General features: G+C 35.8%; 2 protein-coding genes across 5 annotated transcripts; one reads left to right on the forward strand and one right to left on the reverse strand.

The window, feature by feature from the left end:
- The first annotated feature begins 2,087 nt into the window (after positions 1-2,087).
- On the forward strand, positions 2,088-6,943 carry LOC121412211 (putative methyltransferase DDB_G0268948). Of its 2 annotated transcripts, XM_041605120.1 has the most exons (7): positions 2,167-2,256; positions 2,732-2,896; positions 3,176-3,336; positions 4,105-4,324; positions 4,696-4,787; positions 5,240-5,368; positions 6,367-6,943. In XM_041605120.1, exons 2-7 carry the CDS (start codon positions 2,786-2,788, stop codon positions 6,464-6,466), a joined length of 813 nt encoding a protein of 270 aa, XP_041461054.1. In that variant the 5' UTR covers positions 2,167-2,256; positions 2,732-2,785; the 3' UTR covers positions 6,467-6,943. The 2 variants fall into 2 exon arrangements, with proteins under 2 accessions (XP_041461053.1, XP_041461054.1); XM_041605119.1 differs by lacking the exon at positions 2,732-2,896 and having other exon boundaries at positions 2,088-2,256.
- Positions 6,944-13,166: 6,223 nt separating this feature from the next.
- Positions 13,167-54,629, reverse strand: LOC121411064 (methionine aminopeptidase 1D, mitochondrial-like). 3 transcript variants are annotated; one of them, XR_005969420.1, is made up of 10 exons: positions 54,550-54,629; positions 53,330-53,532; positions 51,849-52,028; positions 50,976-51,167; positions 50,241-50,404; positions 49,330-49,427; positions 48,634-48,760; positions 47,444-47,643; positions 38,879-39,055; positions 16,169-19,244 (listed from the first exon to the last, which is right to left on the reverse strand). XR_005969420.1 is itself a non-coding variant. In XM_041603551.1 (8 exons), exons 2-8 carry the CDS (start codon positions 53,513-53,515, stop codon positions 47,472-47,474), a joined length of 1,119 nt encoding a protein of 372 aa, XP_041459485.1. In that variant the 5' UTR covers positions 53,516-53,532; positions 54,550-54,629; the 3' UTR covers positions 44,854-47,471. The 3 variants fall into 3 exon arrangements, 2 of the variants coding, with proteins under 2 accessions (XP_041459484.1, XP_041459485.1); XM_041603551.1 differs by lacking the exons at positions 16,169-19,244; positions 38,879-39,055 and having other exon boundaries at positions 44,854-47,643; XM_041603550.1 differs by lacking the exons at positions 47,444-47,643; positions 48,634-48,760; positions 49,330-49,427; ... (3 more) ...; positions 53,330-53,532; positions 54,550-54,629 and having other exon boundaries at positions 13,167-19,244; positions 38,879-39,051.
- Between the last annotated feature and the right edge of the window lie 4,630 nt (positions 54,630-59,259).

Genomic DNA, 59,259 nt, shown 5'->3' on the forward strand with positions numbered 1-59,259 from the left:
AGCTAACTTTTTTTTTAAATGAGGCGAGTATGTAGTTAACTGTGTGACTGACATGGTCCCTACGAATGTCACATTGGACAATAGAGGGCGACGTTTCAAGTAGTAAAGAGGAAGACCTGAAGCAAACATTTTATTCAGATTATTCCTCGTTTATATATTCAATTTATCAATCAAATATTGTGCCCTTCTACGATTTTCGTATATTGCATGCCAAAAGATCATTTATCTGTGTGTATTGTATTTTACGTTTTACAATTTAGGTTTTTATTAAAAAATTTGTTTTGGAAATCTGATTTTAAGGTGAAAAGGCTTTAATAAACCTATATGGTAAACCAGGCCTGATAGATGTTTCATTATGCTGTTCGTAAGTTAGAAGCGACTGTAAGAATAACTTGCTGGTGAATCTTTCTTACGCGCTAAATAATCACAAATGAACAATTTTTAATGGTGATATCATTTACCATAAGAATGGATCACCAGTCGTTCTCAAAGTCACTCTTAACGTAGGCAAAGCTTTATGAAACAGTCCCAGGCTTATTTTGTTTATAAATAATGTAGATTATGTCACCTGAGATGACGTACCGTCACGTGCAGTTAGACATGATCTATTCTATATGCATTTCAATGGTTTTCCTCAGAATAACGAGCTGTCGATCGATAAATCGAATCTCTTCCCTTTACCGACTATGGTTTGTCCTTGGCTCTTATTCTTTTGGGTTATATCATTAAGATAAGCACATTTTTTTATTCATGTGCTGACTTGGATCTTGAGTCAAACAGAGAGCATTCAATCATTGCTTCTACAACTAATACACAATGAGGAGTTTCGAATGCACAGACATTTACTTAATGACTCATCAAAATTTTGCTCATTGATTCAGCTTGATTCAAGTTCGTTTGAATTTTAGTTTCATTTCATGTAAGTTAGCGGTAGTTTAGTTGGCTCCAGAGGTTAAAATTATTGACTGTAGTCGCGAATGAATGAAGGAAATTATTATGGCCTTGTCCGTATACGCAGCAGTCGGTTGAGATATTTCCAAAATTCTTCAATGCCAAATTTAATTGCAAAATCTATTCCCGAATCTACGCAAAGATTACACAGAACATTGAATTTTAATTCTAAATAATGTAAAAACGTTCCGTGGTCAATTTAGTCGCCCCCCTCTCTCCTCCCTGTATAACTATCTTTCTTTTCTTTTAAACGGCCGCAGTTTTATAAAGTCACCCTTTATACTATAATAATGCTACCAACGTCTGGAACCAGCCTGGAATCTATATAATCATGTCCACACCAGAGAAGTATTGAAACAACACCAGTTTGGAATCTAACCGATGCTGTTTTGATACTAGTTGGATAAAAACCTATCTGGTGTTAGACTACTACCAAAATCGGTGTTGTGTAACACTTCCCTGCGTGTGGACATATATACATTCCGGGCTGGTGTTGATTCAACAACGGAGTTTTTGCAGTGTATGTTCCTTGATGATTAAGATTCGAATTCATCGAATATTGTTCATAGTTCATGTTCAAAATATTGACTACTGTATATGTATTCCTATCATCAGTCCAGTGCAATTATAGCATGTAATAATAATACTTCATCTGAATCCGTGTTGTGTATGGCAAATATTTCTGTAGAATATACATGTACAATGGGAGGCTGACCATGCCAGAAAGAAAAATCGCATCAGGATAGTAATTTTTACTTTTTAACACGTTTGCTGGGGAAAAAATTGGGGGTGTTAAGCCCTAGCCTCCCCCGCCTCTCTCGATCAACATTTACATTCGACAAGTTGTCAAATGTAACGATTTTCCTTGTTTTCATTGACTGAGAGGAGCAGTTACTATGGTAACTGTCAGATAAGAACAGTACTTGTCGGATAAAACATCCGAAAGGTCCTTTCGCGAGTAACATAAATTGACAATGACCTATTCTTATAGGTAAGTTTGGCGTTCATGCTGAATTACATAATTATACTTGGACTTTGGGCACGTTGCTTACATTCTGTATGGACTTTGACTCTTTTAAAGGATGTTTCTTAAATAAAGAAATAATCACACTGAATAAAATGGTGTGCATTTACAATGACCTTTGTATCGTTTCTAAAATGTTTGAGGTTATCGAAAGCGTGCAGTGCATTGAAACCGATTTAGAACATACTGCATATTATATCACTAAACGATGTAATGATACACTTCATTTGCTTGAATTATTCGACCGGTTCACAGCTAGAAGTAGAACAACACAGATCCTAGTAAGTAACTATGTTTTTACTAAAGCTTCAAAACAAACCACAATTAACATTATTATACCACCCACGAACATCCGTCGGCTTTAGCAAGACAACGTTCACTTTTTGCTTATCAAAGTTGTAGCGTTGTTAGTGAGGGTGAAATGTACTGAAATGATAAATAAAGATTCAATTTTGATTAATATACTTAATCTATTTATCTTTTCCGTCAAGGAGGAGGAGGAGGACAGGACAGAAAATGCTCTCCTTATCATTTTATACTCTTGTTCCTTCTTCCGTCCCTCTTTTCTCATTAAAAAAAATCTTAGGGGCGATCGCTCTTCCTCACCGAAGCATCGATCGCCCCTGATTGCAAGTCCTGTAATTATTGTAATTAAAGTGTGCATATTTTTGTTATATGCTGAGCAGAGAGGGCATATAAAATTTTCTTAGCTTATTTGAAAAATAAATTTGATTGATTTGTTTTCTCTTTTTTCAGACCTAGATTAAATTTAATTGTTGTTCCTTGGTCACATTCAAGAGGTCATAAACAATGTCTTATCGAGTCTTTGAGAGCGCTGATATTGCCAAAGACTACGCCCTCTATCGTCCATCTGTTCCTGATGATGTGGTTGATGCTATCATTAAAAAAATTCAATTTAAGGTAGGCCTACATGTACTTTCGTTTACTTTTATCATAATTGCACGTTAAGAACCCACTGCACGGGGAAACCCCGGTGTTGTGGTCCACGTGCACTTCCTCCAATAAAAATATATATCGGGAGGAGAGACCTGCAGGTCACAGTGATTCAGTTCGGTTTTCGCCTCCCAGGCACAGGTGACGCTAAACAAATAATAATAATATACATTTTCAAGTAAATGTAATACCCTTGATCATAAGTCCTATTTTTTTAAAAATACTTCTCTACTATTTTCATTAAAGAAATCAGATTATGATTCCTTAGCGGTCGACATCGCCTGTGGGTCAGGCCAGTTTACGCAGAGCATTGCCCGACATTTCGACCGCATCATCGGGTTTGATATCAGCAAAGCCCAGATCGATGAAGCAAAGAGTCAGAACCAGAGAGGAAACGTGGAATATAGGCAAGTAAACATTAACATGGTTAAAGTAGTTTTCAGAATAATTAGTGGATTCGGCGATGGTTTTACCTTTGAGATATGAAAACAGTGTTTTAGAGATTTTTTTAAAATACTGAAATCCCCCAGACTTTAAATCTATTTGAGTCCGAAACTTTAAAGGCTTGAAATGGATATCAATCTTTTCAATTTACCCTCAACTTAACGATTTTTTGATTAACCTATTTTTAATCGTTTGCATTCGGACATCATTCATAAATATGACAAACATTGTATTGAACGTTTTTGTTCAGCTTGCATTTTACTCTCACTATATCGTCATACCCATAAAGAATAAAACTCAAAGTACTTGTCAGAGAGGTTTTAAAACAAAGTCTGTTTTATCCGACAGTTACCAAAGTAACAATACTTCTCAGCCAATCAAACCCAAGGAATGTTATCACAGGTGGGTGTTTCATAGAGCTGTTCGTAAGAACGACTGGTGATCCTTTCTTTTGGTAAATGATATTCACCAATAAATGTTCTTTGGTGACTATTTAGCGGGTAAGAAAGGTTCACCAGTCGTTCTTAAAGTCGCTCTGAACTTATACGAACAGCTTTATGAAACACCTTGCTGACAACTTGTCGGACAAAATTGTTGATGAAACGCTCCCCCGAATAGTTACAGATATAATGTGCAGCATAAACTTGCATCACGTCTATCCCTATGTTCATTTGTGTGTTTCACTTACATTTTCCTATCTGTCATTACTTTCTTTTACCATCAATTTAAAGAATTTCATCAGCTGAAAAGATTCCACTGGAATCCAACACGGTAGATCTTGTAACTGTTTCCCAAGCTGCTCATTGGTTGGACTTCCCTGCCTTCTGCGATGAAGCTGACCGTGTTCTACGACCAGGGGGATACATCGTGGTCGTATCTTCGATACGGAAAACGTTGCACCACGATGATCCCATTTTGGAGGCTAAGATCAACGATTGCAATGATAGATACGTGAGTTATGATGGTCGAAATGTCATGAAAAAATAATTAATTCAACAAACTACGCGTGTCCTGGGACATTTTCGACGAGGGGCAGTCAGTGGCATAGGCATTCATAATTTTCAACAATATTGGGGGTCGAATTGAAGCAGTGGTTTAATTTCCTTTAGAAGAAAAATCATTCACCATGTTTAGTGCTACACTCGACCCAACTTATGGGTACCCGACAGTGAATACGTCTCTGATCATGCTTATGTATTCCTTACATCATGGCGACCGGATAACATAATTTTCTTGCACTTTGTGTTATCTGTGAACATTACGTATCTTCATTGTTAACAATAATGGCTAATGAGAGGTTTATGGCATCCATTTATTTTTAGATGAGTGTTCTGAATGCATACCGGCTGATCAGTCTGGAGAAGCTTCACACATTCTATGGAAACCTCAAATATCCTTACCCTGAAACAATAAGGTAATGTATATTCAAAAAGAAGAATGTAATTACATACAGTACTGGGGCGAGAATGGAAGAAAGTAAGAGATAGAGAGTGATGGAACTAGAAGAAGAAAAAGAAAAGAAGAAAAAGAAGACGAAGACGAATGAGGAGAAGAAGAAGAGGAAAAGGAAGACAAAGGAGAAAAAAAAAAGAAGAAGAAGGAAAAGGCGAAGAAAAAAAAGGAAAGGTAGGATGACGAAGAAGAAGAAGAAAAAGAAGGGTGAGGATCGGAAGGAGGAGGGGGGGGGGGAAGAAGATTGGAGCGTGGACAGTGGCAGAGGGTGCATTAATTTAGAGGATGAAGGAGAAATATAGAAATATATACAGGATTGGAGAGGGGAAGTGGAAGAAAGAGGGTTGAATAGAAAGAAAGACATATTTGGAGACATTCTATTTGTCTTTTTCTGATTTCTCTTCTTTTCCGCAGGGATACAATCGGAAAAAACGTCCAAATGTCACCTGCTGATTACCTTAATCTTACTAAGACGATGAGTTACTCGCTCAAATATAGAGAAAGTAATCCACATGACACATTTTTCCAAGAATTTGAGAAAAGGTAACGATTTTCTCTTATCATGATTGAAGAGAAACCGGGGTTTAGAAATTCCTTTAAAGAAATTATTTAACGGATACCTAATGCACCAAATATCAAAAGTAGCCTCAGGAGACCGGTTTCCAGATGTTGAAAGGAGATAAAGAGGAAATTAGAGTAAAAATAAAAGACGATGCCTGCGAATTATTTTCTGGTCATAATCATCCAATTACTGCATATAATCCTTCATCAAAGTGATGTTGTTTGAGCGTATCATGAGTGAATTTTGTTGAATGAATTCACAAAATTCGAATAAATATCACAAGGAGTCAGATATTAATTTGTTTGGAGAAAAAATGGCAGGCGAGAGAAATGTTAAATGATAAGTGAATACAACATAAAAATGCAGTAAAATATAATGAATAAAAAGGCAGATTAGATGGCATCTCTCGGGAAATAAACATGGGAATTACATTAACTTTATGGATAAAAAGAATCTCCTGTTTGTAGCTATATACCCATTCACCAATCCATTCTTTCACTTGAGATAACTTGTCAAGATTTTATATTAAAAAAATGAAAATAATCTCATCTATCAGGATTGTTGATAAAATCTTTATCCTCCCGGGACTCAAACGCGGGTCACTTACGACATGGATTGGTGACACTCGGATGATACATCATGAAAACCTTAAAAGAACTCACGATTGACGCTTCTACTGCAAAACACGATTGATCAATGATCATAACAGGGATATCACACTACGGCCTTTTTCTAAAAATAATTGGTTTGGTTTTGTATAAAATCGTCAAATTTTTATTTTATGAAATGACAAAAAATGCGAATGTTGGATGGCTATAGTGTAGCCATCGCTTGGAGATTTAATTCCTATTGATAAAAAGCACAGATATCAAGAAGTCGTGTGAGATATGCGGGAAACCGAGTTTGACAAAACTAAAGTTTAAGATGTTCTTATGAAATTCATATGTCAACAATTTTTATCTCCATCTTATTTCTATAGCCTGGTTGAGATCTTGAAAAATGAAGGAGAAAATGATGGCCGATTCCGTCTTACTTTCTGGTATGATATGTTCATCGGTCAAAAAGGATTACAAGTATAATCTTCGAAGTAGGGTTTATCCTGACATCAGTATTTGTTAAGATTGTTATTTTTGGTTAGGCTCAATATACCTTAAATATCTATAATTCTACGGAAAGAATGAACCCAATATGTGTGATTCTAAATAAAGTAGCCCGTTATTATCCCTAAAATCTCTTTGTAGCTTTTGTCACAATGTTTGGATAATACAGATTAAGGTCTTATAAATCTAAAGATATATATTCCTCTAGGCTTAAAATCGCCATGGGACTTGATTACCAGTATGAATAATGTTTGATGGTTATCTATGCCACTGCAGGTTTCTCCTACCATTCCCTGTTTTTCATACAATTATGTTGACAAGGCAAAAGCGATTTTGTGTCTCGCCCACTTATGAAAATAACCAGAAATATCGTGATTTGCAAGGGCACCCCACGCAACATAATTGTATCGAACTTCATTGTGAAATGATAGGGATGGAATAACACTTGTCATAAGAGCCCTGCACGCAAACTTTAATGTTGACCTTTGACCTTACCATGTGACCTCCGACTGCAGCATAACATGCAGGTCCCCAAAGTCCATCAACCATCCAAGTTTGGTTGAAAAGCGACTTACAGTTGCGGAGTTAGGTGTCATAAGAGAGTCTTGCATGTAAACTTTAACGTTGACCAGAAAATTACCTTTGACCTTACCATGTGACCTCCGACTGCAGCCTAACATGCAGGACCCCAAGTCCATTCACTATCCAAGTTTGGTTGAAAAGCGACTTACGGTTGTGGAGTTGTCATAAGAGAGTCTTGCATGTAAACTTTAACGTTGACCTGAAAATTACCTTTGACCTTACCATGTGACCTCCGACTGTAGCATAACATGCAGGTCCCCCAAGTCCATCTACCATCCAAGTTTGGTTGAAAAGCGACTTACGGTTGTGGAGTTAGGTGTCATAAGAGAGTCTTGCATGTAAACTTTAACGTTGACCTGAAAATGACCTTTGACCTTACCATGTGACCTCCGACTGCAGCCTAACATGCAGGTCCCCCAAGTCCATTCACTATCCAAGTTTGGTTGAAAAGCGACTTACGATTGCGGAGTTAAGTGTCATAAGAGAGTCTTGCATGTAAACTTTAACGTTGACCTGAAAATGACCTTTAACCTTACCATGTGACCTCCGACTGTAGCATAACATGCAGGTCCCCCAAGTCCATCTACCATCCAAGTTTGGTTGAAAAGCGACTTACGGTTGTGGAGTTAGGTGTCATAAGAGAGTCTTGCATGTAAACTTTAACGTTGACCTGAAAATGACCTTTGACCTTACCATGTGACCTCCGACTGTAGCATAACATGCAGGTCCCCCAAGTCCATCTACCATCCAAGTTTGGTTGAAAAGCGACTTACGGTTGTGGAGTTATGTGTCATTAAATTCGTGACGGACGGACGACATTTGGATAAAGTCTCGCCTTCACCTCTAGTGGGCGAGACAAAAATGAGTATATCTTATTAGGTCGTTGAATATGACAGATCCATGTACAAATGAGGTGAGAGTGAACGACGATGATGAGCTGAATTAATGCTCACATATTGTTACACTCTAGTCACTTAAATGAAACCAACCATGGTAACTAATTTTGCTGATCAGGAGATGTTTCATAAAGCTGAACGTATAAGTTACGAGCGACTTAAAGAAAAACTGGTGAACCTCTCTTTGGAGCTAAATAATCACCAACAATTAATGGTGAATATCATTTACCAAAAGAAATGCTCACCAGTCATTCTTAAAGACATTCTTAACTAACGAACAGCTTTATGAAACGGTCCCGGGTGTGGTTTAAGCGGTGTGACGCTACAATAATGTTGTAATACTGATGCAATTTTTGAAGTAGGGATAAATTAAACAGGCAGGAGATATCTAGCAGCAAAATGGCTTGATGAAACATGTATTATCTTCATTTTAATGCACTTAATGCTAATATTAGATGATGGGAGCAATTACCAAACATCTTTCATGTACTCAGATTGTTGACAATGTACTCAATGTCTATCAAATTTGCCTATAGTAAGTGGATGACAGTCTGAATTACCCCTCTTTTCACCGAACAAGGGCAATTAGCTTTACAATTTATCAAAGAAACGTCTTGGTTAACGACAATGTGAGAAGAAAGTTATACTTACCGATGGGCCTAATGGAACTGCCGTGTGAACATATATGAATATTGACTATTCATTCGATATATATATGATTTTGTTATTTTTAAACGAAAAAGTCAAAACCAATACTCTAATAAGTTGTGAGATTTATATCTAGTCATTGTATTGATTCTTATAGAAGAAAATGAGTATAACTTATCATGAAGATATTTTATTTCCATGAACAATATGTGTAATCATCATTCAAACTTTCAGACAATGCAATTTCTTGCTGAATATGTTAAGAAATGTGAGCAATTTGAATAAAGTACTGTCCAATACATAAGCTGTGATTAGTTTACTGTACATTAAAGTATACATGTGATTCAGTTAATGATTAAAGTGAGTACAAAGTCAGTTCTTGTTAAGTTCTATATTTGCAGATGAATCCTTTCAACTTATATTAAAGGCTGACTTTAGTTTGGTTAATCTAGTGTATATCGGGACTGCATTGACATCATATTTACTTTGCTCTTTCGCAGTTTCCTTTCATGTTCATATGCTGTGAATATCTTTGGTAAAATTTTTGCATTTATATCTTATCTTGTATCTCTGCCTCTCTTCACTCTTTTTTTTTAAAATATGTTTGATGTATTGCAATGGGCCTGAATAAATCAATAAATGAAATGAAATCTTTGTTTAAATCTTTTCTGGATATGACTGCTTTGTCAGACAAACTTGTTAAATACCATGTAAATGAACGTAAGGCCTAAAAATAGATGGACGCTGCGCCAAATAAGCGGGGAATGAAAATTGGCCAAAAATGTTATAAAGCATGAGCAGGAAATATTTCAATTATTATTTTTCTTGTATGTTTAAAAAATGAATTTCTAGCCTCGAATTGCATGCAATTAAAACTCCGTTGACATGAGATTACGGCATAGAGTTTGAGTGTTTCTAAAGCAAAATATATACAGTATCTAACAAGCAGATGAGAGGTGAATACAGGGAAGTTATGTTATTGTATATCCCACTGCTTCATATTTTAAATGATGTACAATTGTTTTGGCTTACTGGTCTAAAACAGCAATGTAAGATAGATGTAAAAGTTGCTTTGGAATGGATCGTTTTATGAATTGCACAGCATAATACCACTGTGGAACAGACAAAAATATATTTTTGTCTGTATAAGCCTGTTGTCATCCTTGCTTCAATGGGTTTGAAACGAATATTCATTTGGATTTTGGACAATGAAAACCAAATTGAACAAAGTGCAACTGACTTGCCGCGTTGAATCCTGTGTATTCTGCAAACTTGACAACATGTGTACAATAAAATTAGATTTCAGCAGAAACCATTGCTGTATATTTTTTTTCCCAGCAAGCATGTGTGAGATATCGCTATAGATGAGAGCATGATTGGCTTGCCCCGAATCTATATTTTATTCTAACAAAATCTGTTGACTTATCGAATCAGATCATTTCACTACATCGCGAAACGTAAACGTAAGTATCATTTATTGCTTATCCTAATGACCTATATTTTTCGTATACACAACAATATTTAGTATTATAAAACGAACAAGAAAAATAGTCCTGTATGGCATAGTCATACGCTAGGCAGAATATGATAATTTGACAGAAAAGTTACATGCTTTTTGATATTACTGTTGAAACAAAAATTATGGAGCGAGGTTTAAACGTGTCAATTTACAAAAGATAGATTAAGGCATGTTCTGATATTTATCGTGACCTTTTCCTCGCACGGTATCAAAGAGGATGTTGGGTGTCGTAGTATATAGCGATAATTATAATTATAGAAAATTTTGATATCTTCTTTACACCAGTCCTGTACAGTAGTCCACAGTAGCAATCGTGGTCATCACATGAAGCTGTACAAAATTATGAGCAACTCATTAAGGAAAAGCAGTTTTAATAAGAGAGTGGTTGACACCTGGAACAGTTTTCCTACTTCTGTCTCTGTATCTACCTTAATTTCTTCCAAATTAGACATGTTAGACAGGACAAACACCGCGCCGGTCCTCCACACACCAAATTCTCCCACAAAAAGTAAAATACCCCAAATTCTTCTGCCAATCAAATAGTTCCAAAAGTTATAGTACTATCCAATTCGGCCAAAGGAAGTTCATAATTGCCCTTCCTAGAATGAGTGTTAAATCATGGCTAATCATATCCATATCACTGTGTCAATCAGCTATAAATCAAAATAAAGTAATGGGTTGGCTTTGAATGACCATCTTTTGCATACCTGTATTTAATAGGCTCGTACGACCATTAAAATTTATACATGTTAAGGCCATCAGGAGAACAAAGAGCATCAACAGGTATAAAGATTATGCCAGCAAAATACAGAATAGTCAGTAGGGAGAAATTCACTGCAAATTCTGTACTTGTATCTTTAGATTGAAAATGGCAAGATTTTTAAAGATAGACCATAGCAACAAGTATGTCAATATTTGGACACCCCTCGTGACTTTGACAGCGGCCAGCGCAGAAGTATTTGAACTAGATAGTAATTATATTTATTTTATGGAAATGTAAAAAATGACGATATAAAAACCGAGATTCGTTGTCCCATATGAGACATGGTCATAAATCAGATTTAGGAGCTAGTGTAAATTGCACAGCGTGAGTTAAATATATCGCTAAATATATTGTTTCATGCAGAGCGACAATAATGCACCTGACTGGCTATTCCATTGGTCCGCCTTAAACTTAGCGTGATATTATTAGCATTTAGTGAGTATGGCACTATTTTGGTAAGCATAAACGCTTTCAATATTGTCTGCGTAATTAAACACCGTGTTTCAGGTTAATGGTAATCACGATGCATGCAGGGTTACCCACTACAGGTGCATGTATACAGCCGAAGAATAAGACTAATGCCGAACAGCACCAACTAAGTAGATACCAGGGGCAGATGAAGTTTCCTTTATGGGGAAGGCCTAGGCCTAAAGAAGCCTTGCCGTTTCATTCATATTTTCTGTGTGAGAAGCCAAAACTCATAATCACTGCGTACAATATTGTGGACAAAACGGAACACAATCATGTGCCCTAAATAAGCGAATGCGATTTTCTTTATTTCAACTGACTCTTGTCACTTGACTCTATATTTACTTGGCTCTTTGTTAAAAATAAACTTAATTATTATGTTATTCAACTTTCATCAATATAATCATTATTTCTATTTACAGGTCTCCTGTATAAATCAATACACACTGGAGACGAAAGGAGATTCAAAGCAGTTCAAAATGGTATCACGGGGCCCATAACGAGGTAGGGGCGATTTCAGACGTTATGGCTATATAGCGCTAACAATCACCAGTGGTGTTCAGTAACGTACCTGTATCATTCAATCGTTATCACCAGTCGTGATTGATAGCGCCACCAGTCACAAGTGGTGCTCGAACATTCGAGTTGTTTAGCATTAACAATCACCGGTGGTTATCAGTTATATGTAATTCACACGTTATCGCGCCTTTGTCTAGAGTACAAACGTGGTCGAAAGTCGTGACAGATCGTGAGTGTTGATCAATTCTTTGATCCGTCCAATTTTTTTTCTACAATAAAAACAATTGGCACAACTGACCCCAAGATGTGATAAGATCTGACACGGTCACTACGATTACTCCAAGACTGAGATCAAGATTTACTCGTGGCGCGAATCGTGAAAGTGGAACCACCTTCACGATTGAAACCTTGGTGTAAAACATGGAGTAATCCTGGAGATCGTGTCAGATCTTATCAGATCTTGAGGTCAGTCGTGGTAATCATTTTGATTGGAAAGAAAAATCTAGAAATGCTAAAAACACTTTCCGATCAACCACGAAAGGCCAATCCTCATGGATGTATACGAAAGTGGGAATGGGGTATTAAAGAGTAACTCCGGGCTGAAAGTATTTGTATTAGATAAATAGAGTAACATTCATCGAGCAAAATGCAAAAAAAAAATCATCATCAAATTTAAGTGTTTTGTCTAATTTTGCTTTATCTGTTAAAAACATTTTCAGCCTGGAGTACCCCTTTACGGAGCATGATCTATCACCACTCATTCTCATTGGTGATTGATAATGTGATCATCTGCCATTGGCAATTCAAAGGAGCGATAATATTTGAACAGGTTTTTTCCTAAAAATAATACTGCAATAAAAAGGGGGAAATCCCAATGAGGTAATTAATAATTCTAAATATATACATTTACATGGCTTTTATTCGTAACAACATCTGTTATGATAATAACAACAATAATGATAATAATGATATTAATTATCACATTAATAATGATAAAAATGTGGTTGCATTAGGGCCTAAACTTAGCCAATGTTTCTCGTTTCAGTACATCTTTCGTCTAAAATCTAAACATTCAATTCATATTTTTTCTCTTGGCCATTTAAACTTTCTTATGATAAGTACAGTTACAATATATAGTCTAATATAATTACTTGAACTATAATCATGAATGAAATGAAGGTAATTTTTATCATACCCCATATATGATTACAGTGTTGTGTTGGTGAGTATATGACAAAACCAACGTGCGTTTGTATAAGAAAACAATTTTCTCTGCATTTCAGGAAAAAAAAGGCTCACACAAGCAATGCCATCTGTCTTTGATGACCACATCTCGTAACTCCAAGGCATAATCCGCCATGGCAATGGCTACAGGCAGCGATAGCGGAATGAAATGCGAAGAGACATGTTGTCACGGACATCCTGTATTAATTCATTATATCAACCAAGTGAGAAGAAGAATATGTCACGCCTGTGCGCTGAAGAAAGGTCATATTCATCTACTCGGACACAAAAAGTGGTATTGTGAGAGGCATCAGGAATCGGTAAAATCCTTCTGCATCACTCATGAAGAAGGTTGCTGCAAGTCATGTGCACTTATCTTCCATCAAAGTCCATGTCAGGTCACCGATATCCATACGATCCTTGATGAGAAACAAAAGCTGTTAGAAGGAAAGCTGTCCTCGAGGGAAAAGAGTTCGAAAGTCTTAAAGGATTGTCTCCATCAGGTGTCAGACAGTGTACCGGCTTTGGAGAAATCGTTCCAGAAAATTGAAGATGAAGTAATAAAGCATTATGATGAAGCTCTTGAGAAGGAAAGTGAAAGGGAGGAAGAAGCAATAAAAACAATTGAGGAGGAATACAAGGAGAAAATGAAGCTGCTGCTGCAAAAGAAGGACATTGACCTGGCATGCTGTCGAGAAGAAGCAGAAAAACGAAGAAAACCACTTCGAGAGAACAAGAAAGAAATACTCAACGAGATTTACAGATGTCAAAAAATATTAAAATCAAGAATAGAGAAACTGCGACGTGATTTGGAACAGCTCCATAGAAGCAGTCACGATCTTAAGATCAAAATTAATCATGTTCTTCATGCAGAACAAGACATTGTTTTGAAGTCAGTCGAAGTGTGTGCGGAAATCGAGAGGACCCTTAAGAGGACTGTCGAAATGAAAGGACTCCTCAAGGAAAAGGAAATCATTTTGAACTCCATATCTTTACTTAAGAAAAGAAGAAATGGGAGAGAGCACCATAGGTTATATTCCACACTCCAGGGATCGTGGCAGTTAGTAGATGAATTCAGAATTCCATCTTACATGAATGATTTGCGCATCCTCGGTTGTGCCTTTGAGGGAAACACTTTCTTTCAAGACATCAAAACGGGAGAAGGGTACGTATTCGATCCCACCAAACGAGAGATGGTCAAAGTGTTACAATATGATGGGAGGGGGTTGGTAAACTACTGTACACCTATCGATGAGGATTCACTACTCTGTGGAAGAACTCGGGGAGGATGCTTTAAGAAGACTCTCCACGGGTGCATCTGTGTGTACGACAGCAAATGGAAACTGAAGAAAGATTTTTATATTCCAAGGAATACGTCTGGATCATTCTCCTGTGTCAGTGTAGACGTTGATTGTGATGACATGATCGTTGCGTCAGAAGCTAAGCAGTCCAACATCTACATCATCAACTCGGCTGATGGTTCTATCGTCAAGATCATTCGTCTGCAGGATACCAAATGTAAGCGGAGCCTGTGCATGTCCTCTGGTGAAATAGTCGTATCTACGAGTCAAGGAGAATTCATCATTTTAGATCGAACTGGCAACACAAAGCGAATCCTACGGGACGACGAATGGCGATTAGCTGTCGACTTCTCCTTAGATCCTCTCTTAGATACAATGTATGTCGTTTACTGGGACGAGAGCCAATGTGTGTATGCAGTTGACGAAATATCAGTTGTTGGAAAAATATCAAAGAAGATATTGACCTTTCCTCAAGCAAGTTGGTCAGACACCACTTCCAAAGTTTGCACTTATCCTATAGTTATCACAGATTCAGGCAAGCTAGTTGCGTGCAATAAAGACAATATAATGACCTACAAGAGAAGAGTCTGTTTCATTGATGTTTTCATATAGGTTTTTCACCATGTGGCAATCTTAACCGTTGAGCAAATGCCACTTCGCAGAAACAAGACAAGGTAGAAATAAGTAGAGCTGTTAACACGGACATTTCTCATTTACTGAAGTTGCTCTGTAAAACGTATTGACCATTCACTAGACAATTTCAACGTATTTTTTTAATCTCTGAAACCATTTAAATGTCATTAACGATACACATATAAAATTGTCCCCAGAAAGAGAAAAATTAAAAATTACTGATTCAATTTCAAAAATTTAAAGACGCGAAAGTTTGATTTAATAGCAACACAGATCTAGGATTCTGTGATAAAGTGATCAGAGAATAAAATCGCTCTTACTTAGGAACCCAGTGTGTTTAAATATACCACCAGAAAACCACTAAAGTAATTCGTTGTATGAATCATTATAGTGCGGACAAGTAACTTTATTCAATATATTTGTTATGGATAGGTGCAACATAAAATGAAAACAGTGTTATAATTCACACAGTCAATGAAATACAGTTAATCACACATTACCGTCATGTATTTTCCTCTTCGATGTTTATGAGTAAAGGACCAAAATATAAAGTCAAATACCTATATTACAAGACATGGAGGGAATGACACGTTTTTCGTAATGCTAAAGTAATGTGGTTGTTTCATATTGAATCAGTATCAATCACGTGATTCTTGCGTATATGAGTGATGTCTTTCATATATTTTTCGTTATTATTTTAGGGGATTTTTTCTCAATATTATGTAAAATTTCCAATATTAACAAACTTGGCTTGTTATAAACTATCATAATTATTCTTATCATATAACAAATAAACACAGAAGACTTGGCCACTTTATTTCTTAGTGTAGGCCTATTCAATAATAGCATTTGTGAAATATGAAAAACAACTTGATATATAGATACAATCTTGAAGATATTGTTTACAATGATTGTGAAAACTCATATATCAGAAATTATACGCAAACATATTCATGAACATATTACTTTCTATGCAGAGATGTTGTAATATTATAAAGACGTGTTCTTTTTACGATTAAATGACCTCTAATCAATTCAAATGAATGTATTGTAAGTTGTCCATTTTCAGTTCCAATTATTCTTAGTGTCTCAAACATAATATAGTGGCTGTATCAAGAGCATGAGTGACAGATCAAAAAATAAAGATAATCGCTTGCTGAGATCCTTATGCGATATAAATTCTCTAGAATGACGCCAAAGAAATCGTGACGGAATGCATAAGAATCATCAGAAACGGTTTGATCTTCTCCATCTACTAGAAGTAAAGGAAAACCCTAAACGACAAGTTTCAATGTTCGCTTTGCAGAGCGCAAAATGCGCACCATTTAAAAATACACCTAAACTTTGTCGATAAAGGACAAAATATCTAAACTTCAATTCTTAAAAGATCCAGTTCAGTGTTCCGTCACTATTCGCCGAATATCTCGTTCCTTTCAAATCTGGCGTGTATATTTATTTGAAAATTTGCGAGGAAGTCCTCGAAAATACGGTTTACGGGTCAGTCAATTTGTGGTATTGAATGGTCCTCAGTTAAGACTTGCTTCTTCGGTTTCATTCGGCAGGTTCTCTATGTATGCTAAATCTTACAAATTCAATCTCATCACATATCCATCAATAATTTCTGATTGACTAATCTCATCTCTATGGGCAACTGAGACATGATTGCATGAGAAGCTGAAAATAACTAAAAAGGGAGTAAACCATATCCACATTCTTTTGGTACAAAAAATGTTACTTGTATTTCAGTTATTTAGACGGGCACACTCACAATGTCTATGTTGCAAACCTGGCGTAAACCATTGGCAAAGTACGTGTAACTAAAGTAATAGTACTCTTCATACAGGGGTATTATGTTATAATCTTAATTACAGTTTCATTGTCGATGGTAATTTATGTCCACTATATATCGGCGTTCCGAATCCGATCATACGCTTTTATTTGGAATAACCCCAACTTAAACTTAATTTTTTCAGGTTTTCTAAGTTGCGTGTATATGAAATTTGCCTCGGATTTTGGTCAATAGAATCAATACTAACCGTTGTATCTAGAGAGCCTTTCTTTCAGAATAGAAACTTATAAATAAATTCCCCCCCCAAAAAAAAAAAAAAAATTATGTCAGTGGATTCATGAGAACATATCAAGCGTTACATGTTTTAAGTTGAATATCATAAGGGTCCTCCTTTCCCATGATGCAAAGAAAGTACTTATGATAATAAAGTAAAAACGATGTTACTGGTTTCCATTTAAACGCTAAAATTAGATATCAACAGTCACTAACACTTAGTGGTTCACAGTTTTCAGACAATCTTGTAACTGTTTGTGGCGTCATCCCATCTGGAATGTCACTAACAAAATTACTCTCAACATTTGAAGATGTCGACAAGACTGATACAGGGCTGATGACGACTGTCTTTCCGGTGTTTCCTTGATTCGTCCCTGGATGTCCAGAGTAGGTCGGCGCCGAAATGTTCTCATCGTTTTCTTTCCATGCCACGGAATTTGTAGCTGTTTTATCAGAATTCTTTGGTTGATGAGTACTTGGGGCTACTGATGGTGGTACCCAACGCTGTGACTCCTGAGAGCTTCCGAGGCGTCCTCGTCTAAAATATCCAGAGAGGACGCTCCGCAGTGGATCAGTTAGAAGACCATACACCAGAGGGTTCATTGCCACATGTAGATATAGGAACATTTGGATCATTTTTATACAGAAGTCGGGTGGTGTGTTTGGTTTAAAGGTTGCCTGTAATGTGAAGACAATGACGGGTACCCAGGAGAAAAGATAAGACGCTATTATCAGTGCAAGGGATCGACCTAGGCGCTGTTCGCTGGGTCGGACGCTGGACATGGTGGATGAGGCGATAGAAGCAAGAGAGAAGCGTCGAGCATTGTCCCGTGATCGGCCTCCCGTTGCCGAAGCAAGACTTGATCTTCGTTGATTGACGTTTGATTTGGGTAAGTTCTGCCGAGGTGGCAAAGGCAAGAAATCTCTGTCTGTGTACAAGACAGGAGGCGCAGGTGAAGGGACACGAAGGGTACTTTGGTCATCACACACGGCTAAGGAAGCAACAGAGGCTGACAATATGTTGTTTGTGGTATGCTGAACTCGCTTGGAACTTTGGCGAACAGTGATAATAACTTTGGTGTAGCAAAATGCCATGGTGATGAGTGGAATGACGGTTGTAATAATAATTAGGAATATGACGTAAGATTCCGTGTCACTAAACCTTACAAAGCATTTGTTTAACCCATCGCATGGTGTCAGACTTCCCCAACCTACCAGTGGCGGAAGAGCACAGAGCCCAGCAAGGATCCAGGTTACCAAATACAATGCAAGGGTCTGAGACTTGTAAAACTCTGCAAATCTATTCTGCGACCTTGACATGACGATTAGCCGATAAATTGCCAAGATTGGAAATATGAATTCAATGCCTATTATGGCCCAGAGCATGAAGAAGCCATGAATCTGACAGAAAACAAATCCGTACGTCCAACCACCCTGTAGACAGCTCGCCACGGTCAGCGGAAGGGTAAGGCAATACATGAAATCTCCGATGACTAAATTCATGAGGTGGCTGTTTGATTTACTCCTTAGCTTGGGTTTCCTGTACAATATAAATACCACAGTGCCGTTACACAGGACAGCTAAAAGACACAGAAGAATGTCTAAGATGGCAATTACGATGTCTGCGATGTCGCGATTACTTTGCTCCCTGCAGTCAAGAGGAATATATGGGTCAGTGGTCGACATATTCGAGATGATCATCCTTTGAAAGGATGAAAAATTTGCCAGGTATGTCATGAAGCTGAAATCAAATTTTCCTCCATTCCATCTTAGACGTCAGCAAGGTCTTACATGAATATTATAGATATAAAAACCAGTACGAACCTTACATTGAGAGTTTGTGTGCAAACTGTTTAGTGCCCTCTTCTTTATACACCTATTCCCCCTTTCCTGAATCTGGTATTATACTTGGTGAATGTCATGGCCATTCAGTAGATGCCGTATCCTGCCAATCTAGTTGAATGGCATTAGCTCCTTTCCCGGGGATATGGAAAGCTTTTATAAATCAGCTCGGTCTCAGATTTCACTGAATCGTCAATCCTCACTTGTTATTATACGCACGTCACATGCACGAGAAAAAATGCTACCCTTTTGCTGGCAGATTCGACCATAGCGGTATATTTTCACAACGAAGACCACAGGCTGTAATGAAAATAAAAGAGAAAAAAAACTAGTTTCATAGTTGGCATCACAATGGCAATTTTAATTTTAAATTAAGAGTGCGCTCAATGAAATCACAGAAATATTAAAATGCATGCATATAAGTAAATCAGAAAAAAAATGTAACGATCACAAGAGGAATTGCTACACTAACATAAAACAACAATAAAACATAAATTTAGTATATGTTCGTTATAACTCTAACTTTCACGCAACCGTGATTATGTGTATAATAAATATCGTTAAGAAAAGACGCGTCATACTTAAAGGTACACATCCATACTTCTTCGTTGGTATCTGAAAATTAGGACATTACTTGGAAATTATCAACGACCTTGTCTCTCAGAACATTGACGGTTTATAGAAAAATAACAAAGTCCAATGAAAAGACAGGTAAATAATAAACTTTCTGCAGCGTTTTTTAGTACAACAAGTGGAATGCCTCTGGCCGTCTCACCTGCATCACGCGGTTCAATATAGCAGCAGTGCTGACTATGAATACTACTCTAACTCGCACAAGATGTTCAGTGATACATGGTTACTCTTATGTCCAAGTTTAATGAACTAGACCACTTTTTATGAACTAGACCAATAAACTTACAGAGATATGATGGTTATTCAACAAAAAACCCCAACATGGCCAAAGTTCATTGACCTTACATGACCTTTGACCTTGATCATGTGACCTGAAACTCGCACAGGATGTTCAGTGATACTTGATTACTCTTATGTACAAGTTTCATGAATCAGATCCATAAACATTCAAAGTTATGATGGTAATTCAACAGATACACCCAATTCGGCCAAAGTTCATTGACCTTTGACCTTGGTCATGTGACCTGAAATGAGCACAGGATATTCAGTGATACTTGATTACTCTAATGTCCAAGTTCAATGAACTAGACCAATAAACTTTCAAAGTTATGATGGTAATTCAACAGATACCCCCGATTCGGCCAAAGTTCATTGACCCTAAATGACCTTTGACCTTAATCATGAGACCTGAAACTTGCACAAAATGTTCAGTGATGCTTGATTACTATTATGTCCAAGTTTCATTAATCAGATCCATAAACTTTCAAAGTTATGATGGGAATTCAACAGATATCCCCAATTCGGCCAAAGTTCATTGACCCTAAATGACCTTTGACCTTGGTCATGTGACGTGAAACTCATGCAAGATGTTCAGTGATACTTGATTAACCTTATGTCCAAGTTTCATGAACTAGGTCCATATATTTTCTAAGTTATGATGACATTTCAAAAACTTAACCTCAGGTTAAGATTTCAATGTTGATTCCTCCAACATGGTCTAAGTTCATTGACCCTAAATGACCTTTGACCTTGGTCATGTGACATGAAACTCTAATAGGATGTTCAGTAATACTTGATTAACCTTATGGCCAAGTTTTATGAACTAGGTCCATATACTTTCTAAGTTATGACATCATTTCAAAAACTTAACCTCAGGTTAAGATTTGATGTTGACGCCGCCGCCGTCGGAAAAGCGGCGCCTATAGTCTCACTTTGCTTCGCAGGTGAGACAAAAATGGTTTTTATGTAACCATCACAACACTTAATCCTTTCTCATTGATGGATTAATTCGATAAATCCTCGTAGATTAGCTCCTTCACACGAGGACTAGTTGGCGAAGTGTTTCGTTCAATGACAATGAGGTGGAATTCCATAGCACGCAAAATCATAAAATTAATATGGTATGTAGGCCTATCCAAAAAAAAATCTGACAATTTTTCTAAATCTACACTGAAATAAATGGATGGTACTTCACACGATAGGGGGCGACTGACTCCTAATTTTCAAGTTATTAACATTTTTAAAAAGGATATAAAAAACAGAAACACGTAACAAGAAAACAGAAACACGTAACAAGAAAGAAAAGGTGTGAAGCTATAGCTCGTTCATTTGACTACAAAACACAAATTGTTTACTGAGAAGGAATCAGATTGAATCATCTAGCCCCCATCCCCGTCTACTACGTTTAATACTCTAAATGAGAAGTTTGCCAAACTAAAGAATGGGTTCGAACGTGTCACCCGATGTTTTTCACTTTCTGTTCGCAGAATTTAAAGAAAAAGTGACTTATTTCGAAACTTGTATTTCGTAAATGAAAATATTGACGAACGTTGGTCCAAGTATGGGGATGATTTTGGTGAAATAATACTCCAGTATCATACCATAGACATATCCCATCATTTATGTACATTAATAGCGTGTTTTCGTTCAACTACGCGGAATCAATCCTAGCACACAGCAAATGCGTTGAAAATGCAAGTCAAATGACAATGAAAACATAGGGTCTTTGTCGAAAATTGGTGAACCGGGACAGCTGATCATCCTAAGATTCAGAGCTAATAAAAAACTGCAAATATGTCGTTTGTCAAGAGTTACAGACGACACTGCAGTTTTGATTCACCGATTTTCGAATTCTGTGTCCTGAAGTGCTTTTGACAATAGTTCTCTACGTTTTAAAAAGCGTACGCGTACTTGTTGCGTCCGGTCCTACAGAATCTTAAAGCTTGAGATGTTTTAAGCGAAATCCAAAATCTAGACCAATCACCTGACTGTTTCAAAACAACATCATTACGAATATTCCATAATTGATTTGCGCATTTTTTCAGCTCGCTCGCTCCGTTCGCTCACATTACATAAATCTTGATATCCTTGATATCCTCACATTACATAAATCTTGATATCCTTGATATCCTGAAACAGATTTATTGGAGAATGGTGGCATTTTGAAATCAAATTAAAATTAGTTTTGATATCAATTACGGTAGCACTTTCGATTTTCGTATGTAAACAAAGTAAACAAAGGGCCTTTTCACACGTGAACCTTGAATCATCATTGTAATGATTGCAATTCGTCTTTAGAATCATCGGACCTTTCACACGCTCACTAGAAAACTGATTTGAATTCGAATTCTCGAGCGAAGTCGGTATGTGTCCATGGTGACTTGTCAATCAAAGCATTACATCGCAAATACAAACTACGATAAGTGCATGACAATTGTATTATCTACGGAAGTGGTTGAAAGGTCACGTAACTCCGCCCCCAAAAGATGTTTTGAAGTTCAAGCCTTTCACACGCAAAATTCGTAACGTAATTTAAGTGAAACTTAACTGGAATTCACCTCCGGAGTAGAATTGAATACGTGATTGTGATTACCGTTCGTGATTCTTATCATGTTTTAGTCTGGTTTCACGAGTGCGAAACTTTGTCATTGGCCTTATTTTTCACTGAAATCATCATTCAAATTACGATTTTTTATAAATCATGTGAAAGGGCGGTAAAACGTTCGAAATTGTATTGCAAACCCTTATTTGTTCCTTCGCAGCATAAGTTATGATAACTATACGAACGTCGTAAAAAGTATCCGAAATTTTGTCATTCTAGTGGGCATTTTAGCTTCATGATCTGTAACAATGTTGCTTCTTGAGTAATGAATCGTGAACTGAATGAGTGGTTCAAGACAGGTTCAGATTTTTGAAATATTCTGAAAACAGTTTCATCGTATTAAGATATTCATATGAAAGTGTGATTGAAACAAAAAATGAGACCATGCAGGGAAGAATAATTTTCATTCCAATTCATTACAACGAATCTCATTGATTATGTCGGGAAATTGGAATTCTGATATTCTAAATCCCCTACAGCGATTGGAACTTGATATCAATTTCTGTCCTCGACGGAGGCTACTGCACGCTTTATTTGAAATATATATTGTACGTTATGCTTGGTGCAAATTTTAACCTTGTATTGTATGGCGATAAAGAAGGCACAGGGAGAAAAGTTATCACGTGTGGATGTGATAGAGAGAGAAAAGATAAAACTGCACACACGTACAGTATTGCAAGAAAATCGTTTATGACATCTTCCAATCGGAAATTTAATTTCAGCGAAAAGTAATATTTGCAATTTTCAAGAATGAATATTAGCACTTCGAACTTTATAGCGTGGCAAACAATCAGATAATCGGTTATTACAAAGAGAAAAATGCTTGTGATACACGTACGAACAAAAAAAGAATCCGTTACTTGTCTGCGAGGGAGTGGGGCGAGAAATATACTATTTTCTGACGATAAAATTAGCATTATGGAGCTCTTTAAAGCCTGTGTGTAGCTTTGGTAAAGGGTCAATAATGTGATTGATAATCGAATATCATCTAATATGACAGTCTTACTGAAGCGTAGAGACCGTTGGATATTTTTCCAACTGCACTTCTCTGAGAAAATTTCAAATATTCAAATCTTGGATGTATAGCGCCCTCTCTCGGCGATGCTTGTTTTAAATTTAAAAAATGGGCATTCAAGCACTTATCTTATAAATTTAGTGATTAGATATCCAAAAGTTACAGATTAATAGAACATATCTTGAAAGTTTCAGCCCATTCCATGATTTGGAATAGGATTTAATTGAAAGACAAAAACACACAGATATTTTAATTTGATCGGGTGACCCGATCAAGTTAAATTTCCATGTAAAATCGCAAAATTTATCCTGTAAAACACATTTTCATTTCATATCCTCCACATCATAACTGTTATGGGGCATATCCATTCATATTAGCTAGCAATGAATTGGAATAGTGATAAGTGCATTTTGGTGGATTTACCAAAACTATACACAAGCTTTAAAACTTATTTTGATACAACACTCTTTTATAGAGGGAGATTACGACAAATTTAAGAAGGAGGTAATCTAAAAGCCTATAGTAGTATATGAATCGTATTTAGTGACGGGGTAAAGCTATAAACAATGATTTGGAGCATTCTTAAGCAAGTTGGTGGATTTTTAATTATTTTATTTGAGTAGACCCATTATTGCTAGTATTATATATCCGGAGGGCAGTACTGCCGGAGGGGCAACTTTGATTATGCTTTATATATATATATATATATATATATATATATATATATATATATATAGCAATAGTTCAGGTAATTTACAATGTAAAAATAATGAAGTGCACATTGTGGAAATTTTTGCCTTGCGTGCTTTTATGTCAAACGACAAAGGCTTTATTATTGTACAGTCTAATAACATGCAGGGAAGCTAATTTTTAAATTAAGAGAGCGATCACGATATTTTAGAGCACTTAATGGCTTGAAAAAAAGACTTGAATGCAATGCTCATGGCAGCATTTACATACAACATGCCTTCTCTAAATCCCCTGGATCGCTCCCCCTGGTACTCAAGCTACCTAGGCCACGGGGAAGGGGTTACTACCCAGCGCCATCTCCTGTGCTGAAATTGCCTTTTATCACGATCCAAACTATTTTTTTATGAACTATAACCTACCTAGTAGAACATGGAATATTTTACGATCAAATCAATGTTAATATGTAACTGCATGTTTGTCACAATCCTGTACATTCAATGACCTTCAATATTAAACGAGCGTCATGGGAACAATAATTCATTAAGACTTATTTTCATTTCAACTTCTACTTGTTTTTGTTCACAACGACGATTATTTTCACAATCTTCTCTTTCTTTCCCGTCCTTTGTCCCTCCAGCACTTCGTTTCCCTTGAAAAAAATTAAGCGAATAGCCTCGATCGCAAATCGATGTCGTTGTTTTTTCCCCCTCGAATCATTTTCTGAAAGTAATCAGCATTAGAAATGTCAACCTGCGGGTGACAACTGGCAATACACGATCACACTTCCAAAATGAAGAAAAGAAACACTGACGATTCATGTCCTTCAATCTACTAAAGTCAAACGAAATAATTGACAGGAAGTGAACGGTATTACTGTCGACTCCATTTCCTGTTTACCGGTAAGGATATCCCTGAAGATTTCGAGTAACTTTCTCGTAACTTTATTTTCAGATAAAATTACCATCGATCACAAATTAATAGTTCAAGAGAAAATAATGCTGCCTCACAATCAAACTGGATTTTTTTTCTTTTATTCAAACGAATTTGTCAAATATATTTCTCTTATTTTAAATAAGAGTTCAATGGATGATGTTTTTTTAGTAATATATTAATATTTTGTTAGAGCTGGTTGCATTGGATCTTTTAGATATAACATATTCCATATTTCTTACTTGTTTCTCAAGAATTGACTTCAAATCGATGTTACAATTTAATTTCTTTAAATAACTTTATTTGAGAGAACTTTATCAAATGAATGAAAAATATTAATCAAACCTATCACTATGAAATACTGAAATTTGAATTTTAGCTCATCATTCTTATGACTCTCGCAAAGCTCATCAATATCACTTGGAGGAGAATCCAGATTAAAAAAAGATGAGATGATGGCTTAAAACACATACCATCCAAGAAAGGCATTTCAAGCATTTCACAGAAGCGGGGAGCGGGAATCTTTAAAATAATCTTCCTCAAATGTCTGTCACTCAAAAAAGTTGGTCGTTATATTCAGATTTTCTTTTGACAGGAATGAAAATGGCTATCATTAACATATGAAGACTACTGCTACTCCTCAAGAAACAAATACAAATTATTATTTCGCAATTCATCAATCAAAAAATGTAGATTACACGATGACAATTTGGGGCTGAAAGAGGCGTGTCCCTTGTACCCCCCCCCTCTCTCTCTCTCTAAAAAAAATGTCCCTTTTCATTCCAGGATGCTCTCGTGCAGAGTCGTGATGCCAACACAGCAGTTACATCGATAAGCAAGAACTGTCAATTTCAATTTGACTACCTACCACAATGCATTCATAAATAGCATTCTATATTTTATGTATATACTGTAGGTGTTGATAAGCGGAAGGAATATGTTCTTGAAAGAGCTAGACATAATGAAGAGAGTGTATAATGATAAGGTAAAAAATATAACTTCTTTCATTTGGATACCAACAAAGCAATCCATGTACAAAATAGATTATAGCTATAAATAATAGACTCGAGATTAAAAATTAGTATAGAAAGAAAATAGAGGACGAAGAAAGGGGGTAGAGGACATGGTAGATGAAGAAACAAATGAAAAGAATGTGTGTGTATTTGAGTTTTGTCAGACGTGTGTCAATCAGATATAATTATTTACGTCTGGGACTGACCTTTAACGTCACCATCTGAAAGACGTGACCAGGGCTCGAACCTCTGCATCAATTTGTATCTTCCCCACAGCTTGGATTACAGGCCACGCCACAACGCCCAGTGTGTGTGTGTGTATTTGAGTTTTGTCAGACGTGTGTCAATCAGATATGATTATTTACGTCTGGGACCGACCTTTAACGTCACCATCCGAAAGACGTGACCAGGGCTCGAACCTCGAACCTGTGCATTAATATGTATCTTCCCTACAGCTTGGATTACAGGCGCACGCCACAACGCCCAGTGAGCAAGAGAGAGTGGGATATAGCAGAGAAGGTAAAAAGGGGTACAGCGAAAGGAATACAGGCGATATGAAGTGATGGTAGAGAGAGAAAGAGGAGGGTAGGCTTCCAACAAGACATCTAGGACTACAAAGGATGTATATTGATATACTGTGTAACGTCTTGTTAGACAAACAGGTGTCGATCTTTCGAGAATCGATTTTGATCTCCAGACGTGTCTCATGGATGATATCGATCGATCATGGAAACTTGCTGCAACACGTTAACCGTGACCCCCAATGGTGGCAACAAATAAATCAATACATGCCAACTTGGTTGATAATAATTCAGTTCTAACGCGTGAGCCAGATTCTCAAGGATAATAACCTAATAAACAACAGGAGAGGAACGCAGGGAATTGCGAGTCGATAGGCAGACAGTATTTGTCTCGTCATGATCAAGTAAAAAAAAAATCATCTTTATATCGCAGAAATTACGATTGAAGATACAGGAAATGATATCAAACCGGCAAAAATCGATTGCAATGGTAAACCCAGAAAACAGAACTACTCCATCTAACAATATTCTGTCACTGAAACTTTTAAATTGATTTTCCCTGGCTTTAATTTCAATCGGCGCATAGGATTTGGATACACGTTTCATTCTTTTCCAATTCAGAGAATAGAATTTAAAGCAATATTGTCTCATTTTCAATAACCCAATCACCACCCACTTTTGGTGTATATTATGACAATCAATTTTCAACTATTCACCAACAGTTTACCTCAAAATAAGAAAGAGGGCTAGGTGCAGATGATATTATGGCAAAAGATTAGTAAACAAGATTCATTTCATTTTGCAAAGTTCCTATCTCACGTTTAGTCTTTAATGAAACTTAAAATAACTCGAGAGAAACACAGAAAATGTATTGTCAGGCGATTAAGAAGAAAAACGAAAGCAAAAAGTCCTTTCATTTTATCATTTAAATTTTTTATCTCACCTTAGAATATTGACAGAATGATACGTTCACATCTTAGGTAGATTACAGTTCTTTGACAAAGCTCACTTGACTTTTATAAAGTTCATCCATCAATGTCTGCTTTTCCATGATTAACTACAGCGTCATTTTTATTCAAGGTAATTACAAGATTTTGTGTTATCATGTTAAAAGAATCATTAATAGATTTATATGATACATATTTTTCATCTGCATCGATATACGTTATATAATAAAGACAAGAGAGTTATAACCAGTGTGCCTGCCGAATTGTATGGCAAGCCAGAACGGAAATCGTGAAATTATTATAATCAAAAGAAAAGAATAGGTACAACTAGATAATTTCTATAATGATAACGGTGATGGTGATTTCATATTTAGTAAAATACTAACAAGAATTATACAAACTTTCTTAAAATCGTCCAATGTATACACTGATGACCTTTTTTTATTCGTACCATGATCAAAAGGATGAACCTGTTACGTTTTTCAAACATAGTTCATCTAAACAAGAACGAACGGGCATAATGCTAAAAAGGACAGAGACTCCAATTACCTTACTTAACTGGCACAAGATTTCCGAGAATGATCATAATAATTCTCAATTTGGAAGACGGTACTCCCTAATTCTCTCGAATGCGGAAGTCCCACTTCCGCGTGCACATCGAATTGATTGTTTTCTTATAGCTTGATTTCCATGCGTATATAGGAGAGAGCTAAGATTTAGTCAAGGGCTAATGAATATGGAAAGAGGGTAACAAGAGACACAGGGATAGGAAAGCATTGGGAGTAAAAAATTAACAAAGTGATGTTAGCAAGCAGAGGAAGAGAAAAGGAGGAGAGGAAATGTATGAAGATAGATGGATGGATGGATAGATGGATGGATGGATGGATGGATGGATGGATAGATAGATAGGCAGGCAGGTAGGCAGGCAGGCAGATAGATAGATAGATTAGATCGATAAAGAGAGAGAGTGAGAGAGAGGGGGAGTCAGTGATTACTTTATTTTATTTGAGTATGAAACATCAGCGCTGCAGCGTCTTCTGTATGTCTGTCTATATGACCATGTTATTCCTTTAAAGGTACAATTTAATAACAGTTTAAAGATATAGAGTCTCTTCTCTTGATTTGATTTCTCTTTTCTATTTCCTCCATCTTCTCTTTATCCGATTCATAATGTAATACTATTTGCAATTTTTGTACTTTGACGTTGCAGTATTAAAATCTGGTTATATTTACTTCTTACTCTTAAATTTGGCAAACTGAATCCAGCCTTCTTCGGCAATAACTTCATTCAAGGACGTTCCATGGCTTTTGCATCTGACAATATTGAGTTTAATAAAACCTGAAGACAAGTTTTCATATCGCTCCAGCAATCTTTACATCAAATATCAAACTACGAGTACATCGACTGTAAACATCACACTCAGCGTATTAAACAAAAAGCAAAGTTACATCGTAAAGCTCGTTTCTCTTTTTCATTTTAGAAATGATAATAATGAAGAGGGTAACTATACAGTAGGTGAATCCGATATAAATTAGAGAAAAGAAGAGAGAGCGAAGGAAGAGAAAACAGGAGAAAGGGTGAGATGAGAGAAAGATGAGAGGGGAGGGGAAGAAAAGTGCGATAATAGAACAGCAGAAAAGGACATAGAGATAGGTAGATAGATAGATAGAAAGATAGATAAATAGATGAAATACATAGACGGAGGGACATAGGGAGTGAGAGTGAGAGGGAGAAAGAAAGAGATAGAAAGAAAGACAGGGAGGGAGAGAGAGACAGAACAGAAAGGATACAGAAACGGAAAGATGGATTGACATCACAAGAAGTAGTTTTTGACGAGTGAATCAAAATTGATTGAAAGGACTCGGAAATTGATTTCATTGAAAGCAGTTCTGTTTGACGAGTCAGATCCGTGAAGCAATGCCCGTTCAGGTTGAAGTCTATTATGGTGGTATAATATAGCATCATATTATGCATGAACGTTATAGATGGGGGTCAGGAATCAATATCACACTACACTATAGGACGGCTAACCTTGACAGAAGCAAACGGAGAAACTAATGATGATGATAATAATGGTGGTGATGGCTACAGAACGACAATTTGGAGAGATGGTGCGTTGACCTGTTGTAGATTGGAGAAGGGAAATAGCAACATATCATGTTATGCAGGGCCCGCTGGTAGAGCAGTTTCCTAACCTGGCTACCCTGGGTAAATAAAACATTATTATTATCATTATTGGCAACAAGACACCAGTGGCGTATCCGATAGGCCAAGGATCATGTACACTGGGCGCCACTTTAACAGGAGCATAACATGGAGTGATTGAGGGAAAATTAAAAAGAGGCTTAGAGACTAAAAGAAAGAACTGAAGACTGAAATTGGTGATAGATTATGATTAACAACCAAAAAGCGACAGATGTCAGTCAAAAGTTTGAAGGGACGCGCTCGTTTTATTGTAATGGTGAAAAATTTAGCGCTTGCCTCTGACGCCAATGTTCATTTCCTAGCATATAACCCACCTCCATTTCCATGGCATATTACAGCAGTCGATAATGATTTGGACAGTCTGAAAGAAATTTGTCAAACTCATTTGCATTTGCACTATCAAACTGGATCCCTAAAATAATGCTTCTTCATTCCTGCTATCTCTGTCCTTGTGGGCGAGTCGTAGTCTAGTGGTTCTGACTCTCGCCTTTCAAACAGATGGTCGTGGGTTCAAATCCTATAACCATGGCATATGTTTCTTCAGCAAGATATTTATCTACACTATGCTGCGCTCGACCCAGGTGAGGTGAATGGGTACCCTGCAAGAGTTAATTCCTTGAATGCGCTGAGCGCCGGTGATGGTAGCTCGAGCTTATACCGGGGGTAATAATAGCAGCACTTTGTATCCTCAGGCAAAAGCGCTATATCAGCTATTATTATCATTATTATTATCATTATTATTATTATCATTATTATTATTATCATTACTATCATTATTATTATTATCATTATTATTATTATTATTATCATTATTATCATTATTGTTATTATTATCATTATTATTATTATTACTGTTATTATCATTATTATTATTATTATTATTATCATATCCTTTGGGGCGGGTGAAATTATGTTTATATAAAAAATGGAATTCGCATGAGAATTAGATGAGGAATCTTTCCTTTGATGATTTTTTTTGTGTTGTTTCATAAAGCTGCTCGTAAACTTACACACAGCTTGACAAATTATTATGGCAAGCGGAAAGTGTTTCTTAAACTTTTAGCTGAAACTGTATTAATCAACTTTTTTCTCGTTTAAATGTATTTCCATGGCAAACCGGCAAAGTCTAGTATTGTAGGAATACAAATATTTTTTTGCATACTTTGTTAATATTATGTTATGAAAATATATGTCACGAACATATTTGACTCTTCATATTCCGTTCATTTTTAGTCATGCGTAACTTCATGAACATCTTTTCAAAACTACCCGATCAATCATGCTTTATGACCTGTTCATGTCCGTTTTATGAATGGCATTATCTCTTTGTAAAACACGATTTATGGACAGTTATCTTAATGAAAATTTTAGAATTAGCATAACTATAGTAATGAAAACTGCATTGTTGTTTGTAATGAAAGCAAGCGGTATATCAATCATGCATTGTTATGCAGACTGTAATCAACGAAATATGACGGGTATCATCACCTATATTAAGAGGAAAATATATAGAATACCTTATCGCATCAAATGAAAAAAAAAATTCTACATAGCCAATTAATACGTGAAATTACATGTTCAAATATTTTCAACCAGAATATCTTTAATTCAGTGCATGGAACATTGGATGACAAAGAAATCAAGTGATCAAAATATCACAAATCGTATCACGTGAGTGATATGGAGGGATACAATATTATGTTTAGGGTGTATGCGGTATCTCACAGACAATTATTTGACATTCGCATTTTGAAAATATTTCCTGTACCCTAATTAATTATTTGACTAACCTGATATGGAAGGATACAATATTATGTTTAGGGTGTCTGCGATATCTCACAGACAATTTAATAAAAAAAGTATAGATTTGACATTCGCATTTTGAAAAAATTTCCTGTACCCTAATGAATTATTTGACTAACCTGATCAATTTTAATTCTTCTTTGGATACAATTAGTGTTTTTCACTATCTGCTTTACTATTCTCCTCTTAAAATTTATCACAATACATTGAAAACTAATTCTCGAAGCTTTAGAAATTAGCCAACTTGTGTTCAAATAGGGGATTTTTTACACATTTCCTTCGTTTCACCAATTAATCTAATAATGAGTAATTCATCTTCCTGTTTCTTTCAAAGTATTTGTATGCTTTTTAGTTCCCTGTATCGAAATTGGGTCACATTACAAATTAATCCTATGATCACCGTATAGTTACTTTGTCCCGAACGGAATTATTTCAGAAAACTATCGGTCTAATGATAAGAAGAGTGATAAATAGAGAGCATTCATTCTAAGAAACTCACGTAAAAGACAGATTCTATTTTACGTAATTGTGATCTAGTTTATGTTTTGATAAAACTAACTCTTGTACATGGAAAGTGGCATTATCGAAATTGGAGAAGTCCTGAATCCTGATGAGAGGTAAAAGCATATCGTTTACATTACCTCCTTTGCGGAAGCATTAAAAGGACTGTAGCGCTTGGCCTTTCTGCATGATCATACAAATAACATGTCAGGGACAACTGGAGGCCACCGTATGAGCGATGCTGATCTCTGCGGGACCTTTCGCAAGATCATTAAAATGGTGGGCAGCTTAATGGCCTGTCCGCATGAATTTGTTTCACTCATTCGTTGTTTGATTAGTTAAAAGGGAACAGAGGGCCATGAACGGCCATGGCGCCATCCCATGGGAGAGGTGAACCAAGAGCTGATTGGGATGGAAAAGCAGAAGGAAGCACTTCTATCTACGAAGAATCAAATTAGAGAGCGGAGAGAATGGAGAACAAAAATTTAAATTCACTAGCGACGAATAGATGAATTCAACCTCAGAGCACTGTGACTTGTCTTATTATGGCGGGCATAACTGGGAAGGGGGGGGCACAAGTACTTTCAATAGGTTATGCAATTAGCCACATACGTTGTTATGTCAGTGCATACATTTTTTGTAAGGCATAATTATATGCAGCCCCAAGTTAGAAATCACTTTAAAACAACATCAAATCGAATCGGTCTATACTTCAATACAGATCTACCCCAAATTTGGAGAATATGCATAGGCTTATAATTATGACACTGGATTGAAAACATCTGAAAATGCAAATATTAGGGAGCTTTGTATTATTTTGGAAGGTATATAGTTGACATTGTAAAATACCAAGTAAAGGAAATTTAATGTCGGTATATGATTTTTACGGCCTAAGGCAGATAGTATGTTCAAGTTTGATGAAGAAATGAGTGGATATATATTGAAATAGGATCTAAAATCAAGGTATTTTGATAGAGCGAGCAAAACATTTTTCTCATTAGGGTATAGCATCAAACAACCCGGACCTGTCTTTTTATAACTGTATTTCTCTATTCCATTTTCTGTTTATTCCTTCTCGAAGTGATAAGGATAGATTCCTGTTGAAAATATCCCACTCTAAAACCAAAGCAACTCTTGGAGACTGTGCATTTAGCTACACAGTTCCAAAACTGTGGAACCACTCCCCCTTAGAATTAGCATAGCCCGGTATGTACCTGCTTTCAAAACATTATTGAAGACACATCTGTGTAGGGAAGCGCTTAAGTAGATCATTATTTTTTAGTAAGTAGTATAAGCAGTAGGAGTAACCAAAGCGCAGTAGTGGCTGCGCTATACAACTTTATCATATTATTATTATTACTGTCTAACATGGGATCGAAAGAAGACACAAATATTCATCAACCACTCGGAGGGACATGGGCGGAGATCCCAGGGGGACGTGTCCCCCCTTATTAAAAATAGTAGGGGGACACAATATCAAATGTCCCCCCACTATTTGTGGTTTTCTATGATGGTAAGAAATACATAATTCAAAATTGAAATAAAACGTGTTTTGTAGGCCGAGATAACCTTACTTTTGGGATGATAACCTTTTTTCGTTTTTTTTTGCTTGTCAAATTTTCTAGCCCCTTGTCCCTCCTACCTTTTGGGAGATATCCCCCCCTGCGGAGGGATTATGATGTCTTTAAACATGCATGGCTGCTAGAGCCCGCGAGAACATTATACATGATGAATGATTCAAAATGGGAAAACCGATCTTGGGCAGAAGTCGACTGACTTTCTTCAACCAGAAAATGAACAAATCACGGAGATAGACTTTATCTCCATGATCAAATATTCACTCCAGAAAATATAAGACGCTCTTCAGCACCTCAATGATTTATCTGCATCTTTAATCATTCGCTCAGGCTCATTAGATCTCAATAAGCTGACACTCCTGAATCCACTAATGGACCTCCATTTATCTTAAATGAATGAAACGAAAGCATATACGAGATTATCTTCGACCCGAATGTTATGAGAATGCTAAAAGCAAAGAAGGCATGGCATCATATTCAACTTATCATCAAGTTTCATTTTCTTACAAGGCAAACTCAGGAGTAAAAGAAAGAGAAGGAGAGAGAGGGGGAAAAAGAGGGGGGGGGGAGAATTTCTCTGATTTATTTACAAGAAATCTCTATATTTATTCAAATGATAATAATAAAAATGACATTGAAACACAGCTTAATGAAGTAATGAAGCAAACACATGAATGGTTAATTCGAAACGAGCTTATTCTCAATGTCGATAAGACTAAGACAATGCTACTTGGTTCACGTCAAAGAATCTGCACATTGCAAGTTAAAAACTCAATTTGGTTTTTATCCTATGCTATATATACATAAGAATGGATTATGCTTGATTGGTCAACTATTACATAATTTGTTTTGCTTCTGAACGCTCCCTCTCTCTTTCTCTCTCTCTCTCATATTTCCCCCTCTCTGTCTTTCTCTGCCTCTCTCTCCCTCTCTGTCTGCCTCTGCCACCCCTCTCTCTCTTTCCCCCTCTCTCACCATGTCCTTTTACTTTCTCATTCTGAATCTTATTTTGATGTGCATATATGTCTTCTTCTTTACTATGTTTTCTTTATGTTTTTAGGTAATAATGCAGAGCCCTGTGGAAGACCAGCGATTTTTATAAGGAACGTTTTGATTGTATATATTGTGTAATTTTACATATTTGTTTGTATAAAGCTGAACATGCTACCCTGGATAAAGATTTGAAATAAATAAATGATTTAGTCCTTTCAACGAAACAGTGGGCATATCTGCTTTGGCTGAACAATTAAAAATGAAAATAGGTTATCACAAAAACAAATTGAATAGGAATTATTGATCTATAGCACACACCATCTGTTTAACATCAATGATAACAAGAGCTGCCTTTCGCCGTGTTACCAATTTTACGTTTTAAATCTTCATTGCGTTTGTGTGCAAATGACTCGGTTAGGATATTAAAAGAAAAATCATACAGTTCATGAATATTTTACGCATTTATGAATGACAAAAATGCAGTGGCGTGTTTCAAACACGGAACTTAACGGCTTCTGGAAGGCTCAATTATAACTACATGAAATGGCAGATCGTGAAGAGATTTGTTCTTTTTTCTCTCTGATATAGGAGGGTGAGAAAATTATAAAGGCGGGAAACTGAAGACTAAACGAAAGACAAAAAAAGGAAAAGTATAAACGAGAGAAAATGCGTGAAAGGGGGCATCACGTTTTTGTGCTCCGTGAAGAAAACTGCATTACAGCTGGAAATACAAATATAGCATCAAAATTAATGCCAGGAAAGAAATGGTACACCACAAATTAATCCAGTCTAGCGACTTTCACCACATTGGAGTATAATAATGGCAATTTCTTACTCAATTTCGATCCAGTGTGAAACGAAAATTGATCAAATGTTCAATATGGAAATAAAATGCTGACCACTTATTTCTGTAAAAAAAGGTGTATTGTTACTGATTTCATTATAGTTTATAATATGAAGCCATTGTAAAGATGTTTAATTCATGGCATAATGCCATTTGTATAACAAAGACTTTGCAAATTTCTCACTTAAAACTCGAGAACGGCATAACATACCCTACTTCCATTTACAACAATGTTCTTGTAACAATTGCCCTTGGATAATTCTTGTTCTCAATCATATCACAAAAACAATTCCGTTTCCCCGACGTAATCCACTATACCCTGGCGACAATACTGATCTGAAAAACAAGTCATCAAGTAGATCATTAACGTCAAATAACGTGTGTGGACGATACACTAATGATTCTTTTTAAAGCATTTATAACCAGGAATAGCAAATCTCATTAAAATTAATCGCCCAAATTGCAGCGATATTCTGTATCGAGGCGTCAGTTAAAATCTTTAAAACGAGGAAGCGTTAACCCTAAAGGACTGGGCTATTTCAGATGTATTGAGGACCAGGGGCATGATGGCCCTCTTCTGATCTCGGCCACCGTTTGCGCCGAAATGTGGCACACACCTTCTTTACCACATAATTTGTTAATTATTGTGAATAAAATATGCAAATTATTCATGAAAACGTTATTTGCATATTTCACACCCTATTTCACTTCAAATTGTCTTGTTTTTTTTTTGCGGATGTCATCTTTATAATCTAATTTAAAGGTTTTCACAAAGAATCTTTTTCTTTATGTATTTATTTGTTTTTTATCTTTTGTTTTTCATTATTTTTTCAATGGAAATTATTAAAGACCATTTAACAATTAAATTAAACCCTAAATTAATTGAGCAGACCAATTTGAACAAAAAATAATCACCCTTTTATGAATTTCATCTCCCATAGACTTTGTACACAAAGTATAAAAATTAGCCATTTTCGGCATGACATTGCCTCGTAAAAAATCACACGACGTCACGATGGTATACCCGTATGTCACAAATTTGGTCTTATAAGTTGCGCGAGACTTCAAAGAAAAATGTCAAAAAAAATAGAAGAATCTTTTTTGCGTTTTGGAAATATCGCGCGAAGCGTCAAGGGGGCATCATGCCCACCCCCAGTTCTTTTATGGTTAAGCCGTACCTACTTTTTCACAAAGAGAAATAACGGCAACACGAGAGCATTAGCTTGTTCGATTAAAACAATTTAACTCTGGAATAAGATCAACTGAAGCAAACGTTTTACTGATGAACAAAGTTGGTCTACAGTTGGAACAAGTGGAAAGCCTCTAGCAGTATCTAGCCTTACGCAAATCAATTTAGCAGCAGTGCTGACTTTTAATGTAAGATCACTAAGATTAATATTTTTCCAAAAGAGAGAGAAACAAAAAACATTAATGTCATAATAAAATCCTAAGTTTGTTGACCTTGACTAAGAAAAATATATTTCATTTCATTGAAACTCTCTTGGAGAGTGTCCCAGTAACATTCGTCGACTGACAATTTTCCTTTGTTTTTTATTGAATGAGAAGCACAGGTGCGTGTATAAGTCCTTACTGGATAAAACATCCGAAAATACGTTTCATGAAACGCTCCGCTTGTCGGAAAAAGTAATATTTTTCACGATTACTTGATACGATTATAGCCTCTACAGCACAATGACAACTGGAAGCTGTCTAAAATGAGATAAATATTCAACAAGTCGGGATGTGATCCTTAGCATGAAGTGAGCAATTTCCGATCTCGCAATTCAAATTACAATTTAATGCCATTCGAACGAAATATAGCTTAAGGTCTCTTGCACATTGCATTGATAATGCACATGATATGAATTCGTCTCTGATTTGTCCAAGAATGAATTTTTGCTTAAGTGTCCAGGTTAATGAAACTAAAATTGGCGATTTGAGTCTAAATACCAGCATGGTGTGAAGCCCTGCTGTGAAGTCAATTATAAGAGTTTTCTCTCTCTGCTAGCATAATTTGCCCCAATCACTAATAAGCACGTCCGCACATGGGAGGGTGCATTGTGGGGTGTGGGTGTGTGTGATTACACGATATTTGCTCCGGCGACAATTGCTCCGCTCTAAATTCCAAACAGTAAGTGAATGGCCATCTTTAACGATGTCAGGATTCTGTGTCACGTTAGACCTTAATCCATTATAATCGAGGTAAGTGCTTAATTTATTTTCCCCCTTTTATATGGAGTGTTATTGCGACCCCATTCTATCCCAGTTTGGAGAGTATTGATCTGCCTAATATTACACGAACGTGTCCTGGGCTCCCACCCGCTTCGCGGGCCGGAGCTCCATGGGTTACCCTACACCTAGCCATACATCTTTGACGAAATTAAGCCCGGAGAAATTGTCGCAGGAGCAAATGTAGTGTCACCTGTGTATGAGGGTGTGGGTGGATGTGGGTGGATGAGTGTAGAAGGGGTGGGGTGTCCCTTTGTCTTTAATCTCAGTAATCGCTCTTTTTCTTCCAAACTCCATTTCTTTCGTCAATGTTAGCCTATTTCATTTTGCACATAAAAGCGCATAATTCATAATTTTTGCATCATACTTGTCATATACCTCTAAAACAAACTGCATGCATATTTCTGAAGAATATAAATTCATTTAATTTCGCTTAAAAAAAGATAAATGACTTATTTTGTGTACTGAAATTCCACATCTTGTTTTATTATTGTTGTCAACCGAACCTCATGAAGTGGAATGGAATATACAAAACAAAACCAAACACGACAGATAATACATCCTTATCAAAAAGTTCAGTACACCTGAAATAACTCCAATCCGCACATGACAAATAAAATACCAAGCGTAGTTATCAAAATAAGGCAGCGTAAAAATACTCCAAAGTGTATACATCTTATTGCTTGATCTTTATCACTACACAAACACCGTCACTTAGACCTTACTTACGACCCCCCCCCCCCAAAAAAAAGTAATTTATAAGACTAGTTTGTCATGACATGTACGTCTATAAAAGCTGGAGACAACTGTCGAAAATATAAAGGGATACACATATAATTTAATACCACATAGATAAGCTAATGTGAGTATTATACTTATTTGTATTGGTACTATCATAATTACTACAATAAGAATAATAAGACTGGATCAATTTAAATAAAGTAAGAGAGCTGACATCACTAAAAAAAACAAAAAAACATTCACATCCCCAACAAACACAAATGCACACAAGCCCCCCCCCCCCCACACACACACACACACATAAAGTAATTATTCAATACTTAGGCGTGCCATTAAAAAATGTAAGAAAAACAGTAAAAATGTAAAAGAAATAATAATAAGATATAATCGGAAATAAAGGAAATACTCACAGCGACAGTAGGTTAACATCTAATAAAGATAGAAAGAAAAGGCAAGTTGAAGTTGAGACAGCAAACCATAAATATAGAAGTGCTCTTTCATCAAACAGCTTTCATCGACTGAATAAACCGCTTTTCCAGCACCACTCTCGATCGCTGTTTGTGGGATACATGCGCAAGAAGTAAGCTCTGTTGAAAAAAAAAATCGAATCGAATTAAGAGAGAGTGGAAAAAAGATGGAATGAAAGAGAGAGAGAGAGAGAACAGTGCATATATCAACGGATGATGAACTCAATCAAATGATCCTAACTAGTCTCTCAAAATAAACTCGTTTTGTGCCTTGAAAATATCTACATATTTAGAGATTGGTAACTCTTCTAATAGGGTTTGTCAAAGTTACCGTGGTAACAATTATAGAATGCGGTAATAAATGAGGGAACAATTCCCATATGGAGTGTTTGAAAGCTGTACAATCGTTCGATTTTGAAAAGACAATACATAATATGCCTCCGCGCTGCTGAACAAAGTCGTATGATTGTCGTATTCCACATTAAGGAGATTGTACGACTAGCATGATACGATCGCCTTACGGGCACACTGCGATGATTGTAGACAAAATAAATGGGGCAAGTATGACAAAACCACGTCAAGAAAAAAGTATGGGAATAAGAATTTAAAAAAATCGTATAGGTTTATATACCAATAATGTATTGCATTTATTTAGCATTACTTTTCTTGTCAACTTAAACTCCGAATCTTTTACCATTGTGTTACTTATGTCCTCATGTCTAGCAGCGCCATATAACATTCATACTTTTTGCCTTATTTTAATTTCTGCTTTAATTTGTTAACCTATTTTTTTCATAATGAGATTCGGTCTATACTTTCAACAATGTATACAATATAATTCATTACTGAAACTTGCACCATGATACAAATTAGGAAAATCAATAATTCATTTAATATTGGAATTGCACTAGCAATTTTAATGATCAATAAAAGTGACTTGCAAATTAACTTTATCTTTTTAAATTAATTTGAGTTTTCACGATTGCCAAACCACAAATCACAATTCAAAATTGTACTTTTTACATACCAGTACTCTGTATACTCAATATAAATGTTGTTTGAAATTTTTATCTTCTTGTTATTCTTCAACTCAACTTTCTTCTTTTTCGTCTTCTCTTTCTTTTCTTCCTCTTATTCACCTTCTTCTTCTCCTTTTTCTTCCCCTTCTTCTTGTTTTTCTCCTTCTCCTTCTCCTCCTCCCCTTTCTCCTTCTTCCTCTCCTTCTTCTTTGTTTTAATAATGCATGTGGTCTATATTACCCTTTTATCGTAAATATGGTTTAATGTGTAGTAGAATGTTATTTATTGCTTTCAGTCTGTGATATACGTGTACTTTTTTAACTATGTAAATGATACCACTGTTATGAAACTGTATATTCTTAATATTGTATATCCATGTGCAATTCAGTCTTTGTAACTGCGTTGCATGATGTAATAAATACCAAACCATATCATTGAAAGACTTAGCTTTTAAGTGGATTCGTGTAATATACAATAAAGAAGAAGGAAAGTCGTTCTTCCTGAGGTCTGCCCTCAGTCAATGTACTAAAAAAAAGATTTGAGGCCAACCTTTCTCTAGTAAGATGAAATAAAAGTATAGATTGACAAGCGTTCAAGTGATTTGTTGGAAACCATGTTACCTGTATACGGAAAATGTTAGGAGTCATTTAAACTATATCCACCGGGGATAATGGAGATGTCTTCCCGAAGGAAGTTGCCATGGCGACTGGAGCATAAGAGAGGAAAATGCTTAGCATCATCTCAAAACATGTTACATCGATGAATTTTTATCTAAATGATTATGCAAGATGACAGATGGAATAGATAAAACACTCTATACATGTATGCTATTCGAGATTATACCAAACAACCCATTAAAGACATCAACAGATTGTCTCTGCTGATCTGGTTATCATAAACCGAAGGACAGCATACCGCACTTTTAGATTATAATATCAAAAAGAAAGAAAGGAGTAGTTGAAGCACATATCCAACGGTCTATCGGACATTATGATTATTCGAGTTGTGATTATTGACTGCGGCTATATAGTTAGTTTAGCGTTTAAATTTATTCAAATCGAAAAGTTGGGTGTCAAATAACACTCATTAAAACACGATACTGACAGAAGAACAGGAGGGGAAGGGACGCAAAGTACAAAGTATCAAAATACGGATAAGTTTGTATGACGGAACAGGGGCGGATCAAGAAATTCAAAAAAGGGGGCGCATTTTCTCAAGGAAAATTTGACAAGCAAAAAAAAAAGCCGGATGTGCCCCCCGGATCCACAACTGTGATGGAGGTATAGCAGAAGTTACGCCAGATTGAAACAAGCTAGATGAGCACAGGGAAAACAAATAAACAAACGACGTGTTGGAAATTAGAACACAATTTTACTGCAATTTTGTTTTCCTTATGAGCGTATATATCTTCTACAATTCGACCTTGCAAAATATCGCTACTTGTTATGAATTAATAGTTTTATTCAAAACTAAACATTACATGGATCAATGTAAAGTATATTCACATAACTTTATAATAACATGGATAAAGAGCGCACCCAAATATATTTATTAAACTACAGTGTAAAAATTCTACATACATACATAGTTTCCACGTTATATTAATATCAGTCAAATAATTTCGATCCTTAGGATATATATGTATAGATTTAAAAAAAATCCGTTAATCCCCCGGTATTTAGGATGCCATTAGGCAAGGCATTGTTATGCGCAATTTTATCTTACATGAAGTTGAAATACTATAATATTTGTACCAATATTTACATGTTTTTTTTTTTAACAGGGTGCGTCAAGAGGCAGGGGCGACCGCCCCGTAATTTTCAAGTGAAAAAAAATGGAGACAAAGGGAGAAGAAACGGAGTGTGAGGAAGAAAAATATAAACAAGGAAGGTTACAACAAGAAAGAAGATTGATAAAAACTTGTTTTTTCGTACAATAATATAACACCACTACACATTTTTGTTAAGTTTAACAGATCTAACTCTTGACTAGAATGTGTTTGAGCTTTTCAAATGCACTCACTATATTTAGGGGAAGAAGAGATGGTGTTTAGCCAAGACACTCTTACTAACCCAGTTTACGTGTGCTTACTTCAAGTTTAAAATAGAACTCGGTGAAGATCCTGGGTATTACATTCATTGCACCAATGGTGTACACAAAGAATGACAGTTCCATTTATTGTGCAATCGATTGTATGTTTTATGATACAAGGCTCTCCTCAACCTTCTTTTATTCAATTAAGTCCGCCAATGTTTACATGAGAGTATTCAATATTTCAATTTACTTAACAGTGTCTCGCACCCTTGTTCGAACATTGCTGTATATGCGCTACATCATGCAGGGAGGCATGGGTCTCATCTACCCCCTTACTGAATAAGCGAGCAGCGCCCCTATTCCTGAAATATTTTCGTTTTCAAACTGGGGACACCTTGTAATCAATTTCCCCCATTGTTATGAACCCTTGTTACGGGTATTCATTCCCAACCTTAGTATATATTAAGCAATGTGGTAGGCCTTATGAATCACCTTAAATTCAGTAAAGATTTAAGAGTTGTTCCTCGTGCAGTATTCAAATAGATTGATTTTATCTGATGACCTATAAATTCGCAAACGGCTGTTACATTATGGTTACTACCTGCGCAGCTCCTTGATTTTGATTGGCTGCTGAACCCAGTCCTCACTATCACAGTTCTAATGAAACAGGGTCCCGGATACCCTCCATTTGATAGAGTACCACAAACCACCTCCTTGTCAGAGATCGCGTGTGTGTCGCTTGGCTTCAAGGGTTTATTCATGTGCACGAACGAAAATAGTGTTTGTTTCCCCCTCTCTCTCCATCCTTACTTGAATAATACAAAAATAGACCAAAGTAAGAAAGAAAATCTAAAAGACTTGATGTTGATCTACCAATTACAGACATAATTCTAGGATTGTTGACATGAATATAGTGATAACATTAGGCCTGTTACTCTAAGCCGGTTATCACTTGAAGTGGGATTTCTCTCTTTAAAAATATTTCATGACATTTACAATTTTTTCTTCATTAAGGAGCGAAGTGGGAGTATATCTGTTTTATATGCATAGTGGTATTATCTTGTATCAGAATATTGGAAAAAAGCAAATTCAGCGACTTTATGACAATTTTCACATACTTTTGAAAAATCAAGTTAAATCAAAGTGGCTGCATATTATGCATACTGGTAATGTTAGTGATTGTAAGATTTTACAATGATGAAAATCATGTATATCTGACAGTGCGACCCAAATATGAGCTTCTTTTGTACATTGGTACTCTACCTAAGATATGATTTATTTAACCCCTCCCCTCATTCTATCTCTCTCTTCTTTCCTTTTTGTTCTCTTTCATGCTTACCTTCTTTCCTTTTCTTTCCCTCCCACAGATCTTCACATCTCTGATCACTTCTCGCTTTCTCTTTATTATTAAGCTACTGTTTAATGCTAGTATACTTCCAATATGCCTGATTTTATCAGCAACCAGTTAGCAATTCTAGATAATGTCAATCACCAAAATTCATCATCAGTTTGTCTAATCAACCTGAGCACATAAGAGCATTTCATGAAACAAATAGTCAGTGAATTTCACCAAATAGTCAGTGAATTTCACTGACTTTTCTTATAAGCTACTGAAAAACTTGCATCTGATTAGCTCAGAGCAATAGTGTCGGTAAAATCAGTGACTATTTATTTCATGAAACACTCCCTGGATATTCAGTTAAGTATATCCCCTTCTATTTTATTTGTTCTATTTTCAAAGGTTTTTCTTTATTAAAATAGTTCTATTAAAATAGACAAATTCTCAGAAATGTTTGGTGCTGAATGAAACAGTCTACTCATAATAGACTCCAAAGAAAATGATTGCCAACTTTGTTGAGAACTTGAAATAATTCATAAAGTAGTGAATGAAAAATATATATGAATTACAAGAGAAACATAACAAAAGGGTTATTTTAAAAGTATAAATCACTTTAATACCTATTTAGAAATTAAATGGCATTGCACAACATGTACAACTTAGGCATTCGGGCATATGCCCTGTAATCTTATCCCCCCCCCAAAAAAAAGAGTAAAAAATGATTAATCTAACACCAACAAATAAAACTGGATCACGCAGATCTCACTGAAATTACTGCAAGCGAGACTATAAAACAAATTCCAGTATTGATGTTGATGGTTAAATTAAAAAAAGTCGAATTAACAACCATTTAAATGTTTTTCTTTATATATTGAAATTATATGGCAAATGATTTTGGTAAAAAATTAGATAACGCTGAAGTTTTACTAACTAAGTTGGTGATTTGGCGGGGTATAGCAACAATAAAATGATAAAAGTTCACATTGATTTTAAAGACGCTCTCTTTATGTTCTTGAGTTTCTTGAACAAAAAATTAGGTTGGAACAACAAGGCAAAAGCAATTCTGTGTCTCGCCCACTTATGAAAATAACCAGAAATATCATGATTTGTGAGGGCATGCAAGAGAATTATATCGAAACTTCATTGTGAAATGACTGGGATGGAATAGCACTTGTCATAAGAGCCTTGCACGTAAACTTTAATGTTGACCTGAAAATAACCTTTGAACTTACCATGTGACCTCCAACTGCAGCATAACATGCAGGTCACCTAAGTACATCTACCTTCCAAGTTTTGTTGAAAAGTAACTTATGGTTGGGGAGTTAGGTGTCATAAGAGAGTCTTGCATGTAAACTTTGATGTTGACCTGAAAATAACCTTTGACCTTACCATGTGACCTCCGACTGCAGCATAACATGCAGGTCCCCCAAGTCTACCTAACATCCAAGTTTGGTTGAAAAGTGACTTACGGTTGCGGAGTTAGGTGTCATAAGAGAGTCTTGCATGTAAACTTTAACGTTGACCTGATAATGACCTTTGACCTTACCATGTGACCTCCGACTGCAGCATAACATGCAGAGTTATGTGTCATTACAGGTTTGTGATGGACGGACCACATTTGGATTCCCAAGTCTCGCCTTCACCTCTGGTGGGCGAGACAATAAAAATACACTGAAAATTTGCACATGACGTAAAGTTACTTGTTGAATCTCACCCCTTTCTCCATCTTTTAGTCATCTAGCACTATAATAGAATACATGAAAATCTAAGTGATGCAAAGCATTGGAGCAAATGAATTTTTTAATCATTGAATCTTGATTTCACTTTTATGTCTTTCTCAGAAACCTATGCAGCATCTTCGGTAGAACATAATGCTTTACAAAAATGAGTGTTGATCAGCACATGTTGAAATGAACAATGTTTAATCTCTGAACTGCTGTTAAAAATACATGTAGGTCAATGATCAGGATTCACAATCATATGTCTTGATTATAAATAAATAATCTATACTTCATTTTTATAAAAACCAATGATTTAAGAAATATGCTACTCCCTTCATGATCCTAGGCATTCTTTAACCATTCCCCTCCCCCATGAGGTAGTTATGCCTAATCAAAATACATCATGTAGTTATTGACAAATTTCTTACAAAGAAATCAATACATAGACATGAGTAAAAGATAAGCATTGAAGGAAGACACTAGAATGAACTTAGAAACATTTGAAATATGGTGCTAGAGGAAGATCCACAGCACCTTTGAACTAAGAAGAAAAACATTGAATGTATCCTCTTTGTGAAAAAAAAAAACATGCTGGGCAGTATTTCATTAACTTGTATCATGTGACAGGTTGTCACTTTTGACGTCTGTTGAATTTGATTGGCTGAGAAGCATAGTTTTTATGGTAACATTTTTTCATAGTTTATTAAATTTAGATTTTATTTCCTCTCTAAAAAGGGGGAGAAGGGGTAAAGATGGCCAAATGTGGTAAAAGAAGAACTCCTTTGTAACATTGTAATCTGCAGGGATACAAAGAATTCTTTCTCCGCCCTCCATTCATAATTAAGGAGTTGAAACACAGAATTAAGAGAGCATGAAATCAACAGAATGAACAGGGTCATGCATGATATTTGTGGAAGGATATTGTATCAGTTACATGTTATAGTGACATGTGACTTGAATACTATAATTTTAATAACATTCTGTAACATCAGATTCCACTGTAAATTCATCCAGATCTAAAAAGTTTGATGAATGGTGACTCTCCATCATGTATGAGGTGCAGCTAGCAGGTTCCCATGCAACAATGTCTCATGCATCTCACATGACGTAGGGTAAGTGCTGATTTGTAAAAAAAAAATGTGGACCCAACTCCCGTAATCAATAAACTACAGTGGTTGTGATTCCAGGTTAGGAAGGGCAAAACAGTTAACAAAATTTTAGCAGTTACATTGCAGGGGTGTATGCTTTAAAGCCATTCATTAAGTTATCAATGACTTTACAGAAGACTTCATATGAAGTGCCGAAATGTGAGCTACCGGTATACATTTTTTTCTGACAGTTAAAGAAAGAATGACAGTAATCATAATGATCTGATTTAGGGCCATTGTCAAACATCAGATAAGTGTCTTTCATGCAGGATTCTTGCACTTGAGCAGCTTTTCATTATCGAATCTCACATTCATCAATAATTGGAGATGTGGCAAAGCTGCTGTGAAAAGAAGCACAGAAGCTGAACTATTAAAAAAAAAAAGTGCACACCTAGTTACCAATAATGCATAAAGCATATCCATTTATTTGAATGCATGATAAAAGAGCACAGGTGCCGTGGCCGGGATTGAACCCCATAATTTCCATGTATAGCCAGGCACCTTAGACCACTCGGCCACGGCACCTGTACATATACTCGGCCTCTTTGCCTGCTTTGTTCGATTAGAGTTACAAACAGCAGACTGCCAACTTCGACCCAAGTCACATTTTATTCACAATACACACGGAGTGCATTAAGGCTATCGTTCATACACACAAACACAATAGTGATGTGAGCATCGAATTGCACTGTGTACACACCAAGCTTTTCTTTACAATAAACCAATCAAACGCTATTGTGAGATGAATTAGCATAGCCCATGTAAAACCCCTTACGGAGGCATTAATGTGGCACAGGAGTGATTCTGTCCGTGGCAGGCAATATTGTGGAAAATAATACTTTCACCCAGAGTGCTATGTTAGTCTATATCACCACAATTCAATAGTAGCCTAATTCGTAGGTAAACACAAACCCACTTGGTCAGTTGTGCGTGGCATCATACAGAACTTTATATAAAGTACCAAGATAATCAAAATAATCCCTTTATATCCCCTCTTCTGGTCAAAAGAAAAATCATCTATGTGTAGTGATAAATAAGCAGTTGACTGTATTTATCTGAGAATGGAGATCAAGACCCTTTAACACAAAGCTTAGGAACTTAGTGTTTGATCTTAGGGTTGGTTTTCAAAAGAAATTAAATTGATCATTGAGTATGATCAATTGTTTATATCAACAGTACGATCAATTTATCTTATCTCAAATCTTCCGATTTAAAAAATGGGCATGATTTTTAGTAAAATAATCTACCTATATTATTCCAGGTTTGCCATTGATATCACGTTTTCTGATCAAACGTCCAATCATCTTTCTGAAGTGATTTTGCTTGATCCTCAGCCATTGATACAGACTCTTCTTTGGCTGTGATGGTGAAGTCCTCATCTTTTCCAGCTGTCAAGACCTCAAAACCTGATTTTGTTATCAGGACTGTGTGTTCAAACTGGGCTGATCTGTAACAAAAATATATACAAATAGGCAAAGTAATACAGTATTACTATCAAATATAAAGGACAAAAACATGTTAAATTTTCATTAAAAAGAAAAGGAAATACCTAACCCAAATACCTTAATTGTATATTTCATCACGAGTAAAGGTAAAAATCAAGAAATATTATTCATTCCTGTTTTTAAGACATTTCATTATTTCAGACAAGATTTCAAATGTCAGAGCTTAGTCAGCAATTTAAGAGCAAGTCTTACAACTGAAGGTATATTTTCATTCTATCATCACGGATCAAGTTCTTCAAAGTTCTGACAATGTTAACATAAAAAAACTGTCAGGAAAAAAAGGAATCTAGATGGAAATCTAAGTATAGCAAACATTGCCAAACACGGATTAGCCAATGAGGGCATACGTATCAATGTTGTTTGTAAAGACCCGTCGACCGACAGACTGAAGATCATTTTATGGCTCATTTTTAAGGAGATACTCATTTTCTACAAGAATTATTTGGTACATAATTTTGGTCATCTTCCTTACGTTGACTTAAGTCAAATATTCCCCCAAGTCAAGCAATTATTTAGACCAGATTACACAAACTGTGATATGCCTCTTCTAAGTCAGATTTCTGCCTCTGCTTTAAATTTGAAAAGATTTGTTGACTTGTCCGAATCGATTTGACTTATAAAGTTACCTGTATACATAAATATACTGACACTTCAGTAATTACATTGGATTCTTTTTTTATCTATGTAATTCTGGTTACAATGTTATCTAAGTTTTGTCATTGAGCACTCTACAGAGTGGATTTGGCGCGATATAAGTCTGATTATTATCATTACTATCTATTTGACTTTCACACTGTCAACCAAAAAGTTCCTTTGGCAGATATAAATTTACTTTGAATATATTGCCCGTCATTGTTAGATACAAATGAGCAGCATGCAAAGCACCGCATATTTTCATCATTCAAAAGATGATGTAATAACTGGATACATACCTTGTATGATTTTGGGCATATACTGTCCAGTTATCATTCCCTGTAACCATCCTATCTACTCTCTCTAAGATAACAGGTTCTATTGTAAACGTCATACCAGCTACCATTCTCTCGGGATAGGAATTTGCTGAAGACAAATAAAGTAAAATACACACACACTTTACTGAAGATAATTTAACTCACACAAACATTTCAATTGGAACAAGTCATTAATATTTTATAATATGCTTCATGCTTCACTTGGCTACTCACAAATCTTTTTATACAGCAGTCTATGAAATTGCATCCCACAGTTCATAATTTGCATAAATGACATCAATATTAATAGAGCACAATGATGGTTTGATGACCCCAGAGAAAACAGCATAAAAAGGCTGACTGCATTGTGACAATACCATCTACTGTACCTATGCAAATTGTTACAATGTAAGCCATCATGTGAATTATGTACATATGAACTGATTCATCAGCATAAGAGTAAAAATAATAGACAAAATTAATATCACACCAAAAAATCTTGAGAATAAGATTGAATGAAATATAATTTTGAGAAAACAGCCACAGTACAAATGAACACATCCCTATCTAAAAGGCATATTTAACAAAGATGATCTGAACTCATTTCACTGAGGTCTCACACAAGAATCATATGCTTTACACAGCATCACTACCAATGTTATTTGATTCAATATTTACCATAGTGCCAAATATCAGGTTTACAGTGAAAATATGTGTTGATTCCATGGCCTATAAAAGATGGACATACGTAGTAGTTGCCTTCTGCTGCTATCCTCCTGAGTAAATTATGAAGAAAGCGGGAAAGAAAACAGATTATTAGCATGTGCATAATGATTAAAATAGAACAAATTTGTGGAAATTAGCAAGTTCAAGTTCACTAATTTACATATTCTTTTGACGATATTCATGATATCAATATTTCTTAACATTTTTTTCAATCTGAGTCATTCAACACATTTACAACAATTTTATAGACCTTAACACTGTATATGAATAAAAGTATATTGATAAGTAAACTACAGTGCTAATTGGTCTTCCAAAACATCTGCAAAATGACACAAGGTGAAATATAGTTCTATAAATATATTAAATAGAAGTTTTTAAGAAGGTCTCTTTCCATAATTGAAGCAATTTTCAACCACAGCTAACTGTAACTCTGCTTTTAGAATTTAAATCTCTGATGCAAAATAAATTCTTTTTGCCTTCGGACCAATTTCACTTAAGAGAGCTCAGAGCAGTATGGTATTATTTTCTGACTCAGCTGATTATTGGATCATCAAATTATGCAGACAAAACTGTGATCATTCTGATATTTAAGCCCACATTCACACATGAGTTTAAACTAGCATGGTACAAAACCATGATCTCTGCAGATCTCTTGTATATACATGAGTGTGGTTATTTCGGTGCATACACTGAGAAAAGTCCAATATTCAATGTACAATTTAGCAAAGGGTGCTAAATTCATAAAGTGAGATAATACAAGAAATCTGCAGTCATTGTACCCCAGGCTAGTATAGACTTACTTTGTGACCTTATGCCTTATTAGTTTTATACATTGTTCAATATATTGTAATATAGCTACTTACGATATCGTATTTCCAATAGCACTGATGGGAACATCTGGTCCGCATACTTTGATTGCTTCATCTCTGCATTTCTTAGCATATTCAATGAGGTGTTTACCAGCATCATCTACATTTCCTACTTGGTACGTTTCTGATAGATCGGCATGGAAACCATTTAAGTATACCTAAAAATGAAATAAAGTGTCAAAGGGAGAAAGGGGAGGAGGAAAGTGAATTGAAATTGAAGTCATGAGTTGCCATCATCGATATTGGATGATCATGACGTTGTGGGAAAATAGGATGCACAAACAAAATTCAAAGTGGAATTTACATGTAATGTAATATATTGCCTTCAGTCACACTGCAACAACTGAAAACAAAATTGATTAACCAATAGTGTATTGAACTGTCTTTGTTTGTCTCATGTTCATTGAGAATTAGTCTTATTATTGTGTCTCAAATCTTTTGTGTTTCAGTGTTTCTGGTTGAATTACAGATTCAGTTTTCTACAGAATTTTTTTCTTTGCAAGTCAATTATTGCAAAAATTAAAATACAAACATAGAAATGTTACACTCTTGCACTTTCCCACCTGGAGCAAATTTACAAATTATCTTGCCATAAAAGCTCAAAGTTTTAAGCCTACCATGGGGCTCAAGTCATTCCAGGATTATCTCTCTTGGTTAGAATACCTATTAAAGTGCTCATAGCATACAGGGAACTGTTTTCGCCGTTTCAAAATTGGAAATGGAGATTACCGTGATGTCTGCAGTGATAATATCGCCATCTTCAAGAGGTCTATCGTCAGGTATACCATGGACCATCACATTGTTGACTGATGTACATAATGACTTGGGAAAGGAGTTGTAGTTGAGAGTGGAAGGGTATGCTTTGTTATCTATGCAGGCTTGGTGAAGAACTTCATCTAAATGATCTGTTGTGACTCCAACCTAATACAAAAAACAAGAAATGAAGTCTTGAAGCTTCTGCAGGTTTTTAAGGTAGAAGAACATATTGCCCTTTATGCCTTGAAGGTACCATGCATTTTTTCTAAAAAAATGCAAGGTCCTGAAAAAAATAGCATCCTCATACTGTATGACTCTGTAGTATTCTTACCATCTATCAAAGAATTTAATTTTCATCTTTTTTCAACCATTCAGACAATGAAAATATAATACAATAAAAGACAGCTATAATGAAATGGGCCAAAAACAAAAGAATATGAAGGAATACAAATCAGCAATATTAGCAAAAGTACATGTCTGATGAGGGACATGTGTCAGATCATAGCACACATGGAGTCTTTTTCACTCTCCTGAGGCTACAGGCACAATTAATAACACATCAGAGAATTATGTACACTATTGTGAAGTTATTTAAAAAAAACATTAAAAATAGTATTAAGGGAGTACACAAACTGAAAAAGAAGAAGTGGAAAATAGAAAATAACAAGTGAATGAAGCCTTTGTTATATGCGTACCTATTACAAAATGCTTTGAGATTGTCCACAGACGAGATTCAAAAGCTGAATTTATTACTTCCTTCATATTTTAATATACTGAATTATTCATGAAAAAAAAAACCTTGGCAAAAGAACAGTCTAGAACTGAAACTTCCATCATGGCTCATACCTCTATACACGATGCTGTAAGATCTAGAAGTTTGCGACCTAATCTACTGGCCTCTCTCATACATTCAATAGAAGCACGATCTAATAGGAAAACCTTTCTCTGCGGAGCCATCATTGGAATGCCAGAATGTGCATAATCTGGCATCTCTATTTCTTCTGGGACTGTCCTAATTGGACTCACCTATAATGTGAGAAAAAAAAACAAAGTTGTTGAGAGAATGAATCAGGAAATATTATCTGAAATATGAATTGTGTTTTTACGGTAATGTGTAAATCAACATTATTTCGATGCATGAAATAAATTCAAGGCAATTCAGACTAGATTATACAAAACATGTATTACATGTATTTGTCCTTACATATATTTACCTGTGGTTATAAATTAATATTGAGGGTAAAGGATATTCTCATTTTGTTGAAGGGATTGAATGTAACTCTCATTTTATTTTAAAGTAAGTGCTAACCAAATCAGGAATACACTTCTACAAATAAATGAAAACTTGAGATGTCACTCTGTTCAAGTATAATAGGGGCGACACAATGGATCAATGTATAAAAAGATCAGCCCAAAAAACGTTTGTTGCTTGAACTGCCACAAGGGGTCTAACGGAGGTTAAATGAACTTAAGTGAACAATACAGAATTGGACCAGATTTTCTGAAACTTAGATACCTGATCAATTTAATCGAAACAAAATTCAAATCTATTACAATGATGTTTCCAGATATCATTTATTCTGACCACAGTAGGCCTAATCTATTTCTTGATGGCTCCTCAAAATAATTTAAGTGAATAATCTTTTTGTGAAAGAAGGTGTTTTATGACTTTATCATATATTACTACCAAACCTACAAAGTGAAATGTATATTGCAAACAACGGATATTATACTATCAAGCAAGCAAAATTCAATTATATTTCGAGTTTTTTAAATTTTGTAGCATGAACTCGTGCACATTTTATATTTGTGCCTATTGATAGTTTTGTTTTATAGTTATTGTTGCTTTACATCTTAAAATGATTTTTTTATAACCAATTCTATATTTTGGAGTTTATTTCTCATAAAGTAGATCTATATTTATAAGGGGCCTTCTGCATCCTTGACTTCTGCTTTTTAGCCAACTCTCTATCCCTTTTCCTCATTGTTTTCTTTTTGTTCAAATCATTTATTGCACTGTGCATGTCGATATGCATACCTTAAATTTTAGTATTTTTATGACAAGGCCACCTTCTAAAAGGACACATTTTAAAATTACAACAGAATAGGGAGAAAAGGGTTAAAAAGAGCACAAACATATCAACGACAAGTTAAAGGAGCACCAAATCAAGGCCAATCCATGACCTTGTGATTTAAGCCCTGTATACAAATTAGTCTCTGAATATATGTAAACTGCATTATGTCAAATTAAAAGAGGAAAATAAATAAGCTGAATGTAATTTATTACAATTATTACAAAGGAAAACAGACAGTTCTCTATTGCTCACCTTTCCTGCTTTGACCACTGAGTAATTACTTGGTGAAACTGGTTCTGTCTTTTTACCCCATTTCTGGAAGATGTTGAATGCGGTCCTTGACTGTGTTTTCTGTAGCTGGTTTAAGCATCCTTTGCATAATAACTTGGTCACAGAATTCTTACACTGAGAAGACAGTAGTGTGACTGGCTTTAGCATACTGGTACTGGGTAGTTCTATAAGATCAAGAAGAGATCACAATACTGTCAATTTAAAAAAAAATTAAGCAGTGGTCATACTTGCAGAAAACCTGTTTATACCAAGGATGTATGTAAGAGTACATATGTCTTCATCATTGTTAATACATGATTAAAGCTTTAAAATAATCAAAATGACTTAATAATTAATTATCACCCAAGTGCAATTTCATGAAAAAAAGAATAGAAAACCATTTTCAAGGAAATGTTTAACATTGAGCCTATTTGTGCATAAGGCTATAACTTAACTGCCTGTGTAGGAGGAAAACCAAAGATGAAAGGAAAAATGTTTAAAACATGCAATAGAAATTTCAGCTGTATGCTGTCTAAATCAGCATTATATACATGTTTGAAATCATAATTGTTTCATTTCTTCAGTGTAAATGATGTGTCTCCATTTATATGACAAAATAAGTTGCAGCAATGGGGAGGGTGCTGGAGCTGGCTGAGCAAAAACTGGGGCTAGGCCGACAGTTATAAGCTGTCCACCCCCACCCCCATTCTGCAAACTATGTAACAATCAAAGTCAATAAAAGATTTAAAAAGAAGAAGTAAGTTTACGGTCCTGAACTTCTGAAAGCGAGCGGCCAGTCAGACACTAGACAGCTGGCAGCCGTCTGTTTCGAGGAGTTTTTTAACATTTTTTTTTTAATTTCTCCTCATTTGGTGAGTGAAGCCAACGGAGTTCAGCTGAACAACCAACATAATAGAGACCGAAGCTTTTGGTCTAGTCAAACACTTGCCTACGTACCTAGCCCCTAAGCCGGGCCCAGGCGCAAGCCCCAGCCCGCGCCCGTGGCGTAGGCGCGGCTGCTTCTCGCCGCACTGAACTCCTCCTGCAGTGCACTGCATCAATCATGATTAGTGGTTTCTACTTTTGGACATAAAATAAAGACAAATAATAAAATATGACAACTTTACACTCAATCAACCACCATGAATAATTAAAAATTAATTTCTAATCACATATAAAATCATTATAATATCGAAACTTACTCTATTTTGCTCTCCAAAAAGTGACAAACCAGACTCCAAATTTTCAGCTCGTCAACCTTTCAGCTTATGGAATGCCTAACGTTTGGTTTAATACTTTATTTATTTATTTTTTTATTTATTTATTTATTCATTTATTTATTTATTTATTTATTTGTTTGTTTATTCATTTATTTTATTTATTTATTCATTTATTTTTTTATTTCTTTAAGTATATATTTATTTATTTATTTATATCTTTATTAATTTATTTATTATTATTATTATTATCATAAGTTTATATATTTCCTTTTCTTCTTCTTTTTCCAGTTTTGAGAAGTAGCTGTATATAGTTTTTATTTCAATGTCCCGGGGGAACACTTCCATTGACAATTTGATACCATGCGCGACCCCAACAACACGTAAAAAGGAAGTCTTTTTCACGATAGGGCACGTTACGTACGTAACGTGATAAGGATATCAAAAACACCAAAAATAATGAAAAAAGGGTGTCTATTTCCCTAGGAAAGCTACGTGTTTAGGGTCAGATTTTGGGGAAAGATAAAACAAAATTAAAATGTTTGATAAAGGATGTCCTTTTGCCCCAACACTACGTGTTTAGAGTCCGATTTGCGCGAGTTGTGGAAGGTACGAAATCAAATGGTGTGCAAAGGTAAAACCGACGACCGACGGACCCGTACTGACAATCATATATCGCTGTACTTGTTTAGGGGTTCATTTCAGGGAATACTTGCCAAGAGTATCGTTTTGTTTTCAATACTTGTTAAGGGTGGGGTTTTGAGACGCCACATATGGAAAACTAGCGGACAGAAGGTCCTCGCTGCACGCGCGCACCCTTATAACACGCAGAATTCCCTGACATCATACCCCTTTTTCACAAAGTAATGTGTATCAAGGACAAGCGTTGATTCAGATAAAATTTCCGCCTCCCTGAAATGAATGTTAACAACTTCTTCTATCAGATGACCATAATTTTTTTTACATTCAATTGGTAGGAAATATGGCACTTTATTACATTAAAATCACTCAAAACCATCCATAGTCAGGAATATGTATTGGGATAATGGGTTTGGGGGACATTTTTATAGTACCCGGGTGGATTATATCCGTCGTCACATCGCTGGGTGATGATATCAAGAATTTCCGCCCAGTTTATAATAAAGGGCACATTGTAAGGCAAATACTCATGAAAGAATCATGGAGATTGGTTAATAAGGAAATAGTGCACTTTTATCATCAAATCAGAGGACATTTTCTTTGTGATACTGATGTCCGAGAGCAAACCTACACTCGGCGCGTGCATTCAACACATGGGGCTGGACAGAGATTTTGTGTACGTCGGTGTGTTGTTCGAGTCACATCGGTTTTCTAGCTCTTTCCATTGCAGTGCTGAATATTTTATTAGGAATATATAAATATATATACCTTGTCAGTCCGAACTATGGATATAAATATATCAGATACCATTATTTTTGCCAACAAAAATCGATTTTATTCTCTGAAAGTTGGATATGTCTCTGAATAATATTGTGACGGGTCCATTATGTATATGAGGGGTGCATCCTAGCTTATCACTGCATTGGTAAGTCTGAAATTTAAGTTTTGCTTATTCATTTAACTTTAAATGATGTTTTAAATTTTCAAACAAGGATTATTTATGAAATTGACACAAGATATTGCGAATCAACGCTGAAGCATTATTTGTGAAGACATTTTATCCCTCTGTAATGCTACTTCCCCCATAAAGCCGCAATGGAACATTCTGCACCACTAGTCATACGATGATCGCGAGGTCTGCAAACGTCGTCTGCTATGTTTTTTACATGTCCGGTACACTGTATGCAAGTTTTCGATATGATACTTGTTACGGGGTGCACTTTCAGAATATGGAAAATACGTGTTTAGGGTGCTTTTCGAGACCCCATGGTCGCACATGGTATCCACTCGTCAATGGAAGTGCCCCCCCCCCCCCCCGGTTCAATGTTTATAGAAGTTATTTAAAAAAAGACATTTTCATTTTTCAAACACTGAGAGTGTAAAAGGCTATTTTTTCGAAATATTTTCTCCTCGATCAATCCGGGGAATGAGGCAAAGTGCGGAAAAGCACCTCAATCCACTTTTCGTCGATCTGAATTCGCAATTTTAAAATAACGCGTCTGCCCGTCGGAACCAAAGATCGTGGGTTCGAGTCCACCCCGGGCGGATGACTGAAGCCAGTGCGTTGTGTGTAAACGTCTCTCCCATGTTTCATAGATGCAGGCTATGTTCCAATGGTCCCGGGGGGGGGGGGCACTTACATTGACGAGTGGATACCATGCGCGACCAAAAAAACACAAAAGGATGTCTTTTTCACGATAGGGCACGTTACGTACGTAACGTGATGAGGGTGTCAAAAACACAAAAATAATGAAGAAATGGTATCTATTTCGTAAGGAAAATTACGTGTTTAGGGTCGAATTTGCGGGGATGATAAAAGAAAATTAAAATGTTTTATAAAGGATGTCCTTTTTGCCCCAACACTTCGTGTTTAGAGTCCGATTTGCGCGAGATGTAGAATGTGGGGTCGTACTAAACCAAATAAGTTAAAGCCGACGACCAAAGGACCCGTATACGGCTTGTTTCTTTAGGGGTTCATTTCAGGGAATATTTGCCAAGAGTATCGTTTTGTCTTCAATACTTGTTAAGGGTAGGGTTTCACACGCCAATACTTGTTAAGGGGTGCATTTTCACTTTTTCAGAATATAGAAATTACGTGTTTAGGGTTCTTTTCGAGACCACATGGTCGCGCATGGTATCCACTCGTGAATGGAACTGCCCCCCCCCCGGGCCAATGGTAAACCCTCAGTCCCATGGATGCCCCGTGTAGAGGAGAGTCACCACCTTTGCACGTTAAGAACCCACTGCACTATTCGTATAAGAGTAGGGGGGAAACTCCGGTGTATAGTGGTCCACCCGCATTCCACCCAATCAGTTATATCGGGAGGAGAGACCTGCGGGTCATAGTGATTCAGTTCGCTTTTCTCCCCCAGGCACAGCTAGTGACGCCAAACAAATAATAATAATATCAATGTCGGGTTTTCGTTTGTTTCAATCTTTCATCTTTATCAATGTGTTTCAATATGTCTTTTGATTTAAATTCTACAAGATGAAATGCAAATCTTAAAAATATATTTAAATTTTTCATCAAAATATGAAAGTTCTCATGGCATTAGTAAAGTTTTGCTATAAGTACTCATGTTTTTTTTTTTTTACATAACTCAAATTTATGGATGTTACTTCCCGAGAATTCTAAATGTTTATATAGTTACGGGAATTCTTCCAATATTTTTTTAATAATTAAAATATAATTAAAATGCATTTTGCACTTAAAATGTTTCCGACAAGCTTCTATGTCGTCAATTAGACAACTTTAATTTGTTTTGAAAGCTATCATTAATTAACATTATTGATAAAATTATCACGCATATTATATGCCTACATGAGGAAACAATTATTTCTTTCACAATAGAATACAAACTGTGTGTAATCATCTGCTCCCTCGATTCTAATATTTCCCGTGTCAAACACACGACTTTTGGCATAACTTCCGTGGTTATTTTAGCCCATTAAAATAATCGGTGTTATACTTGTTTTGTTCTGCTAATTTTTAAATCAACTTATTTGGTTATCTTGACTTATGGAGTGTTTTTTGCCAACATATTTCAATCACATCGTTTAAAATTCCGAGTGAAATCTAAAAATCATGCATCAGAGTATAGTGAATATTCCCTCGATTCTCCTCGGAAGTGATCATAAAAACAACTATTAACCATAGCATGCATAGTCATCAAGACCACCACATCTTATGCTTTGTTTGTTTTTGTTTTTTCCTTTTGTTAATGGTTCCTGTCTTTTGTTTTGTTTTTTCTCTCCTTTATGTGTATGGTGGGTTTTTTTCTGTCTACTATTCTTCTGATTTTTTTTTGTTTGTTTAGCTTGGGGTCTGAGGGGGGGGGGGCTCATGGGATGGGAGAGCCCTCATTCATATAATTATATTCATTCTTTTTATTCGCGTAGTTGTTCCGTCTTTGTTTTATTACTTGCTTTAGCTGCATACATAAGTTGTTGAAATGTTATATTTTACATGAGTTCGGATTACGTCTCTGTTCTGATACAATTTGCCTGTTGTGCTTATTGCACTGTTATTTAATTTGTGTATTGCACTGCTGCAATTATTATCTTGTTTTATATTTTCTTGATTATGTATGTACGAAATTTATTTTGAATAATAATGATCACTACAAAACCCAAAAAAAAAACAATCTAAAAAAAATCCATAAATGATTATCATCACATCATTATCACAACCAACATCGCCATTACCACCAGTCCACCTTTATCATCATCGACATGATAAACATTTCATTTTCATCATCATCGTGATCATCATCATCATCATCACCATCATTACAATCATCAATATGATTACCATAATCATCATCACCCCCATATATAGTCATCATCAAAATCACCACCACCATCATCATCATAGTAATCATCATCATATTATTATTATTCATCATCATTATCAAAATCACCATCATCATCATCACCATCATCATCATAATCAAAATCACCATCATCATCACCATATTATCCTCATCATCTTCATCATATAGTCATCATTATCACCATAACCATTATCTTCCCCATCTACTACCATGATCATCAATA

Source organism: Lytechinus variegatus, chromosome 3 (assembly GCF_018143015.1).
Source record: "Lytechinus variegatus isolate NC3 chromosome 3, Lvar_3.0, whole genome shotgun sequence".
Lineage (NCBI taxonomy): Eukaryota > Metazoa > Echinodermata > Echinoidea > Temnopleuroida > Toxopneustidae > Lytechinus > Lytechinus variegatus.

Coding starts and splice junctions, on each gene's coding strand:
- LOC121412211 (XM_041605119.1), top strand. CDS start 2,110: ATGTTTGAGGTTATCGAAAGCGTGCAGTGCATTGAAACCGATTTAGAA. Junction 4,325..4,695: donor ACGATTGCAATGATAGATAC/GTGAGTTATGAT, acceptor ATTTATTTTTAG/ATGAGTGTTCTGAATGCATA. Junction 4,788..5,239: donor CCTTACCCTGAAACAATAAG/GTAATGTATATT, acceptor TCTTTTCCGCAG/GGATACAATCGGAAAAAACG.
- LOC121411064 (XM_041603550.1), bottom strand. CDS start 18,839: ATGACATACCTGGCAAATTTTTCATCCTTTCAAAGGATGATCATCTCG.